The following is a 72,089-nucleotide window of genomic DNA, read 5'->3' on the forward strand; positions in this document are numbered from 1 at the left end:
TTATCTTGATGATATTGCTGTCTTTAGCTCCACCTGGAAAGATCACCTGAAAAATGTTTTGGAGGCCCTGCAGAAGGCAGGACTAACTATCAAGGTTACAAAGTGCCAGATAGGGCAGAGTCAGGTTGTGTACCTGGTCCACCTTTTAGGTGGAGGCCAGGTTCAACCATTGCAGAACAAAATCCAGACCATAATGAACTGGGTTGCTCCAACCACCCAGACTCAGGTCAGAGATTTATTGGGTCTGACTGGGTACTATAGGAGATGTGTCAAGGGGTATGGTTCCATAGTGACAGCCCTGAAGGACTTAACTTCTAAAAGAATGCCTAAGAAAGTTCAGTAGACAGTCAGCTGTCAAAAGGCATTTGATGACCTGAAGCAGGCCATGTGCACTGCACCAATTCTGCAAAGTCCTAACTACTCCAAAGAATTAATTGTTCAAACAGATGCATCTGAGTTGGGGGGTAGGGGCTGTGCTGTCACAATTGAATGAATAAGGTCAGAACCAGCCAGTAGCTTTTATTAGCAGAAGGCAGACCCCTAGAGAGAAACGTTGGTCAGCTATTGAGAGGGAGGCCTTCTCTGTGGTTTGGACTCTGAAGAAGCTGAGGCCATACTTGTTTGGCACTCACTTCACAGTTCAGACAGACCATAAGCCTCTCTTATGGCTAAAACAGATGAAGGGTGAAAACCCCAAACCTTTGAGGTGGTCCATTTCCCTACAGGGGATGGACTATACAGTGGAACATAGACCTGGGAGTAACCATGCCAATGGACTCTCCAGATATTTCCACTTCGAACATGAAGACTCAACTGGTCAATGTTAGTTTAATGTCCCATACCATATACTCTTAAGTGCATTATAATCCTTGCGGTTAATGCTAACTTTGGTTTGGCTTTCTCAAAACATGTCGTGTTTGGTGTAACACACTTTGGAATACTACCCCCCGCCAGTTCTGGCAGCGGGGGTAGCATTCCACCCTTCTAGAGGGAGAAGACATGTACACACTTACTTGCTCTGTAAATGTTTAAAAGAGACTCCGCATCACAAAATGGATGCTGCTTCCACACACACGAGTCTGACCTCCTGCTGCTGGACGACTAAACTCTGGCAGGTGAAGCCAGGACAATAGGTTTCCTGTCCAGGGATGTGCGAGCACCTCCCCGGACAGGTTTTAGTGTATTGGGGCAGGGTGGGTTGCAGTCAGTGAATGCTTTTCAGACACTGCCTGGGGCACACAAGGTGCTGGATGTGTTTCCCAGTTCAAACCGGTTGTTGGGGCACTCAACCGCAGCTGGTGCGAAACTGGACAAAGGGGAAGGGGTGTAACCACCCCATCCCCAGGTCCTCCCATAGGTGGGACTCTAGATTTAGTCCAACCCCTAATCTTGGTATAAGTATAGGAACCCAGTCACTAGGACTTTAGATGACCCTGGACGAAACTCTCAAGACAAAATCTTGGGCCTTCGACATTCCATATCAACTGGAAGGTGGAAGAAATCTCCCTTGGGGTCAAGGAGTGACCTACCTGTTCAAACAGGCACCAAGTCTCCCGACGGATCCCGAAGAATCTGCGACACAGGACATGGACTTTCAGATATCTCAGAGGCTGACACGAGTCCCCAGTGAAGCGGAGACCCGTAGCTATCACGAGAGACGTGGGACCGGAACTCCTGGACATTTTGCAATTTTGCAACTGCAAATACTTCCCAAAGTTGTGCATTGGGCTATTTGTTGCCCTTTCCCGAGCACCTTTTGCACTGAAGCTTAGAGGCCTACACTCCATCGAGTGTTCTGTGGGCCCGCTTTTTGCATCGCAGCTCGAGGCACCTTCGCGATCTCTGGTCCGTTGGCTAGTGGGTCCCCACGAAGGACAATCCTTTGTTTATTGTGCTTTCCTGATTGCGCCAGAAGTGCTCCGACACCCCTTCAAAGGGTGAGTCCCTCAGGCCTTGCTGATCTGCACCAATGCCAATCTTGTCATCTTGTGTGGGCTACTGTTGCCATGGCTTGTTGGGTCCAATCCGGATACCGACGCTGCAGAACTTGACATCTGACGTGGGACAGCTCGAACCCAGCTCCTGGCTGTCGTCGACGCCTCCTGGACCTCATAGCTGAAGAGTCAAGCTTCACATTAAAGCACCCGACAGCAGCTGGCATCTTCCTGTCGCCATCCTGGTCACTGGCTAGTGACCCAGACTCTGTCCCCTCTGCTTTCAGGTTCTTCAGATCTCCGATCCACTCTTGGATCCATTGGACACTCTTCTCCTGGACGCCTGCAGCACTTCTCTGCAGCTCTCCATTGGAATCAACGACGAAACCGGACACAAAAAGACACCTATGCACCCGGCTTCCCTGGGTGAGGTAAAACGAGTACTTTGGTTCTCCCGTGGGTCTTGACTCTCGAAGTGTCCCGTTCTGAAAGGGGTGTACCGTAGTCCACTCCTAAGTGTCCTTAAACTTTTAAAACTGTAACTTTCCTCATGGAATTCTATGGTGATTCGCAGCTGTGTTTAGACACTGCATGCGTCCCCAGTGGGTCTCCTGCGTCCCTACCTTGGATGGTTCCTGGTTGCCCCAGCGGTTCTACAGGCCCTAGGCCTCACTTTTAACTCTCACATGGTTCTTATACCACTATTTTAGTATATGGTTTGGGAGGCCCCTAGGGCAAAACCTATACTGTGCTAATTTACTGTGTGCTATTTAAATTCTGGTATTGTACTTTTGCCTCTAGCCTTATAAAGAGACTAGAGGGGTTGTGTTTAGAATATATATATATATATATATATATATATATATATATATATATATATATATATATTTACCTACTGGCGGTCGCCAGTAGGTATATATAGTTAGGATTTTTTTGAATAGGGATTTCTGAAAATTCTATGTTGAATAACTTTGGCGTTGATGGACGGAATTGGCTGAAATTTTCAGGAAAATGGCACATTTTGTTTCTGAGAGTCCCCTGAAAGTTTTGGGGGGTTTTGTCAAGCGGGGACCGAGAACAAAGGGGGGTCCCAAAACGTGTTTTTAACATTGAGTTTTCCATAGGGCGGTTGGACTCACTTTTAGCTCGAACGGCTGAATGGATTTCCATAAAACTTGGCAAAATTGTAGGGACTGGTAGCCCGATGTGCCTTTGCTATGTCTCAAGATATATGCTCCAGTGGTTTTTACGAAAATTTACTTTGAAAAATATATATTGGGCTACATTGGGCTATATATATGTTAGAGCCCAAATGTAGCCCAATGTAGCCCAAAGATGGCCACCAGAGACAAAAAAAAACAAATGTAGCCCAAATATCAGCCAGATGTAGCCCAACTATAGCCCAGTGACAGAATGTCCCAGAGTGTTCTAAAGAACAACTAGAGCGCTAACAGTCTTACTTATGACAAAAGTATGGCACACCTGAAGTCATCTTGATTGGAATAAAGTGTTAACACTTAAAACATTTAATTTGCAAAGGAACAAAATGAGGGGGTTCATTTTGCCATAGAAATTATGATTAGTGCTGAAGAAAGAAAAATTAGGGCACATTTTGAGTGACTTCTCAAATCCTCTTATATTTCATTAAAAAAATTCTGATATGCAGTCTCCCAAGATGGCCACCAGAGACAAAAGAGCCCAAATGTAGCCCAAATATCAGCCAGATGTAGCCCAACTATAGCCCAATGACAGAATGTCCCAGAGTGTTCTAAAGAACAACTAGAACGCTAACAGTCTTACTTATGACAAAAGTATGGCACAACTGAAGTCATCTTGATTGAAATAAAGTGGTAACACTTAATACATTTAACTTGAAAAGGAACAAAATGAGGGGTTTCATTTTGCCATAGAAATGTTATATATATATATATATATATATATATATATATATATATATTCACTGAAAAAACCATAGGTTATAGACTATATATAGTTAGGAATTAGCATTTACAAAACCTCAATTTACTCGCACAAAACCATAGAAATTCGCATATATAGTTAGTTGCAATAACTATATATCGCGCACCTGCAATCCACTGCTGATGATGTCACATACTACATCATTCATGACATGGTCAGTGACATCACTGATGACATCACTGATGACAACATCCAGTGACTGTATGTTTCTGTAAAGTTAAAATATGTCTTACATATTGAAGAATGAGTGGATGTATAAGTGTCTGGATGAAGGATTTAGTAGGTGCATGACTGACTGTATGAGAGAGTGATTAAATGTGTCTCACTGAGTGCATGGGTTAGTGACTAAACGGTCATAATTTGTGCATCATTATGTCTGTTGTTCTGTAAACTGCTGCATGTGTTGATCAGTAGCTATATGAGTAACTATATGGGTTATTGATTGGTTGCCCAAGTATTTGTATGGGAGACTGAGTATGTGTGTGGGTGGCTGGGAGGTGTATGTCTCTGTACATAGATGTGTGAGCAGTTGATTCACTAGATGTATGGGTTCAAAAGTGCATGTGGAAACAGCTGTATGGGCGGTTGACTGTGTGCATGAGTGTATTGGTGAGTGAATGGATATCTCAGTGCTACATGTGAAAGTAAGTACATATGTAAAACACAGTACATGTGAGAGTTGACATATATAAATAACTGTGCATAAGAACCAGTGAATGTGTGAGTGGCTGTATGGATCATTGTAAACTTGTATCAGGGATTGTATAAGAGAGTAAATATGTGTTAGTATATGTTTGAATAAGTAAGGTGTGTATAACTGTATAGTTGAGGAAATGGAGGTGTGATTGATTCTTTGCATGACTGACTAGGTGTGTGAGTAACTCCATGGATGAGTAACAGTCTGTAAGTGTCTGTTTATACTGATTGTATCTAAGGTTATATTAGAGTCTGAAGATGTTCATTGTATTATCACATAAATGATATCATCAGTGATGTGATCAGTAATGTCAAATGAGATGTCATCAGTGATATCATTTGAGATGTCATCAGTGATGTCATTTGAGATGTCATCAGTGATGTCACTGACCATGTCATGAATGATGTAATATGTGACATGATCAGCAGTGGATTGCGGGTGCGCGATATATAGTTATTGCAACTAACTATATATGCGAATTTCTATGGTTTTGTGCGAGTAAATTAAGGTTTTGTAAATGCTAATTCCTAACTATATATAGTCTATAACCTATGGTTTTTTTCAGTGAATTTCAATGGTTTTTTAATAGCAAATATGAAAAGCTGTAAAATGTCAAGTACGTGGTAGGTAAAAACATTTTCGTATTTATGCACGCTGATGTGCTTTGAACGCTGCCCCCCCTTCCCCCCTCCTCTTTTCTTTTAAAAATTTGAAGAAACAAAAAGTATTCCCTTCCATAAATAACCCAAGACTTTTATTTTGTTATGGCAAGGGAACAAAATAGAGAATAAACTATAGTTGGTCACCATGGGGTTTAAAGAAGGGATGGTTCTTCACCAGATTAGATATTTTCCCAGACCCTCATTCTCCAATGTGATGAACTAGGCTAAAATTCTTCTGGTGCCTGCACCCTGTCACAGAATATCACCCCAAAACATGGAAGCGCCCAAACACCAGATTGAGTTCAACCCCACAGTAAGCCTTATTTCTTCAGGGCCTCAGAATTTCTTTTGCTTTGCTCATGGAAATTGTGGGATATAGGCGAGATAAGGTGTCACCATTAAGAAAGGGTAGTATTTAAATTTGCAGATCAATTATGTTAAACCTTTTAGACATATGATATGCTAGCTTGAACTTATGCATTACATTTGAAGCCGAATTCAACAGCTTAAGTAAGTAGGTTTTCGTAGTTGTAACTTTAAAGGGTGATCTAGCAAGCTGTAAAGATTTTCTAAAACAGTGGAGCGTATTTAGTTTTTTAATGTACATGTTTATGAAACTATTACACAAATGAAACATTTGTGAGTTTTAAATTTCGGGAGAAGTATAATTCACCAATAGCTTTCTCTGTAGATGTTTTTCCATTAACAATCCCAGTTCCATCACCCGCCCAGGATATCACTACTGTTAGTTGTCATTGTTGCTTCCGTTTTAATAAAAAATGTTTTAAGGTGTTTACTGTTTTTGTTGCGATGTATATATTTATAAGTTATTAAAGTGTTATAATCCTACTAATTTTTTATCGATTATTGCTCTTTGAGATATTCCCTGTCTACAAACAGAGAAGAATAGGAATATTCTGTCTCCCTTTGCAGATAGTGAGGGATAGGTAATGCAGACTTTTGTCCCCCGTTGTAATCCGTCATGCCTGTTTTTCTCCCCACTGATTGATTGATTGGCTGGACATTTATTGTTCAAGGAATAGTTCTTTCGAGGTATTCTCTGTTTGCAAATAACGTGGAATAGAAATATTCTGTCTAGTCTTTGCAAGTAGTGAAGGGTGGGTAATGCGGACCTTTGTCCCCCGTTGTAATCTGTCATGCCCATCTACTCCCCACTGATTGATAAACTAGTTCCACCCAGACCATTTATTAGAGGTACATCATCTGGCTCAACCGGAGGGTACCCCTAATAAAGAAGACATATGTAAAATATGAAGTATTCACTGTATCCTGTTAAACAGAAACTTTAGCATGAAACACACTTGAAAAGGAAGGGAAAGAAATCGAACAAAATCAGAAGGCCACTGATGAGTTTTTGACTTCGCTAGAAATAAGAAACATGAAAGTGGTGAGAGAAGCCAAGCTTGACGTTACGGCAGCCACGAGGTAGCTAACCTCCGCCACCCCCCCATTGCTCCAAGCATGTCTGTCCCACCGCCCGCCACGCCCAATGACGGTAACATGAAATAGATACAAATCAGCAGATACCTACCCCCATTCTGGAAACTCCCGAAGTGCAACAGGTCCACGGTTACGCCCATCCGGAAGACGAGGCCTCGACACGTGCAGGGCGGGGCCCGACTAGCCGCCATCAGTCGGAGAAGTCGTGGGATGGTCGGCCCGGAATGTACTGGTCCTCCCATTCTCTTCTGGCGCCCTGCAGGCCACGGGGTGGGATGTCTTGCCTCTGCCTCCGACCCCCCCCCCTCTTATCGCCTGGTCCGGACATCACGGATATCAACGCCAGGTGTCGGCGTGGGGTGCGCTGGGAGGGAGAGGCGGCGCGAACGAGCCTCTCCCACCCCCCCCAGCTGCACCCCTAACGCTCCACTCACCCAACAAAAGGTCTCGTCCACTATTGCGAGGCAATGATGCTCCGCTCACCCATCGGGGGTCTCGTTTACTTTTGTTTTGCGGTACAACGACGCTTTTGAGTTCAGCTAGAAAATTAGTCCTGCGTCCAGAAACGTTCTCCTCAACTTTGAAGATTCTATAAGAGCCACGGGGGCCCCCGACCCCCGATGGGGAATGACTGCCATGATCACCCACGGAACGACCACGACGTAGCCGCGGGACGTCGGCGCGCTCATGCAGGCGCCGGTCTTGAAATGACCAAAATCCTGCAAGACTACCAACTTGATCAGTTCCGGTGGGACACCAGTATGACCCGGTAGGAGAGATTGTTGCCTCCCACCCCACTTTGACTGATGGTTCATGTCGCCAGTCCCCTCTGCTACCCTTCAACTAAAATTTTTGGACTGCCGAAAGAGGTCCCGGTCCAACCACGAGTTGGTGGAGACATTTTGACTATACTTGGACCTTCCTGACCTCACCCAAAATGGCGCCGGAACAAATAAAACTCTCAACTCCTTGTTGTGCCACGATTGCTCAGCCTTGATATCAGGAGATATGTATGCAGTTTTTAGCACATGAATTGATATGGGATAAGACTGATTATATGTTCGGACAATGAATTGATCCAGGATGGGTATTGACTATACGTTCGAACAATGAATTGACATGGGACGGGTACTGATTACACGTTCGAACAATGAATTGACATGGGACGGGTACTGATTACACGTTCGGACAATGAATTGATATTAAGTTCTAATGCATCATGGATTACTGTATTTATTGAAGGTTCGAATTGTCGACACTTTTGGTACTTGCTCACAATGAATTAGCGATATGATTTTGTTGCACTTGTCGCACTTTTTACTATGAAATCAACGACCACTGACTCTGTTATGTTTTCCACAAATAAATACACCCCCCCCCCCCCCCATTTACAGTTCCAGCCTGCTCCGTGGCCAGCCCACAGGGTTGTAGGCCCGTATTTGTGCACCAACATTTTAATTAAAGGTTTTTGAAAAAGCAAACGTAGTTGTAACGCGTAGATAGTTTCAAATAAATGGCCACTGTTTCCGATTAAAAAAAAAAAAAAAAAAACCAGGTGAAATGAAGCAGCTCGATTAGTTAAGGGTTAAAAAGTATAGTACGCAGAAACATTGCAAATATGAACGGTCCAGGTTTGTTGTATGTGTTTTTCATTTTTGTACAGCATAAAGCAATCGATAAAGATCCTGGTATTTAGCCTCTACTTTATATGCTACCTGTATCAGGGAAGTTGTTTTAAATGCCCCTAAGCCACCCCGAAGGAATGTCACCTGGCCCCCCTAGTACGAACGAAAACGACCCCGTACCACTGTAGGTTATCTCTCTTCCTCAAAGGAGAGCACGAGCTCGCCCCCACTTTACACCGACTGCCCTTTGTTTTGACCCTCCCCTGCACACGATCCGTAATGCCACACTTGGGCGACCTATGCTATCCACAGGCCTCCGATAATTATCTCTCCCACATTACCGGTCCCCCCTGGACTTAAACGCCGAGATGGTAGGGACTGCATCCCGTGGAGATAGGCAGAGTATGTAGTAAGTAAAAGCCTTTTCGGGTTTATGCGCGCTGATGTGTTTTAAACGCTACCCCCGCCCCTTCTTTTACCCTCTTTTCTGCAGGTCACTTCGGAACGTCGATTATAGTACGGAAAAATGGTGACTTAACGGCCGATGGGATGAGAAAAAGGGTTTGAATATGGTGCCTATACACGACGAGCAAACAATGACTATGTCTCTCTCTGAACCCAGCGCTTGGGAGGGCAGCCTGAAGCAGTAACTTGACGGGTTATTACAGGATGACAAAATATGACTTCGCTTGGCACCCCGAATAATACAACCAAGAATGACGTGCAACAATGAATAAATTCCTACGTTTAACTAAATAGGGAAAGTTTAAGGAATATTCCGAGGTGAGGTTTACCCAAGTACCCTCCGTCTGGAGGACTAGGAATGTTGCCAATGTTTAAGATTTACCACCTCCTTCTCGCACCCTCATAGACATGAAACTCAAAGCTGCCCCATTGTTCTCCCGACTGACACCTACAATTGCCTCAGCCTGGAAACCCATTCGCTAAAAATGATTCGAAGATCCCCACTGAGTATTAGCCCGACCAGGTTAGTGCCCGACCAGGTTAGTTCCCGACCAATTGGCAAAGGTGTAAGTATTTGCAACCAAAGCCACCAGCGAAGGCAGCCGACGATAAGAGAGAAGAAAAAGGTCAAAAGAGCTCAGCCCCCAGATGAATTAAGTAGGATGCTAAGGATGCGCAGCATGCAGGAAGAGATCTTTTTGGCCAGCAACTGTTCTATATTTTGTCTTGGATTTTTGTATATAATACATGTACTGTCTCCCCCCGCCCGAGTTTGTATGTATGTATGTTTTGAAATGACAGGCTCTCCTCATGAGAAATAAAACTCTGTTCTTGTGTTCCTGCTTCCAGCGCCCGTCTCTTTATTTGGTAACCGTTCAAGATGGGAACTAAGTGGCGTCTTGTGCCAGCAGCCTGGGCATCGGTTGTAATCTGGGCTGAATTTTCCTCAGCACTGAGTGTGATTCTCAGGGAAGAGCAGCGCATATGGGAGGAGGTTTATGGCCCATGCATGAGAGAGAGCGTATGTGACCAATGCATGGGGGAGATGCTTGCGAAGGTGGGGAGCCATGCTGAGGATCGGCGGTGTGCAGAGAGTGGGTCTGGTCAAGGCATCTAAAATGGCTGACGTACACGACAAAAGTGTGGCATTGTTAAAAAAGCTAGATGGCGCAGACAATGTTTATCAATACGGATTAATTTATAACAATTATTTTTACCAATATATTTACTCGCAGTGTCAAAATGGCGGTCAACACTTCCTGATTTCCTTCGAATCGAACGTTAACAGACGTCACGCAGCAAAAAAAAAAGAAACACTCACGCGCAGCCTTTGGAAGACAAGTATCAACATATATGAGCCTCCTCAACCACCCTCAGAAAACATAGGGGGTCAGGATACGTCTCCCGTACCCCCTTATACCCATTTCTCACATTATTTTTCCTCCATCTTGTAATTTAATTAAACACAAAATGGCGAATTCCCGTTTCGCTACCAGTTTGCGACCCGGTCCGGGAAGCGCTTCTACCGCGAAAAATCAAATTTTTTTTATTTGCCCCACGGGACCCTTTAATAACCCCAACATCATTCCTAGGGGGTCAAGAGGGGTCTACCTTGCCCCCTTTCATTAAATTCCCCCTTCGTTTTTCTCCTCCTCTTGTCTCTCGATACTACCGAGAGACAAGATGGCGGCCGCACCAGACTGTTTAGAATGTTGACAGACACCGGAGAGCCAATCAGCTTCGCTTCGCAAAGCTCCGTTACGCGAAAAGTACGCGATCTGGAACGCTATCCGGGACGCTGTCACAGATATATCTGTTTTTTTAAACGTTAATTTCTCAAAATCCACTGGAGCACATATATTGAGACCCAGCAAAGGCACATCGGGCTAACAGTCCCTACAATTTTGCCAAGTTTCATGTAAATCCATTCAACCGTTCGAGCTAAAAGTGAGGCCAAACGCCCTATGGAAAAATGAATGGGAAAAACGTGTTTTGGGACCCCCCTCTTTTCTCGGCCCCCCCTTGACGAAACTCCCCCAATTTTCAGGGGGTGCTCAGAAACAAAATGTGCCATTTTCCTGAAAATTTCAGCCGATTCCGTCCACAAACGCCAAAGTTATTAGACATAGAATTTTCAAAAGTTCCATAGAGAAAAAATCCTAACTACATATACCTACTGGCGACCGCCAGTAGGTAATATATATATATATATATATATATATATATATATATATATATATATTTTATTACCTACTGGCCAGTAGGTATATACAGTTGGGATTTTTTTGAATCAGGATTTCTGAAAATTCTATGTTGAATAACTTTGGCGTTGATGGACGGAATTTGGCTGAAATTTTCAGGAAAATGGCAAATTCTGTTTGAGCGTCCCCTGAAAGTTTGAGGGGATTTCGTCAAGCGGGGCCGAGAAATAAGGGGGGGTCCCAAAAAACCATAGGATTTAGGAGGGGAGCGCCAGCTGGGGCCCAGTGGGCTTTGCACAGACATTGTGAGTACAGCCATTTGGGGATTGAAATGCGGACTCTAACTCCCAGCATGCCATGCACTGTCTCTAAACGAGCGTCCCAATCCATGGGCGTGCCATTTGCATAAATTACGGAAGCGGAGCCCGCCCCTGCACTCACCTGAAATCGCCAGCCTCTGAGGAAGAAAGAGATTTTGAAACGCGTCAGGCTACTAGAATTCAGCTGTTGATTAACCGACTGGTGTTCCTGTCCATACCAATAAAGATGCTTTCAGCACAAGTGATGTCTTGAGTGCTGCTTGAACTGAGGGACACCTTTGGAGCTACATATACCGAGGCGGTTGTCCTACCGCCTAAGCTTGCACCACCCCTTCGGCGGGGGCCACGGAACTTGACAACACGAGTTCCGTTTGTGGAGCATCACGAAGGATTTAGGAGGGGAGCGCCAGCTGGGGCCCAGTGGGCTTTGCACAGACATTGTGAGTACAGCCATTTGGGGATTGAAATGCGGACTCTAACTCCCAGCATGCCATGCACTGTCTCTAAACGAGCGTCCCAATCCATGGGCGTGCCATTTGCATAAATTACGGAAGCGGAGCCCGCCCCTGCACTCACCTGAAATCGCCAGCCTCTGAGGAAGAAAGAGATTTTGAAACGCGTCAGGCTACTAGAATTCAGCTGTTGATTAACCGACTGGTGTTCCTGTCCATACCAATAAAGATGCTTTCAGCACAAGTGATGTCTTGAGTGCTGCTTGAACTGAGGGACACCTTTGGAGCTACATATACCGAGGCGGTTGTCCTACCGCCTAAGCTTGCACCACCCCTTCGGCGGGGGCCACGGAACTTGACAACACGAGTTCCGTTTGTGGAGCATCACGAAGGATTTAGGAGGGGAGCGCCAGCTGGGGCCCAGTGGGCTTTGCACAGACATTGTGAGTACAGCCATTTGGGGATTGAAATGCGGACTCTAACTCCCAGCATGCCATGCACTGTCTCTAAACGAGCGTCCCAATCCATGGGCGTGCCATTTGCATAAATTACGGAAGCGGAGCCCGCCCCTGCACTCACCTGAAATCGCCAGCCTCTGAGGAAGAAAGAGATTTTGAAACGCGTCAGGCTACTAGAATTCAGCTGTTGATTAACCGACTGGTGTTCCTGTCCATACCAATAAAGATGCTTTCAGCACAAGTGAGGTCTTGAGTGCTGCTTGAACTGAGGGACACCTTTGGAGCTACATATACCGAGGCGGTTGTCCTACCGCCTAAGCTTGCACCACCCCTTCGGCGGGGGCCACGGAACTTGACAACACGAGTTCCGTTTGTGGAGCATCATGAAGGATTTAGGAGGGGAGCGCCAGCTGGGGCCCAGTGGGCTTTGCACAGACATTGTGAGTACAGCCATTTGGGGATTGAAATGCGGACTCTAACTCCCAGCATGCCATGCACTGTCTCTAAACGAGCGTCCCAATCCATGGGCGTGCCATTTGCATAAATTACGGAAGCGGAGCCCGCCCCTGCACTCACCTGAAATCGCCAGCCTCTGAGGAAGATAGAGATTTTGAAACGCGTCAGGCTACTAGAATTCAGCTGTTGATTAACCGACTGGTGTTCCTGTCCATACCAATAAAGATGCTTTCAGCACAAGTGATGTCTTGAGTGCTGCTTGAACTGAGGGACACCTTTGGAGCTACATATATATATATATATATATATATATATTTTTATTACCTACTGGCCAGTAGGTATATATAGTTGGGATTTTTTTGAATCAGGATTTCTGAAAATTCTATGTTGAATAACTTTGGTGTTGATGGACGGAATTTGGCTGAAATTTTCAGGAAAATGGCAAATTCTGTTTGAGCGTCCCCTGAAAGTTTGAGGGGATTTCGTCAAGCGGGGCCGAGAAATAAGGGGGGGTCCCAAAACGTGTTTTTAACATTGAGTTTTCCATAGGGCGGTTGGACTCACGTTTAGCTCGAACGGCTGAATGGATTTCTATGAAATTGTAGAGACTGTTTGCCCGATGTGCCTTTGCTAGGTCTCAAGATATGTGCTCCAGTGGATTTAGAGAAATTAACGTTCAAAAATATATATATATATCTGTGACAGCGTCCCGGTTAGCGTACCAGATGCGTAACGGAACTTCACGAGGAGAAGCGGATTGGCTCTCCGGTGACTGTCAACATTCTAAACAGTCCGGAGCGGCCGCCATCTTGTCTCTCGGTAGGATCGAGAGACAAGAGGTGGAAATAAACTAAGGGGGAAATGAATGAAGGGGGGCAAGGTAGAACCCTCCTGACCCCCTAGGATTGATGTGGGGGCTATGAAAGGGCCCCGCGGGGCAACAAAAAAAAATACATTTTTTTTCGATTTTTCGCGGTGGAAGCGCTTCCCCTGTACGCGAACCGGGTAGCTCACCGGTAGCGTAACGGGAGTCCGCCATCTTGTGTTTCGGATGAATTTAGTCACAAGATGGAGGATAAACAATGTTGGGAATGGGTATTAGGGGGCACGGGAGACATATCCTGACCCCCTAGGTTTTCTGAGGGTGGCTGAGGAGGCCCATATATGTAAAAAAAAAAAACCTTTTTTTTTCCAAATTTTCGCATGGTTAGTGCCCGGTCCGCGCACCGGGTAGCGTTCCGGAAAGCGTAACAAGGGGAAAACCAAGGGAAATAGTAAAATAATATTTTAGAGTGCTTTGAGGTAAGGTAGCTCTGAATAGAGCTGTTGTGTTGTGTGGGTGATATAGGTACCAACATGTAGGTACCAATGAAGAGTCTAAAATTCAATGTACACCGTCTCCTCTGTAGATATTTTGTATGTTCTAATATGGGTTATTTAAATGTAAATGTGTGGAAAAGCACTTCATGCTTTAAAGCAATTGTATTTATGAACTGATTGTTCTTTCCTCTTAGTCCTCCTCTTTGTTTTTTCCCCCCACACTCTTCTTCAGCATGATAGTTGATAAATTCGTTCCCTCAAAAAAATGTATATACATAAAAAAAATTATATTAAATACATATAAAATATATTTCTCCTTTGAAAGAAGAATACATTTTACAGCTTTTGATATTTGCTATTAAAAAACCATTGAAATTCACTGAAAAAAAACATAGGTTATAGACCATATATAGTTGGGAATTAGCATTTACAAAACCTTGAAAATTCACTGAAAAAACCATAGGTTATAGACCATATATAGTTAGGAATTAACATTTACAAAACCTTATTTTACTCACACAAAACCATTGAAATTCGCATATATAGTTAGTTGCACTAACTATATATCGCGCACCCGCAATCCACTGCTGATCATGTCACATATTACATCATTCATGACATGGTCAGTGACATCACTGATGACATCTCAAATGACATCACTGATGACAACATCCAGTGACTGTATGTTTCTGTAAAGTTAAAATATGTCTTACATATTGAAGAATGAGTGGATGTATAAGTGTCTGGATGAAGGATTTAGTAGGTGCATGACTGACTGTATGAGTGAGTGATTAAATGTGTCTCACTGAGTGCATGGGTTAGTGACTAAACTGTCTTAATTTGTGCATCATTATGTCTGTTGTTCTGTAAACTGCTGCATGTGTTGCTCAGTAGCTATATGAGTAACTATATGAGTTATTGATTGGTTGCCCAAGTATTTGTATGGGAGACAGTGTGTGTGGGTGGCTGGGAGGTGTATGACTGTGCATAGATGTGTGAGCAGTTGATTCACTAGATGTATGGGTTCAAAAGTGCATGTGGAAACAGCTGTATGGGCGGTTGACTGTGTGCATGAGTGTGTTGGTGAGTGAATGGATATCTCAGTGCTACATGTCAAAAGTACATATGTAAAACACAGTACATGTGAGAGTTGACATATATAAATAACTGTGCATAAGAGCCAGTGAATGTGTGAGTGGCTGTATGGATCATTGTGAACTTGTATCAGGGATTGTATAAGAGAGTAAATATGTGTTAGTATATGTTTGAATAAGTAAGGTGTGTATAACTGTATAGTTGAGGAAATGGAGGTGTGATTGATTCTTTGCATGACTGACTAGGTGTGTGAGTAACTCCATGGATGAATGACAGTCTGTGAGTGTCTGTTTACACTGAGTGTATCTAAGATTATATTAGAGTCTGAAGAGGTTCATCGTATTATCACATGAATGATGTCATCAGTGATGTGATCAGTAGTGTCAAATGAGATGTCATCAGTGATGTCATTTGAGATGTCATCAGTGATGTCATTTGAGATGTCATCAGTGATGTCATTTGAGATGTCATCAGTGATGTCATTTGAGATGTCAGTGATGTCATCAGTGATGTCATTTGAGATGTCATCAGTGATGTCATTTGAGATGTCATCAGTGACGTCACTGACCATGTCATGAATGATTTAATATGTGACATGATCAGCAGTGGATTGCGGGTGCGCGATATATAGTTAGTGCAACTAACTATATATGCGAATTTACAATGGTTTTGTGTGAGTAAAATAAGGTTTTGTAAATGCTAATTCCTAACTATATATGGTCTATAACCTGTTTTTTCAGTGAATATATATATATATATATATATATATATATATATATATATATATATATATATATATATATATATATATATATATATATACCTGGTGTGGTGTACTTTCATTTGATCATTCACGAGATTATAGACTGTTAAAACAAGCTGCTTTACATTTCTTCAAGACTTACCACAGCTACCACTAGGATAGCTTTCTATAAAGGTTGTCTTAAACCTACCATCAATAAGAGTCGTTTGGACTGGTGCAAGGTGCCCACTAGAATAGTGGACATCATATGCCAGGCCAACTTCTCACACAGTGCATTGACAAGTCAGCCCCCTCATGCGGGTAAGTCCATCTTGACAGTTTTTCAGGAGTCACAGCTTATGCGAGAAAGGAAGAGGAAAGGAGACAGTGAAACTCTAATGAGAATTACACTCTGGAGTATTAAAAAATATCTACTAACAAGAGTTTACATTCTATGCAATTCTGGTCATAAAGGACACTACTGCATTAAAATAACCAAGGTGTGAACGTGCTAAACATCATACTACCTGCAGCCTTCACAAAATCATAGTGTAAATGTACACAAGTACTAACAACAATTAAACTCCGATTTAGTGAAAAGCCAAAAAAAAGTAAACTTACTCAAATGTGTAAATTACTCAAAAGTGTAAGTTATCTTTGTGAATCTCGTCCCACGTATTATTTTTCTCATATGTGCAAATAAATGGTATTTACCTGAGGGTGATGGACTGCGTGCAAGGTGAACAAAACCCTTTTTAGGTCTCGCCTAGACGAAAGCAAAAGCGAAGCTTTTGCTGTCTATGAGAGACAACTTATGTTGCCACTTTTCTGGGAATGGTGTGGACACCAGACTGTTACGAGCTTTTTCTGCTGTAGTCAGGCTGTCACGAGCTTCTCCTAAGGGAGATTTGACCTCGTGAGCGCGCTGCATCTAATGTGTGTGGCTTTTTTTAACGTGGGCCGTGCGCTTGCTTTAGTCAGTTTCACTTTGTTTCATTTCACTTTGAAAGTGCAGGCGTCAATGTGTCTGGTAGTTGTTCATGTGGAGTGCCTTCTGACCTCGTGAGCGCGCCTTGACTGCATCCAATGTGTGTGGCTTTTTTTTCAACGTGGCCCGGGCGCTTGCTTCAGTCAGTTTCACTTTTTTCCTTCAGTATGTTTCTTTGTCAGTAGGAGCGTGCCATCAGTTTCGTTTCTCAGAGCGTGATCGCTTTTGCTCAGTTTCGTTTATCAGAGCGTGATCGCTTTTGCTTATTGCTTTCCCTTTAATGAAGTACAACGTGTCCAAAAATGTCACTAAATAAACAGAAATAATACAAGGTAAAAGCATTACACAATACCAAATAGCGATCAGCGCGGAGTTTACATAGTGTGGACTTTACTTAAACGTGTCCAAAGAGTTCACGAAATAAACAGAACTCATACAAGCCGAAAGCATTACACAATAACAAATGGTGCCAGCATTTTATATTGCGGACTTAACCCGACTGCATGAAAGCACTTTAATGTACTGCTATACCATTCTACAGTGCGCGATTGAAGGTGTTATTCATTAAAACTTTTTTTATTTAATAAAGCGCGGACTTGCCAAACAAAAGGATTATTTTAGCGTGATGGCAACAGCATTTTTATATAGCGCGGAATTTACCCGACTGCGTCAAAGTACTTCATAGCATCGACTTTACTTGAAGGTGTCAGCATATTTATATAGCGCGGACTTTACTCGACTGTTAAAGCATTTCACTGCGCCAACTTTACTTAAAGGTGTCCAAAGACTTCACAGTACAACGTGTCCAAAAAGTTCACCAAATACACAGAAGTAATACAAGGCAAAAGCATTACATAATAACAAATGGCGACCAGCGCAGACTTTACATAGTGCAGAATTTACTTAAACGCAGCACTCATACTAACTGCACTTGTTAATCCAGCTATGGTGGAGGGAGAAAGGGAATCTTCTATTGCGCGGCATACAGCAGCGTATTGAAGACTTTACTCCATGTAGTCTCCCGTTGTTTAGTTTCTGACTTATTTCATTTCACGATGTGTTGCCTGCAGGTCTCGTTCACAGGGAGGGGATAGTGGTGGATTATAAAAGACGGGTGCAAGGAATGTACCTGGCCTGTTTACTCATGTATGTGCACTGGCTGAGTACAAAACAGGCTGTTGTTTCATGTTCTGATGTTATTTTAGGCAAGCGGCTATTATTTTTGAATCATGTTTTTAAGCGCCTATAACTAATAATAACAATCCGCATTTGTAAAGCGCAAAGTCATTTGTAACAGTCTGTAGGCGCTACGGATTGTTACGTAAATTAAGCAAGCTATTTCCAAGTCACATTGTGCTGTGCTGATATCTGTCTGTGATCTAACCGTGATTCCATGATTTAAAGTTAGTCGCTTTGAGCGCTGCACTACACTTCTTCCATATAGCTAATAAATAATTGTGCAGCGCACATGCTGTCCTGCTTAGCATACATAAAATATCGTGCATTGCGTACATAGCTGTAATGCGCGGCAGCCATTACTGTCTCTTCTTTCAAAAATTACTTCCACAACACCGCTTCTATTGGTCGACCTTACTGGTCCAGCAATGGGGGGGTGGGGAGGTTGGTGTTCAATTAAGCAACAACAGCAGCGCACTGAAGACTTTACATTATCAAGTCCCCCGACGTTTGGTTGTCACCTTATTCACTTACCTATGCTTTCCTTTGAGACGTGAAAATGCCCTTTGAGGATCACGTACACATTTTACCCCGGTCCCATTTGTGTGCCAGAACAATTAGCAACAAAAAATCTCTAGGCGCTACGAAACGTTAAGAAAAATAAGCAAGCTATTGCCCCAAGTTACATGATGGTGGGTCAAGCTGCCACCATTCATCAAACTAAGATTCATGATTCCCCGATTTAAACTTCAAGAAGGTTACATACACTCTCGCCATAAAACATAAGTGGACACACGTGATGTTCTGCTTAACATATAAATAGAATCCTGTGCATTGCGTACATAGCTGTAATGTGCGGCAGCCATTAGTGTCTTTTTTCAAAAATTACTTCGACAACAACACTTATACTGGTCGCCCTCGCTGGGCCAGCAATGGGGGGTGGGGAGGTTGGTGTTAACTTATGCAACAACAGCAGCGCATTGAAGACTTTACATTATCAAGTCCCCCAACTTTTTTTCGTTCGTTCTGGGGGTCGTAGTAATTTTACTGGAGCACAGTCAGTGGCTCATGACTGTCTCAGTATGGCGTTTGTCTAAAAGCTCCGTGGCGCCATGGGACTGGCGCCCAGGCGATTCGTTACAATGTAACACCTCAGCCACTCTACAACTCAGCCCTCCTGCTACTGCTGCCTGGCCTTGCCTCGCTTCCACCCCCTACCCCTTCCATTCCCCTTTTCCCAATGTAGAAATGTTCACTATTAAAGTACACAGTAAACATGCAAATACTACTAAAAAAAACAGAGTCGAACGCTGTACAACATGAAAATAAAGCAAATTAAAGCTAGAGAGAAAGGAAGCTCTGGAAGCCGCCCATGCCTCTCATGCACAACAGCCATTTTTGTATTTGTATTTAGCAAATTACTACGTCACTAATACTTCTATTTGTTTCTCTCGCTGGTGTAGCAATAAGAGGGGAAAGGGAGCACGAAGGAGTTCTATTGCACGGCAGACAACTTCATTCCCCTATCTTTGCTTTTCGGCTTCATTTACGATAGAGGGTGTATAGGTGCATATTGAAGGACGTGTGCAAAAAGTGTGCCTATTTCTGTCTACTTTTGCGTGTGCGCTCGCTGAGTAGTAAATGCAATATAATAACATCCCAAATAAAATTGCATTAGATATATTTACCTGGCAAAAGGTGTGCATTAAACAAAGCCCAAAAAACATATACTCTGTGTCTGCAAACTGTCCTCTTGTGGGCATAAAATATGCACGTAACTATGCATGCTTCCTCTATTCGGCATGTGAACAAAATGAACTGTGCACTGAAAAAAAACTTCCAGTGATGCCACTTCCTGCCCCCCTCCACACCTCACTAACATGAAACTTAAAAAATGTGTGCATACACTTTTGGTACAACCCATACTGAACGCGCATGCTCGGCTACGCTAATGGTGATATAACGTGCATTGCGTCAATACCTGTATTGCGGTGGCCATTAGTGTCTTTTTCTTAAACATTACTCCGTCAACAACACTCACACTAGTCGCAGTAGCTAGTTTAGCAATGTGGGGTAACAAGAGAGTATTGTATTATGCAAAGGGTAGCAGCGCACTAAGGACTTTACTATATGAAGTTCCTCGCCGTTTCTGTTCTCACCTTGCTTTCCGATTCCTTCTTTACAGACGTTACAATGCCCTTTAACGATCATCTCCACACTTTATCCCGGGCTTACTCGTTTGCCAGAGTTACTAAAAAAAATGAGCGCTGGTAAAGCTAATCGCTGAAAACTGACTATCAAGTTACTGGGTCTCGTTGCTACTGCCGACTGGCCTTGCCTCGCCCCCTTCCTCCTTGCTTCCTGCCACCAGCTTCCCTCGCCCGTCCCCACCTTTTCTTCCCCTCTGCAAATGTTCGCCATGAAAGTGCACACCAAATATGGAAACACTGACCAAAAAATGGAAAGACGAAGGCTGCCAAACATAAAAAAAAGCAAATTAGATAGAGAGAAGAGCCTTAAAATCCGCCCATGCCTCTGATGCGCAGCGATCTATTAGTACAATTCTATCTGAAAAAATTAATTGTTACTACACTGGTTGCTTTTGCTGGGCCAGCAATTAGGGTGGGGGGACGGGGTAGTGACCAGGGAAATCTTGTATTGCATAGCAAACAACTTTTTTCATTTATTCCTTGCCTGCAAGTCTCATTCACGAAGGAGGGAATGGCAATGGATAGTAAAAAACGGCTGCAAGCAGTGTGCCTAATTTTGTTTACTTGTGTGTGTATGCTCGCTAGGTATATAAGTCAATGTTATCTGTATACTGATGTTATATATACAGGCCTGTATTTTTATTGTATATCAAAATAAGACAAGCAGCTCTTATTTTGAGATCACATTTCTATGTGCTTCTGACTAATAATAATAATACACATTTATTAGCGCAAAGTCACCTTTAAGGGTCTTAAACAATGGATCATTGAAAACATTAAGCAAGCTATTGCCCAGATCACATTGTACTGATCTAATCTAACACCAATTGAAAGTGTAATTCCCCAATTTAAAGCCAGTTGCATGTACTACACTACACGTCTTCCATATGGCTAATAGATCATTGTGCAGGAAATAATAACCGCCAAACAAAGCATGTAACTGATCATTCCCATTAAAATTGCATTAGCTAAGCACCCATCTATAACTTGCATCAGGTGTATGTACTATAATAAAAAGAACATGTACCAGATATTTGCAGAATGTGTGCATAAAGCATAAAGCCAAGCACCCCCTCCACTATTCTTTTTACTCTACTTGCATGTAGTTTACCTTGCATTATAAAGTAATAACATTACTCCACTCTTACATAAGCAATGAATACATCTGTTAAAAATAACATGTGTCCTATCACTGCAAGTGTGCACTGCATGATACATTTGCAACAAGCCCCCTTTTCCTGCAGGATGCATGCACTATTCCATAAAGCAAATGCCACATGGACTACTTGCAAGACGTGTTGCATTGTTCCATAAAGCAAGAACTTGCACCTTTTATCTGTACAATGTATGTATGGTCAAACAAGTAGAACATTGCATACACTTCCTGCATAAGGTGGCCAGACAGGAGTGGTGAATAACAAGGCCAATAATGCACTCTCTTTATGGAGACAAAAGATGTGCATGTTATAATAACCTGCACCATCCTCAATAGCAGATTTTTATGATGTTTACAATTACCTTGTTTGCTAATCGTATGTACATATCAAATTCCTTGATATACCTTATTAAGATTTAACACTTGTACAAGGAATATTTTATATGTTCCTTTTTATACAACAAAACTTAACTACAGCATAAATAAAAACATTGCCATTTACAATACTAATAACTCAAACTTTTCTAATGCGAGACCTATTGCATTGCAAATGCTTGTTTACTCTGTAATCGCAAGCACTAAGATCACACCTTAAATCACTGATACCACAAGGTAGAGTCATTCTGGTACAATATTACGGTCCTCTTAGATGTATTTTACCCGGGAATGAAAATATCCTTGGTGATCAGGACTTTTCCACCAGACATATTTTGTCAGGGTTTACCCAGAAAAATGTGTGGAGAAACAAAAATCAGGAGTGTAGTGTTTCAGCAGAAGTTAATCCTAATTCGGCCAGTTACCAGCCAAATTTGGGTTACTAGGACCCTCATAACGCAGGACAACATGTAGCTATTTTTTTTAACAGTTGGACAGCGAAGGTAAGGAGAATGCTAAGGGTGTGAGGGAAGGGGCTCTGGACACCAGGTATTTTTTTCTAGAGCAAAGTCAAGACATGATGTGCTGGGCTTGTCTACGTTTACACAGCTAAGCGAAGGAGGAAAGAAAATTGGAGGGCATACCCAATACAAAAATGTAGATGTGGTACTTGTCAATACACAGAGCTTTTCTCCTGACACTCCTGGTCAGTTAACACCCCATGGCGGAAAGCAACTCCATTTTTGAGAGCTACGCATATATAATTCTGCATGTTCTTGGGTCAGAACAATGCAACCCCAGGTTTTGAAGTAGAAGCACTTGATAGTGATGTGACAGGAGTGTGAATATAACCATCTCTGATTTCTCCCCAATCAAGAGAGGCAACACGAAGTTGGTGAAGAACCTATATATTTAATTAAAACAAATTAGTGTAAGCATAATTGCATTACAGTCTCATTTCATCCTTCTACCCCCCAGATTGCTAGCTTATGTCCTTGAGACATTCCTGTTACCACAACACAGCCTTACTTGCTACCTACAGCTTGAAATGTCAGCCCCACAGAGGGTCGGTGTGAAGGACAGACCATTTCAGCATGGAACACTGCTCACTGAGTCTGCAATGACGCCACGGGTGAGTCGGCACCTCTTCTCCAACCTTGAATAGGATCAGGTCCATAATTTGCCTAGAAGTTCATGCGTGCCAGTTATAGTCCACCTGGTCAGCGATGCCCAATGTACATAGGTGAACCTATTTAATAGGGAGAGGCTGAGGTACTCTTTGTGTCCCTAGACTTTGCATGATTTGCTTAGTGAGGCATTTCCTGGACTGACCTCCCTTTAACCACCAACACTTCTGACCTCACATCTGCACCACCTAAACTAAATGGAAATCCCCTCTGATCAGATAGTTTTAATCTAACGTTGCTGAATGATACGTCATACTCCTTTGAGCGATCAGATACTTGCACTACTATATTAGCACTCTCAAACTCTCAAGCTAATGTGGATTTGCTCAGATGTGGCGGGATTGCAGTCCAACTACATTGAATACTCAACACCACACCCATGAGAGCACAGCAACAGATTTCTTATATGACCAGTGACCAGAGTGACCCACAGCGAATCCTGCTTGAAATGTTGCTACAGCCATCCCTCCACTAGAGCCTCGCCTTTGCCAAGAAGTACCAATGACTACCTCTTTCCTGTTGGAGACAATATCCCATTCTACTCCTGAGGATAGCTCTCTATCTTCTAATCTCTCTGCCAAAGGGCTCGCCTCTTAGAATCATCCAGAAAACATACAGGACCCTGCAACAGTGTCTACTAAGTAAACATTAAACACAGAAATACGTGTAAAACAGATAATCCTGTATTTTGTGGCTGCACGAAAGGCGATCTAATTTACATAACTAGCAAATTGGACAGCAATTTTTGGTGGCAGTTAAGAGGTCAGCAAATTTAGATGTAAATTTAATGCTATTTTTCAGATTGACAGAAAATACGTTTTTTTAACCCCAGCAACACATTTAATTTAAAATAGTGCAGTGTTCTTATTAACATGGGAGGGGAGGGAGGGGGGTTCAAAAATGTAACAAATAAAGAGTTCACCAAAATAAGAAAAAGCAGCTAATGCAACAATGAGCTCAAAGATGTATCTGCGGACGCATTTTTCCAAGATTCAAAAACACAGAAATTAAATATTTCCAAATTATTTTCAAATCAGGTGGTTTTCTTGAACCATTAGATACTTAAATGCTAGAGTTTATCATTGGTTATGCTCCTGATATTCTCCGATGGGTAGTGTATTATACAGTGTGATTTAGAGTGTTTATAATGAAAAGAATAAGTTACATTAAGTTTTTCATTACATTCTCATCAGCTAGACTAAGGGCCTAATGTAGAGATTGGCGGATGTGTACTCATGTCATGTGACAGAGGTCACGTTTGCCTTATTACAAGTGCCTACAGGTTGTAATGCACATATCCTAAAGCAGACTGGATATCTGTCATGTGTGCGACGGAGTAACCCATCCGCCAAACTAATTAAGGCTCTAAATTCTGTGCTTTGACTTTCAAATATGTGCATTGTAAGCTTTTGGAACAGTTTGAAAAATCATCATAGAATATTTACAGGACTGTGGTAGACAGATGAAATATTGGTGGGTATTAAGTGAACACAATTGAACTCAGACAAACCTACATTTATTTCAAACAGTTTTGATAACTAAAATGGATTGTCAGAAAAAAGAAAGTTAGAAGTAAATACTTTATACGCCCACTTTAATGAGTTATGGGATTACATCCGACACTTTTTTATATCTAATTAGATGTTTGCTCATGGGTTAGCTTCTAAATGAAGCCACATTCCTTTATATGCTGTAATGAATCTGGATAAAATTTCGAAAGTGAAAGAACAAGCATAGATAAACATGGTCATTACATTGCACCAAAAATACAATATGAATGTGAGTGGGTGTGCAAAGTAGCTAGACTTTTCAGTGTATGAAAGATTAAATGTCCATATCGCTTAGAAGTAACACTTGTGTATAACTCTTTACACTCTCGGCATGGAAATACCATGTGACAAAAGTGAGGCCCAGATCATGCTATGCACACTATGTGAGATCACTCATAAAACCAAGATTCCTAGGGAGAAATGCTACAAATACATTTACAGCACTCTGTATATTGAACCTTGCACATATGATGTCACATATGCAGTGCCAATTATGACAGAATGTTATTGCTCTTGCACACTGCTCACTCTCTATGCTAAAAAGGTGTTTTGGAGGATGCATTTTCCTCCACATTTATGACGTGTCCCATTGTATTAAAACATAGCAGAGTGCTATATCCTGACCACGATGGATCTTTTAACAAGATGCACATTCTTTGGATGTGTCCAACTGCTTAGATAGTGTGAACATTTGTGCACAGGTATTTTTCCGATTGCATTTCAGTAATGGCTAGAAACTGGGGATTCTTTGGTTTATAATCTAATGGTGGTTATTAAAGTGTGGAAACCCCCTCATTGGTGTTAGGCAAATAGAGGTGATCGGCTTTTACAGCTAGATAACTGATGGCAATGTGTTTCAACTGTTCATGGACCACGATCTCATCCTTCTCATTAATGAGCATACTACAGGTTGTAGTTTTAGATTTTTTATTTATTTTTTTACTTGCATTAGTGTTTCATCCCACATTCCTGTTCTCTATGTGTCGGCAAGATATTTTGTATTCTATTGCATTTCGTAGAATTACAGCTTTGCCAAAAGCAGGGTACGTTGTTGAGAAGTGCAGTGGCTTCTCCTAAATGCTACATAATCATTGTACTGTCAATCAGGAGAGATGCGGAATGAAGTACTCATTAGGGACAGAGACTTGTAAGAGCCTAGCCATAATTTTGTGTGTTTTCACAGTACTCCGGTCTGGGTGTCTTGTCTCTTGGAAAATATGATGACTATGTTTAGCAAAGCTCTTCTCACACTCGGTGCATTCATCTGGTTGCTCCCGGTTAGCTGTTCTGTGATCTTTGAGATGATTAGTGATCTGCACTAAAGTGTCTTCGCAGGCATTGCACTGGCCCTCTCTTTTTGTCCAATGTGATTTCTGGCGCTCAGTTAAATAACCTTGTACACCATTGGTCTCTTTCTTAGGATGCCGATATTGTCCAGGAGTCATGGCTGCTGCCTCTGTGTGCATTCTCGGATGGTCAATAAGACGCCTCTTCTGGGTAAAGCCTTTCTTACATTTAATGAAGTGATAGGACTTTGTTTTGAAACAAACATTTTCTGTGTGCACTGCCTGATGACTAATAAGATATTGCTTCCGAGTGTAGCTTTTTCCACATTTAGTACAAACAAATGGTTTTTCTCCTGAATGCATCCTCTGGTGTCTTTTAAAATTTCCCTTGTGAGTGAAGCTTTTGTCACATTCTGTACAATGAAATTCTATTTCTTGACATTTGCTTTTCAAGTGTATATTAAGTCGTCCCTTTGTATGAAATCTTTTCTCGCAATTGTTACATTTCCACAGTCCATTGACTGAATGTGTTTTCTGGTGATCAATAAGTTGGCTCCGTGTACGGAATCTTTTCTCACATTCAGTACATTGATGTAGTTTTTGAGTCTTATGTCTATGTACATGTCTCAAGAAACTTGCCTTGATACTGTAAGATTTATTGCATTCAGAACATGCATATTGCACTGTAGTTGGAGGTGTTCTCTGATCTATTGGAGCTTTTGGATTACCTAGGCTGTGTTCACATTCTATTGGTAAAGCCTGATGTAAAGTCAAACACACTGAATTACTAAATTCACTCTGGCCTGGAGAGGTCTTGTCTCCTTTAAGCTTTGTATTACTCTCTGACCACATTGTCCTTAGGCCACCAGTGTCCATGTGTTGGAGACCATTACATTTTACTGTTACTGACGAAGCTCTAAATTGAGTGCCTTCTTGGTATATTTTTCAAAAGTTGCACCATTTTTCCAGGTTCGTTGTTTCAGTACCTGCAAGATGAAAAGAAGAATTAAATCAAAAACGTTTAGACCATACAGTGTATAAACTAATCAATTACTACATTGAAACGCTACTATCAACAAACATGGTATTAGCAGAAAAAAATAACTAGAACACTGTGTGGGCTTCAAAGAAGTAGCTTTTGGAAGATTCAAAGGGAACTTTGCTTGTTTTAAGATGAATCAATTATTATGTAAAGTGTGTCAGAGAAGGAGCACTACTGAGAAAACCGGAGCACCACTGGGAATACCATGTGGACAAGGTAGCTTAGGTGGCATGATTAGTAATTTCTCAAAGGCAAACCTCTGCATAACTATGCTGTAAGGTGCGAAAAAACAGAATTATGTAAAGCCTTGTATATCGAGCAAAATACATTTATAATAACCAAAAACTATTGCTTTTAAGGCAAAAAAAAAACAACACTAAACACACTGATCCTCTCCTCCAGCAGAGCACATTTGGCCCACATTCGTATACCTATAGGGTGGAAGCTCACGTTTTAATATGAAACTGGTGCATTTTGAAAGCACCACCCTTGCTCCATGGTGGTCCAGATTGCTGGCTTTTGGAGTGCACTGATTACATCACTGTGTGTAGGGGACACTTTAGACTAATTTGTAGTCTGTGTCCTCATAAAACAGTTTTCAAATCACTCGTGGCACAGAAACGTATTGAGGAACATTGGTGTGAGAAGTTGGCCTGGCATATGATGTCCACTGTTCTAGTGGGCACCTTGCACCAGTCCAAACAACCCTTATTGATGGTAGGTTTAAAGTCAACATCATAGAAAGCTATCCTAGTGGTAGCTGTGGTGAGTAGCCTTCAGGCTTTGACTTAGAGGGGAGTTAAGCAAGTTGTTTTACCAGCCTATAAACTCTTGAATGATCAAATGAAAGCACACCACACAAGGTATATATCAAATATCTATATGTATTTACTCTAAACACAACCCCCCTGATCTCTTTAGGAGGTCAGAGGTAAAAGTACAATACAAGGAACTTAACTAGCATACGATAAGTTGCACAGTATACGTTATGCTCTAGTGGCCTCACAAATCATATACTAAAATAGTGGTATAAAAACCATGTGTGGGTTAGAAAGCAGGCCTAGGGCCTGTAGAACCGCTGGGGCAACCAGGAACCAACTAAGGTAGTGAAACAGGAGGCCCGCGGGGGACGCGTACAGTGTCTAAACACAGCCTTGGATCACCATGGACTTTCAATGGAGAGCGAACAAGTTACAATTTTAAAGATTAATGATACTTGGGGGTGTACTACAATGGAACCCTGTTAGACTTACACACTTCGAGAGTCAAGACCCACGGGAGCACCCGAGTACTCAAGTTACCTCACCCATTGAAGTCGGGTGCATAGGTGTCTTTTGGTGTCGGGTTTCGTCGTCGATTCCAATGGAGAGCTGCGAAGAAATGCTGCAGGCGACCAGAGGAAAAGTGTCCGGGTGGATCGGAGATCTGAAAGCAGAGGGGACAGAGTCTAGGTCACTAGCCGTTGACGAGGATGGTGATAGGAAGATGCCAACCAATGTCGGTGTTTTCAGCTGAAGGAGGTGAAGCTTGACTCTTCAGCCACGAGGTCCAGAAGGCGTCGACGACAACTAGGAGCCGAATTTGAGCTGTCCCACGAAGGATCTCGAGTGCTCCTGCGTCAGAATCCGGATTAGACCCAACAAGCCATGGCAAAAGCAATCCACGCAAGATGACAAGATTGGCTTCGGTTCAGACCAGCAAGGTCTGAGGGAGACCTCCTTTGAAGAGGAGTGAGAGCACGTCTACGGCAACCAGGAAAGCTTAAGAAACTAAGGATTGTCCTTCGTGGGGGCTCACTAGCCAACAGACTAGGAACCACGAAGGGGCCTTGAGTGGAAATGCACAAAGCGGGCCCACGGAACACTCGTTGAGTGTAGGCCTCTGTACTTCGGTGCAAAAGGTGCTCGGGCAGGGGCTTCAATGCACAACTTTGGGAGACTTCTGGAAGTAGGCGCAGTTGCAAAAATGCAGAATGTCCAGGAGTTCCGGACCCACGTCTCTCGTGTCAGCTACGGGTGTCAGCTACGGGTCTCAGCTTTGCTGGGATCTCGGGTCAGCTTCGGAGATGTCTGGAAGTCAGTGTCATGTGCTGCAAATTCTTCAGGATCCGGCGGAAGCCTCGAAAATGCAGACCGGCAAAGAAGCTGTTGGTGCCTGTTTGAACAGGGTGGTCATTCCTTGACCACAAGGGATATTTCTTCCGTCTTCCAGTCGATATGCAATGTTGAAGGTCCAAGATATATGTTGCAGAGTTTCATCCGGGGTAATCTAAAGTCCTGGGGGCTGGGCTCCTATACTTATACCAAGTTTAGGGGTTGGACTAAATCTAGGGTCCCGCCTATGGGAGGACCAGGAGTGGGGGTAGTTACACCCCTTCCCCTTTGTCCAGTTCCTCTCCAGAGCTGGGGCCGAGTGCCCCAGCAACCAGTTAGAACTGGGAAATGCATGGACCACCTTGTGTGCCCCAGGCAGTGTCTGAAAAGCATTCACTGAATGTAACCCACTCTGCCCCAATATACTAAAGCCTATCTGGGCACCTCCCTGGACAGGAAACCTATTGTCCAGGCCTCCCCTGCCAGAGTTTCGTCCAGCAGCAGGAGGGCAGACTTGAGTCTGTGGTAGTTGCATCCATTTTGTGATGCCGAGGCTCTGTTTAACTTTAACCGGGTATACCAGTTTGTACAGGTCTTCTCCCTCTAGAAGGGTGGAATGCTACCCCAAAACTGGCGGGGTAGTATTCCAAAGCATTTGACACCTTACACGACATGTTTTGATAAAGCCAAACCAAAGTTAGCATTAACCGCAAGGATTATAATGCACTTAACAGTATATGGTATGGCTATATCATAGAACAGCTATAAGGACATGGTTCCGAAAGCTGCAATGGGGCTCAGCTCATGCTAGGGCACCCTCTCACACAAAACCAAGCACTCTGCCTTCAGGAATGTCAAGGCCTGCCATAGGAGTGACTTGTATGTTAATATGTGTGTATATTACCTACTGGCGGTCGAACATTATATATCTATATACGCTCACCGTGCGCGTAACCTTACGTGCGCGAGCAAGTTCAGATTGGCTGGCAGTCGACTGTCAACATTCCAAACTGTCAAAACCAGGAAGTGTTGGCCACCATCTTGTTTTTCAAGAGAACTGAGGCACAAGAGAGCCCAAAACAAAAGTAGAAAACACGAAAAGGGGGCAGGGTAGAGACCCCCCAATGCTCTAGCCCTTCTCAGGGGGTCCCAGAAGGACCCCCAAGGGAAAAACGAAAAAAAATCGAGGGGCACGCACACCATACGTGTACCGTGCGCGTACCCCACGATTTAAAAAAAATAAAAATTTTTGCACTTGGTGGTCCTTCTGGGACCCCCTGAGAAGGGCTAGGGGGTCAGGGGGTCTCTACCCTGCCCCATTTTCGTGTTTTTCACTCTTGTTTTGTGCTCTCTTGTGCCTCAAGATGGCTGCTCAGGTGGTCCCAGATGGATAATAACATATATAAACGTTATCCGCTAATAGAATTAGCATTTACAAAACCTTTCAAATTTATTGAAAACAAATATAGGTTTCACGCCTGATATAGTTAGGAATTAGCATTTAAAAAACAGATTTTAAGATTTTAAAAGCGAGGCATAAGGTTTTGAAGTGAATCCTCTTTCCTACCGGGAGCCAGTGTAGTTTCATAAGGGTATTAGTTACAGACTTGTGGCGGGAGAGGCCCGACAGAGCTCTCCCCCTCGGCATTTTGGACACGCTGCATTCTAGATTTCTCTGCTACGTTAGTTCCTACCAGCAGGGAGCTAGCATAGTCCAGCCATGAGAGAATAGCTGACTGTACCACAAGTTGGCGAGTTTGGTGATCAAAGTATTTTAAGGTAGGCGTCAAATTTCGTAGAATCCCGTAGCAAGTGGCTGCCACTTTTTTCATGTGATGGGTAAAATTCAAAGCAGAGTCTACCCAAACTCCTAGGTTTTTTTACAACATTTTTGGGCACAGGTGGTTGTCCCAGTGTCTCAGGCCACCAGTTGTTTCCCCAGGCCGTTGTATCTTTACCTACCAATAAGACCTCCGTCTTGCCGGCGTTGAGTTGGAGGTAGTTTGATGTCATCCAGTTAGTGATGTCGGCGAGAGTCTGTTTAAAATTCTGCAAACTCAGGCCGATCGTCTTTCATTGCCACCACCAACTGGGTATCGTCGGCTTAGGACACTTCTCTGCACAGAGTCACACACCTCCCAGCCACCCACACACACACTCAGTCTCCCATTCAAATACTTGGGCAACCAATCAATAACCCATATAGCAACTCATATAGCTACTGATCAACACATGCAGCAGCTTACACAACAGACATACTGATGCACACATTCAGACAGTTTAGCCACTAACCCATGCATTTAGTAAGACATTTAATCACTCACTCATACAGTCACACACCTACTAAATCCTTCATCCAGACACTTATACATCCACTCATTCTTCAATATGTAAAACATATTTAAAACTTTACAGAAACAGTCATCAGTGATGTCATTTGAGATGTCATCAGTGATGTCATTTGAGATGTCATCAGTGATGTCACTGACCATGTCATGAATGATGTAATATGTGACATGATCAGCAGTGGATTGCGTGTGCGCGAAATATAGTTACTACGACTAACTATATAGGAGCAATTTCAATGGTTTTTTAAATGCTAATTTTTAACTATATAAGGCCTGAAACCTATGGTTTTAAAAAGTGAATATACACACACACACACACACACACACACACTATATCTAGGTAAGGGGTGATTACACCACCTTACCCAGGCTGCAGGTGCAGACCTGTGGTGTCAGTTTGGAAGGCTAACCAGGGGTGGCACAATACATGCTTCAGCCCCTGGTAGGCCTCTGGGGAACCTATGCACTGGGTACCTAGGGTACCAGCTACAGGGACTCACAAGGGTAACCAATCTGATATGTACCTAAAGTACATGGTATCAATTTAGAGAGGGAACAGCAGGGCTGTGGGTCTGATTAGCAGGGCCACAGCCAGATTAAAGTCGAAAAACCAGTGACACAGCAAAAAGTGGGGGTAACCATAGGTAGCAGATCCTACTCCTACAATTGGCATTAGCATATATACACACACAACTGTTTATAGGGGGCATCCCCTCTAAAGCAGGAGGTATAAAATCCCTTGCATAATTACTACACTATCTGACTCTTTTGTAATTTACTCCAGGAGTACTCTGAAATAATCTACAAAGTAGAAAATCCTCCAAAAGTGGATTCACTAATATACTGCAGAACCAATGATCTAATAAGAATGTTCACAACAAAGGCATTCAGCAGGAAAGTGGCTGACCTTCAAATCAATCCAAACATAACACCCCTTTTCGATAATCCAAAATTACGCAATACATATTACCACAACCACACATTACACCTGCTCAGTTCAATTAAAATTACTGTAGTGGCTGTCAGAACTTTCAAAACTTATTCGCTGCCAAGGAATTTTCATTATGAATCATATGCACTGAATTGTCAAGCCCATGTGTGCAATTTTTAACAAATCAGAATATATATTTATTTACCAATTCCGTTCCTTCTCAATTAAAAAAGCAGCACATGAGTTCAAGGTTTCATTTTTGTTACTTCATGCTCGCGTCTGGAATGCGTTTTGGACAATTTCCACGTCCTTGATCACAGTGTTGCAACGCCATTACTGGGCTTACGATATCACATAATTTATAAACTGCGAGAACATAATACACCGCGCAGGTATGTAGGCTCAAACAGTGAAAAAGTATATAGATAGATACACAATCATACAGATTTCTCTTCATTTTTATTTATCCCAAATTGTCACTATAGTTCATCTATTAAAACTGGGTTTTTTATTTATTGTATTCATACCTTATTTTACTAAACTACAACAGTCCAGCCTAAGCGGCCATAGTAGATTATCAATCACAAACAGTATTCAAGCACAGTTCTTCTATTACCAATGGACACTATACCGTGAAAATGATCTCATTTGAGCAACCATCTTGCCTTCGTGGCTATCTTTATCATTTAAGACTTAGAAGCAAAACAATACTTTGCTTGTTCACACAGAGAATGTAATGGTCACAACCAAACACAAATCGTGAAACCAAAATTAACCCCTTCGCTGCGGGGGCGCACAGCGCCCCCAAGCTCATGACGAGTTGAGCTCGCCATGAGGCACGGTGCTCATGACGAGCTGAGCTAGTCACAGCTGCACCCGTTCCCGTGGAACGCTCAGCACAGCAGGGGAATTATCCCAGCATGTGAGCGTTCCATGGCTCATGACGAGCTGAGCTCGTCATGAGCATGGAAGGTGTTAAATAACAAAGGAACAGATGGTTGTACCTCCATAATAATGTTCACAGTATAAAGACCATTGGTAATGATGGAGCGAGTTTCAGAAATCATTTTATTCTGGCTCGTGATGTTAATTTCCCATAACTTGATTAATTATATTAATGGGTTTGTGCATGATTTGTGTTACTAAACCAACCTAGAGTAAATTTGCATTCACAAACACGAGGGATTAATATTATGTGCTTTCTGTTGCATCTGCATGTACGTTTTAAATAATTAATTATTGTTGTTTTGTCTGTCCTATTGTCTTTGTCAACACTAATGCGGCTGATTATCTGATGGCATGTGCTTATTGTGTGTGCTTATGTGTTTGTCTATGTTGTGCCTGTTTATCTATATTGTGTTTGTCTATCTTTTTGCTCTTTCAGATATATGAAGAATCCAGTTGGACTTTATGAAGAATGGTAGATATTAAATGTGCTGCTTTATTTGTGCGCTTCTGCTAGGTGACATATATTAATGGGTTAAATATTAGCAAAGGAGGGTGGGTAACAGGAGGGTCTATTTTACTTGAATTAATCTTTCTTTTGTGTTTGTTTAAATACTAGCCCGAGAGAAAGGCTTGAGGCCTAGTTCTGGAAAATGATGGTTAGCCTGTGTGCGAGCAGAGAAAAGCACAGTCGTGTTGGAGTTTTTCCACAAAAACTATTTGTTGGATTAAACTGAAGTCTAAACAAAGGGACTTGTGCGTTACGTGCTCTGGATGATATTTCCACAAGGCCAAGGAAGTGACAAGGGATGGTTTGCCGGAGCTTTGGAGGAAATTGTAAAATGACTTTGGCTACTGTATCAAACCTTCGGAAGCCAGTGTCGCTTCATGTCAATGAACAATGATGAAATGACGTTTACACGTTGGAAGCGGTGGCCTTTGGTGGTCTGACAGACAGCAACCAATCAGGGTGCTGTAAGAGAACTGAAAGTATATCATTTAGTTAGATTAATGAGTCGAAAAGGGTATAAGAACTAAGCCTTTTGAGGGGAGCGGGGCTGACTATTCCAGAGGGCGAAGTGCTGTCCGTTTTCCCTTGAACACGTAAGGCAAATGCTATGGAAAATATAAATGTTTTCCTTTTCAGGTTTAGAAAGCTTAATTTAGGGAATTAGGTACTTACTTTTCATTAAATCTGTGCAATTTTGATGTGCCAAACTTTTGTGCCAATAAACTAATGGATAAAACTGATTTATTAAAAATGATTGAAATAAATGAGTTAATAAAAACTTTGGAATTTTGAAACGTAAAAATAAAAGACTTAAAACGTCAAGCTGGTCTTGATTATTTTGGTCGTTACCATTAGCTGATTCATTGGCCAAAGTGGTCTAATTAAATGTTATTTCCTTACTTATGAATAAAATGTTATACTGCAGTTGTATATATTGTACATACGAGTTTGATAAATGAATAATTAGGCCACATGATTCAGCTTCTCGAATTTCTGTCTCAGATTTATGGGCCTTGTTAAATATATAGTTAGGTGAGTATTAGGTAGTGAATGGTGATGCTATAGAGACAGAATTTCTATAGTGACGCTGGATCAATTCATTTGGTAGCAGAGTTCGGTTGCTATGGTAACTGACATGTTACATGTTAATTACATAGGATACATGTCCAAAAAATGTTAGGTTTGTTCACTTGTATGTAGTCGAAAGGATTTTTCCTGCAGTGTGAAAAATTCCTGGTTGTTTGCCAGCAAAAGAGTAGTGTGGCTAGAAAAGTTACACAGTGCATTTTTGTTTGGTTTCAAAAATTGTGGTATAGAATATATCGCAAGGTGTTGTGGACGTACGACACAAGTTTAGGGACCTTAGATGTGACTGGTTAAATGTAATAGTGAGGATTGTCTATGAAATCATAGCATTAAGAATAGGGACCTGGTGAGCCTGTTTTAAAACTTTTTGTGAAAAGAGTAATAGGATTTATCCGAGCTTGAGTGAAGGGTAAGATAGCGTCGTCTATTCTTATTAACGTTTGTCAATTTCTGTGGTTGGTTCAAGTCCTACCGATGTTTCGTGTGTGTATGATTAGGGTTTTCGTTTGAATGCATGAATGATCGTATAGAAATAGCGGCGTCTATTTTATGCGAAGTAGAATTCTGAATGTTTGTAAAACTATCACTTTATAAGTGAAACAGACAAGTGGTTTGTTTAATTGTGGTTACTAATTGAAATACATTGGAAAAGAATTGTTTAAAATGGCGCTGTGAAAAATTTTTGTGAAGGAGGGGTGAGTTTACGGAGTAACACGCAGAGAAGCGGCAGTGTACGTCATTTTGGTCCGCGTTGTGATTGGCTAACATACGTCACAGCAAGCGCACTGATTGGTTCACGTGACAGTGACTAGCCGATACCAGATTGGTCAGTTCTGAATACTGTATTTCTATTGGTTGAACAAGGGGGTGAGGTAGCTTAACCAGATTGGTTTGTTGGTGTCTTTCGCGCACGGATTGGCTGGAGTAGCGGAATACCGAGAAAACATTTTGAACGTTTTGGATAAGGAAATTTTGATTTAAAACATGAGTTATTGGTATAGTGGAGAGAAAAAGAAGCCTTCATGGTTTCAGAAAATGAAAAATGTATTTAAACCTGACAAGAAAATTGAAACGCGTGGTGGTAAATTACTTCATAAGTACAAAACACCCGCAGCCTATATGGAAGGCGAATATGGTTATCATACTGTAATTTGGTTTGAAAATTGGATGCATTACACACAAAAGGATGGTGTATTAGCGTGACCGGAAGATGGGTCATTTAATATGAAAGTTTTGAGGAACTGGAGAGAAAAAACTGATGGATCTTGTGCCGAAGCCTAGACCTACACAATTTGAGGCTTTAGTTGAAGGGGAAGTTGAGATGATGGAACTTGAAAGCAAATGCTTAATACCTAGAAATTCAAAGCAGATTCTAAATAGAGACACACATGAGGACAAAGTGAGACGCTGGAGAAAAGCAGATGTGTATGATGGTCTGTATCCAGTGAGAATAATGGTCACTGATGATCCAGAACAAAAAGAGGGCTCAGAAAAGGCTTGATGAGGAATTAGAGGATGCGGTTTTAGAAGACATTTATGCTACTAAACGCAAACCGCCACCTTATCAAATAGATTCCCAATCTACCCCGAGAGTTTCTACAGGAACTTCTCCAAGTCAGACCCCCCAGGATATAGCGGCATGGATTAGCAAATTTAGCGGCACAAAAATGGAAGTTTAGCGGCACAAATATGGAAATTTAGCGGCATTTTATTTGGCGGTTTTTCCTACAACAAACACATATCTTCGTTTTTTTAGTTGTTTAACAACATGAAACTATGTATTTTTGGTTTATTTACAATGTAGACACTTTGTTTGGCTTCAAGGCTGCATATAGGACATAAACTAATGAATAAATGCCCCAAAGCAATCCCCCCAGGGCCCGCCGCTGAAAAGGGCCCTCTCTCAGTATAATTTTAGGTTTGTGAATAGGGGAAAAACAAACCATCAAACAAATATATACATTCATGCTTAACCTATCTATTTAATGAAGGTAGTCAATCCACAACGAGCACTGACCCAACTAAAGCATTTTAATTGCTTGTTAATAAATACTTTTCAATTTCATACATTTTATAGTTTTGTTCTTTTTTATACATTGTGCTTTAAAAACAATCCAACTTTACTTATTTATACACCCCAAAACTGGGTGATTTAGACAAAACAACTGCGATCATAAATACAGAATGATCGAACAACCACCCCATTTTCACTGACCCTCATTCATACAGGTCACCTCCTCTTATGCTCGCTAAAAACAAACATAACCCAAGTTGATGGAATTTAATTGGCAATCCAGTATGGGGATCACTGCTTCAACATCTCCAATGTTGTGTCCAAGTCGGGGGACTCCCTACAACCTCCGCCAATGCACATTTCAGTGGAAATAGAGATTTCTTAACCACCTTCTTCAAGAGCTGTAACTATATAGCAATTCCGCCAAACACAGGAAGGGGGTACATTCTAATGGAAATAAAAAACCTTACAACGAGGGTCAGGATTCTACAATACATTTTTACACCTCATTTTATAAAACCTGTCTTATACTAAGAAAACCCAGACTCCACCAAGTCACCACTATCATACCACAAATATCTGAGTAACACCAAAATTGTACCATAAAAGTAACAATGGATAACCACTGTCGCTAGCAATCCCATGACCAGTAGATCTTCACAGGAACATTAACAAAAAGATTTGCCATCACCAGAGTAACATCCAGTGGTGAACACTGTTATATTTGTTTGATGATTCAGTTAATTTTGTTAAAATCTTAAGATTATTGAGCGGATGTTGAATATTATATGGCAAGGTTGGCAAATTGATAACAATTCGGAAATTGTAGTTATTGCAGAATCTCATAATTCCAGTGGCTCTACCTCCGACTGAGGAAGTTGCATCTTTATGTGAATAATACTCTATCTAGTATTAATACTGGTTTGGTTGTCAAGCTAACTTGTATGTTATGGCAGAGGTCTTCAAACTTTTTGATCCCGAGACCCCCTTGTAAAACCTTTTTAGGCGTAAGGACCCCCTTCGGACAAAAGTTTCTAGAAACTGGTACTCCTAATCATCAACTTTTGACAACCATAAATGTGCCTGTTAGACCTCATCACATCCCTCCATCATTCATCCACCCACACTTTCAAACATCCATCCATCCACCCTTTCATCCTTCCATCCATACATCCATCCACCCTTTCATCCTCCCATCCATCCATACATACATCCATCCTTCATCCATCCACCCTTTCATCCTCCCATCCATACATCCATCCATCCATCCACCCATCCATCCACCCATCCATACATCCATCCATCCACCCATCATTCATCCCCCCACCTTTTCACACATCCATCCATGCATCATTCATCCATGCAGCCTTTTATCCATCCATGCATCCATCCACCCTTTCATCCTCCCATCCATCCATACATCCATCCTTCATCCATCCACCCTTTCATCCTCCCATCCATACATACATCCATCCTTCATACATTCGCCCTTTCATCCTCCCAACCATACATCCATCCTTCATCCATCCACCCTTTCATCCTTCCATCCATACATCCATCATTCATCCATCCACCCTTTCATTCTTCCATCCATACATCTATACTTCAGCATGTGGTCAAGGAGGAGTAAACTCATACTGATGGGAATCATTTCACAGAGGGTGGTTTGTGCCCTCCGAGTAAAAGCACATAAGTTAAAGTTGGAGTGCTGTAGGTGATAATGAGCATAAGTAACTAGGCAACAGAGAACATCTTCAGAGAACATCAAAAGATGCATTTCTAATTATACAAAAAGCAGACAAACAATACATATGAATGAAGAATATAACATAACTCTATTGTCATAGCCATCTTTCTGATGCCCATGCTGTGAGGCAGCATTCTTGGAAAATGTAGCGTATCGTTTTCCGTTAGTCTTCTAAGGCATGCATTTTGTCTCTAATCTTGTCTCAATAATGGAAATGCATATAATACAATTTTTTTTTGTTAAAGGCATTTTTTATACTGCGGAGAAGTCACTAATACCTTGCTCGCGCATTTGTTGTCTTGGTGAGGCTCGGTTGTAAAAAGAGACCTGGTGTCAACCCTCATTAACTGAGATCTGATATTATTTGCATGGTTTGTTCAATAGAAGATTTCGTAAATTTAATCTGTATAGTTTGTGCTCTGTAGTGCAGTTGTATTGTTGGTTAACAGTCCATTTCCCTCTTTTCAGAGTCGGGGGAGATAAGGCTCCAAGAGTTGTGGCTTACATCGCCCGTGATTAATTATTCCAGCCCTAGGCAGAGAGGTCAAAGAAAGGGTGAAACACAAAGACTCATTAACAAGTGAAAGGTCTTTTAAAGACCTATTAAGTACTCGGCTGCGGGTGGCAGCTAAAAAACTGACTGTTTGTGTGTCCCCGGGAAGCTGCTGGCACACACGAGTGGGGAGGGGCGCAGGGCCAATTAAAGGCATTGTTTGTTTTGCTGTCTCCCGCCGGTAGAGACACTTTTTTCTAAATATCGCGGCCAAAATGGTTATTATCGCGGCCATCGCGGTAGTCTGCCGATTTCGCGATTTTTTCGTGAATTGCGATAAACTGGAGGGTCTGCCAAGTGCACCTCCTAGAGAAGTTGAGGAAGGTTCACCCTGATTTTTAAAATTACCTGAAAGAGTAGGGTCAATGAATAATTGTAGCACACCCAGAGAAAATAGAATTCCTGATCAGGGAAATAATTTTCAGAGAAGCCAGGAAAGAATACTTGCTGATATGTCAGAAATTTCCAGTTATGATAAAGCGAAAGAAGACTTAATCCAACAATTAACAAAAAGCATGAAAGCAGTGACAGTACCAGTAACAATTGGTCCTGTTGTACCAGTTTTTGATCAAGGAGAGAATAGACATTCTGCTTTGACAGTTCCATTGAATGCAGAAATCCAAAAAGTGGCTGAAAGATTTTATTCGGAACTTTCAGAAATTCATAGAGAAAAATCTAGGATGCCAAATCTAACTTTAAATGGGAGTTTGACAGGTTCCCAGACACCATCAGTTGCAGAATCAGATCCAGGTCCATCAGAGAGAAGCCTAAACAGAATAGATTTAACACAAATTGCATTGTCTCCAGAAGCTCCTGAATATAAAAAGCTTGATGTTGCAAATTTAAAGGCTGATTTAGAAGAATTAGTTATTGGCACAATTGGTACTGACAGTCTGAAATTGTATCAGGATGATTAATTACTTTTCATTTGCAAGAGCATTTAATGGAAAACTAAAAACAGGTATGAGCAACTGGAAGAAATGGCTGCTGAATTAGAAATTGATTTGAGCAAACAAACATTTACAAAAACATTACAGAGTGGATTTTTCTGAGAAGGATATTGACAATCTTAATGTTGCTGGAAGGATGACCCATATTAAAGAATTAATAAATTTTCTCAGGAAATTAGGTGAAATAGGTAAGTGGAGAATAAAATGGTCAAAGAATAAAGATCAGGACAAACTGGGTCAGAGGTGAAGTAGTTTCTGAATTTCCAATGAGGGAAATAGCAGGAGGAGGGTATGTGCATGTTCCTTGGTCAAGACAGGATATTCTGTTGTTTACCAATGACTTTCCTCGTCTGAGAGAGAAGCCAGTTGAATGGTATCAACAGGTAGACAGATTTATTAAGGTGTCAAAAGTTCTGTGGATTGATCTGGATGGATTCTTTGACATTGTTGTCCCATCAGATCTTTGGACAGAATGCAAAATTTCTGTGGATTGGCCAAAAGAAGAACCTGCCCGAGACACAATTACAGGTGCCCCATCAAAAGATGTCATGGACATTTATAATAAAGTAATTTATTGGCTGAAAGGAAAAATTCCCCCAAAAGAAGTGGACTGGGTTAAGATAGACAGAACAAATCAGGAACCAAAAGAATCAGTACATTCATTTTATGAAAGATTACTGTTAGTCTTCAAACAATACAGTGGCTATGAAAAATTAAGTGAAAAGGACATGAGCCACTTCATTTACAGATTTGTTTACGGGCTGAGACCTGAAATTGGTGACATGATTAAAAATGGAATTGTGTGCTGGCAATCATTTTCAGTCGATGACATCCTGAGGAAAGCAAAATATTGCAGTGATGAGATAGATGCTAAGCAGAAAAATCTTAAGGAAAAAGCCATGTGGGCACAAGTGAAGGTAGCAGAACAGCAGATGGCTTTTGAGAATAAAAATGTGCAGCAGAATCAAGGCAAATTTAAGAATAATTTTAATAATAAACCTAAATGTAATGTAAATGTTGAAGAGTTAAAACAAAAGCTCCCATGTTTTAATTGCGGTGAAATTGGACACTGGAAACGCGAGTGTAAAAACCCGCCCAGAAATTTTAAAAATAATTCATTGAATCCACAGGTGCAGTGTGAGTTAAATCCGCAACAACAGCTACAGCAACAGTTAAACGAGTTAAGTCAGCAGCGACAGGTAGCGAATCAGCAGAGCCAGATACAGCAGAGCAAGATACAGCAGAGCCAGGTACCACAAGCACCATTACCTAACTGTGCAAATGCTCAGAGGTTTACACCTGAAACAGGTGTCTGTGGAGGAAATCAGGTAAACAATGTGCCAAGAGTGAATATGTCAAATGCTTCCCAACGGTTCTGGCTGAAAAATAAGGAAGAGAGTGATTCATCTGAAGATTACTCATGACGGTGCCTGAGAGAGGAAGAAGAGTGTGTGCTTGGACCCACTCTTGAGGTAGATCAGTCTGGTCCATTTGTTAATGGTAAAGTGAATGACTTAGATATCACTTTTCTTGTGGACACAGGTGCTACCCGTTCTACTGTTAGATCAACAGATATAGAAAATCTTCCTCTCTGGTGAGTCCATCCAAGTTGTAGGTGTAGCTAATAAGCAAATTAAAACAAATCTGACAGAACCAGTTAAGGTTGAAATTGGAAATTACAAAGATAAACATAGATTTTTGGTTTTTGACAGCAGTCCTGTAAATCTGTTGGGTCGTGATATATTATGCAAAATGAATTGCAAGATCTATTGCTCACCAGATGGCATTGAGATGCAAACTTCAGAAGAAGATGGGCTTTATAAATTAACGATGATGATTGAAGAAGAAAGAAAATTATTATTTCCTGTCTTTGATAAAAATGATTTACCAGAAGAGCTCAAAAAGCCAGTCAAACCAGAGATTTGGGACCTAACAGGAAATTATATGGGTCTTATGAAAAATGTAGATCCAGTAAAAATTACTGTACAGCAAGGAATAGATTTCCCAAATGTTCCTCAATATAAAATGAAAGCTGAGACAATTGAAGGTGTCATTCCAGTGATTGAAAAGTTCATAAGTCAAGGTGTGCTATAAGAGATTGAGAGCAGCCCATCTAATTCACCGGTAATGGGTATTAAAAAGCCAAATGGAACTTACAGAATTGTTCAAGATTTAAGAAAAATTAACCAAATTGTTGTTCCATGTTGCCCCATTGTTCCAAACCCTGCGGTAATTCTTTATCAGATTCCGCAGAATGGTATACGGTCATAGACCTATTTAATGCCTTCTTTACAGTTCCACTGCATCCAGAGAGCCAACAAATTTTTGCATTCAGGTTCCAGAACCGTATTTTAGCATGGTGTTGTATCCCACAGGGGTATACTGAGAGTCCATCTATCTTTAATCAGTTATTAAAGAAATCCCTGGAAGATTTGATTTTGCCTGGAAATTCGACATTGGTGCAGTATATTGATGACTTGCTTGTGGCAGCAAAGACAAGAGAAAATTGTGTAACTGACACCATTACACTTTTAAATCGTTTGGAAGATGAGGGACAAAGTGTCACCTGCAAAATTGCAGTTTTGTAAACAAGAGGTAGCCGAGTAAAGAAGTTCCTAGGTACAGATTTGAAGTCTCAGATACGGATGGAAGTGATGAAGAATCTGAAATAAGAAAATTCAGAAAAAGATCTTGGAAAAGTGAGTCTAATGAAACTGTGCCAAAGAAAAAGGTCTTGAGAAAAGGAGACATTTGGCCAGAAGATAACCTGAAATTCAAATTAGTTAAGAAATCAAAAGAACAGATCAACAAAGTGTCTAGTCAGGGAGGAGACTCTGTAAAGAAAAACGAAAATAATAAGAAAATTGAAGTGATCACTCGTAAAACAAAAAGAGTGATAAGGCCGAATCAAAAATAGAAGTCCCCAGAGTGGACTTATATTATTATCCCACCAATTGTTGAGGTAGGGAGCAGCAGTCAAGAGGATTTAGAAGAAGCTAGTGACAATGATTAAGCATGTTTAATTTTAGGTTTTAAGTTCCTGGCATAAGGCTGAAGAAAACTTGTTAGCTGGAAAACACATATACATGTGACATGGTCGAAGAAAAACTGTTTAGGGTTCATAAATTTAAAAAAAAAAAAAAATTAAAAGGGGGGAATATTCAGTATTTAGTTTAGTTTTAGTTTTGTTGGTTTATTATAATTCACATTACTTACATTATTTTAAAATTTTTGTTTTTTCATTCTTTTAAGATGCCTAGTTCAGATACTTCAAGGTGTTCAATCATTAGAAGATGTTGCAAAATGTCTTCAATTTGTGTGGTACTATTAATTTTGGTTTGGTTAATATTAGCTGTAGTGTACCCATTTGGTATTGACAAACTTAAGATTAATATAACGAGTAAGGTAGAGACTAAACATGAGAAACATGCTGGCAAGCCCAGCAGAGTTATTGAGCATAATCCAGAGATCCATCAAGATAGATCTGTTGGAGATTTTTCTAGCAATTCATTTTATAGGATTTATCTGAATATGTTAAGGTAATGAATGTAAAAGATTGGTATGTCTGTGTGAAGCTGCCTGCTTCAGTTTCAGAGGGGGTTACTTATAATATGTTACCTCTCACTTATGGCATCACTTGCAGTGTAATTGCTAGCTTGTTTTATCAAACTGGACGGCTGGAGTATTATTATTCAGACTTTGATGAGGTTTTTGCAAACCTCAAAGTTGTAAATAGCTTGAACAAAGTTAAGCCTGTGAAGCAGATGGGGGAATTCTTTTTAGTAACTAATGAACTTAACTATGAATATGCTTACAGAAACAATTTAACATGCAAAATGAGAGCTGAGGAAAAGACTTTCCTGAATATGGTTGAAGAGAGAAGGGCTGTTTATAAAAGAAATGATGTCTTTAAGCATGCCAAGTCAAAGTTTTGGCAAATGGAGGACGTAAAGCTTAATGACGTTAACACAAATGCAGCTATACATATAGATGAACCAGTTAGTGGTAAATTTTGTATTAGAAGAGATAATACTCTTTATGATAACTTTTTAGTTGGTGCAAGTCAATGTGAGGATACATATCGTATCATAAGGGGGTTGGGGATTTAAAGGTGGAAAAGATCCAATTTTCCCTGGGATTTATTTTATCTGTGGTAACAAGGCATACTTTAGCCTCCCAGACCATTGGTATGGGACGTGCTATCTTGGACTAGTTTTTCCAAAAAATTCTCATGTTGACAGAATTGAGAAGGGTTCCTTCGAATTTGGGGAACACCTGAACAGGTTCAAAAGGGAAAGTTTTACAGAAGTTTTGGGAGACATCTTTGGTGCAGTCATTCCTATGGTTGGAATAACAATGAACTCAATCAAGATTAGAAAAGTTTCTACAATTGTAGACAGATTGTCAACAGATACTGCAAGTGGTTTTCAATTAGTAAACACAGAACTTGTTGCTACCAGAAGCATGGTTATGCAGAATCGTCTTGCATTAGACATTCTGCTTGCAAAAGAGGGAGGGGTCTGTGGGGTTTTACATGTCCAGCATTGTTGTACTTATATTCCTGACAAGAGTCGGAATATAGAGTCGCTTATTAAGAATATTACAGAGTATCATGAAGAGATAGAACCCCTGGAGGAAGAAAACTTCACTGAACGTTTAGGAAAAAGAATTGAGGCGATTAAAGAATGGTTTTCAGAAATTGGTGGCTCCATCATTGGCAAAGTGCTCTGTCCAGTAATCGTCATTATTATAGTGATATTGCTGCTAATAATAAGTTGCATGGTTCACAAGAGAAAGAAGCATTAGAAGGAAAAAAGGTGGATTTTTAAACTCTGAAAGGAACAGGAGAAGGAATATGAGTTAGAAGACATGCGAAGGGCTCAGTTTGAAAGAATTGAGCAAACAGCAGAAACAGGGGTTTAGGGAGACTAATACTGAAAGAACTCAAAATGTGACGTCTCTAAATTGGGTTCAAAATTTTCTAAATTTTGGGTGTTTGGTGATTTTGAAATCACCAGATGAGGGAGTTGGAGCGAGTTTCAGAAATCATTTTATTCTGGCTCGTGATGTTAATTCCCCATAACTTGATTAATTATATTAATGGGTTTGTGCATGATTTGTGTTACTAAACCAACCTAGAGTAAAATTGCATTCACAAACATGAGGAATTAATAGTATGTGCTTTCTGTTGCATCTGCATGTACGTTTTAAATAATTAATTATTGTTGTTTTGTCTGTCCTATTGTCTTTGTCAACACTAATGCGGCTGATTATCTGATGGCATGTGCTTATTGTGTGTGCTTATGTGTTTGTCTATGTTGTGCCTGTTTATCTATATTGTGTTTGTCTATCTTTTTGCTCTTTCAGATATATGAAGAATCCAGTTGGACTTTATGAAGAATGGTAGATATTAAATGTGCTGCTTTATTTGTGCGCTTCTGCTAGGTGACATATATTAATGGGTTAAATATTAGCAAAGGAGGGTGGGTAACAGGAGGGTCTATTTTACTTGAATTAATCTTTCTTTTGTGTTTGTTTAAATACTAGCCCGAGAGAAAGGCTTGAGGCCTAGTTCTGGAAAATGATGGTTAGCCTGTGTGCGAGCAGAGAAAAGCACAGTTGTGTTGGAGTTTTTCCACAAAAACTATTTGTTGGATTAAACTGAAGTCTAAACAAAGGGACTTGTGCGTTACGTGCTCTGGATGATATTTCCACAAGGCCAAGGAAGTGACAAGGGATGGTTTGGCGGAGCTTTGGAGGAAATTGTAAAATGACTTTGGCTACTGTATCAAACCTTCGGAAGCCAGTGTCGCTTCATGTCAATGAACAATGATGAAATGACGTTTACACGTTGGAAGCGGTGGCCTTTGGTGGTCTGACAGACAGCAACCAATCAGGGTGCTGTAAGAGAACTAAAAGTATATCATTTAGTTAGATTAATGAGTCGAAAAGGGTATAAGAACTAAACCTTTTGAGGGGAGCGGGGCTGACTATTCCAGAGGGCGGAGTGCTGTCCGTTTTCCCTTGAACACGTAAGGCAAATGCTATGCAAAATAAAAATGTTTTCCTTTTCAGGTTTAGAAAGCTTAATTTAGGGAATTAGGTTTTGTTTACTTACTTTTCATTAAATCTGTACAATTTTGATGTGCCAAACTTTTGTGCCAATAAACTAATGGATAAAACTGATTTAATAAAAATGATTGAAATTAATAAATGAGTTACTAAAGATTTTGAAACTTTGAAACTTAAAAATAAAAGACTTAAAAATGTCAAGCTGGTCTTGATTATTTTGGTCGTTACCATTAGCTGATTCATTGGCCAAAGTGGTCTAATTAAATGTTATTTCCTTACTTATGAATAAAATGTTATACTGCAGTTGTATATATTGTACATACGAGTTTGATAAGTGTGAATAATTAGGCCACATGATTCAGCTTCTCGAATTTCAGTCTCAGATTTATGGGCCTTGTTAAATATATAGTTAGGTGAGTATTAGGTAGTGAATGGTGATGCTATAGACACAGAATTTCTATAGTGACGCTGGATCAGTAACATAAGATGTTGAACTGGTGCTTGAACTCAGTCTGTGATTAATAATCTACTATGCCCATTTGGGCTGGAGTGTTGTAGTGGTAAAATAGTATCATGGAACATTAGCTATTATTATAATAGATAAAAACACAGTTTTAATAGATGAAAGATGGTGACAATTTGGAATAAATTAAAAGGCAGAGAAAAATCAAGCGTGTGTAAACACACATATTTTCCCTATTTATGAATTGAGAAACGCCTGCATGAAGTAGTATGTTCACTGTTTATGAATTACATTATATTTTAAGCCCAGTAATGGCGTTGCAAGTCTATGCGTTAAGGGTGTGGAAACCAGCCGAAAAACATAATAGAAACACAATCATACAACAGCCAGACATGCAAACCACAGAAGGCCTCAAGCTCATTAAGAAAGATTTATGGATGTGCATCCTGAATTAACCATCACCACTGAACACTCTGGAATGTCATTTGCCACTTTCAGGCCAGTACAAAAGTCACCTTCCTTCTGATCTGTAGATCTCCTTCCACAACACCATCTAGCACCAAATGTCTTGAACCAGTCAGTGCCTCCACACAATAAGTTAACTATCACTCCATCAGGGCCATAGAATGAATATGCTAAACAAAGACAAGAGAGGAGTGAACAAAGTAGGCTCGTTCGTCTACAAAATTCTTTAAATAAACACTATGAACGAGCTAATTGTAGTCTCAAACAACTAGCCTCTCATCAGTCAGAGAAGAAGTTACCCTTACAAAACAAATTTGTATTAAAAAAAAAACCACCCACCAACCTAGTTGGTGCCATGCTTCATCATTGGGTTCCACCTAGGTGGCCAAGTGCCTCCTACGTGTGCTCTGGCACCTGACTACAGCGGAGTTGGATTTTTGGGGAGTGAATAGGTGAGTATAGTGAGCAGTCAGTGCGGACCTTAAAACTACCTCCTGGATACTAAATAAAATTGTGAGAGACATTTTTATTAGAGAAATCCTGGGGCAGGGTTAAAAACAATGATAGGTGTAAAGGAGGAGAAATTATCTCACACATCTCAAAGAAGTGCAATGGTCTACATGTTTCAGCCAAATCATGCAATGTAATTTGGCTTTCTTCAGGACCAGTGGTGCCAGAGCAGATATTGTCTACGCACACACCCTAAAGTGTGCAGAAATATCAAATGGTTCTGTAACTTACGTTATCCACATATAATAGAATTATATGAAAATGAAATATAAGACAAAACAAGACAAACATATGATTGTGACTTGTATCAGGCAGTTTAAGGTGGTTGCAGAGTTGGGCTTTCACTGATGGGATCTTTAGTTTGGTTAATGACATTTCTTCAATTTTAACAACTTTTTTATTCTTTGAGATTTCTCTAGAGAATCTTCTCCTTTTCTGTGATTTTGCTATTAGATCTCAGTTATAAACGCATTCAGTCACATGTCAATTTTCACTTCTATTTTTGAAATGCATTTTATCTAGATTGTAGCATATTCAAGCTGTTGCAGCCTACAATCTTTTGGGGATAGAATATTATGACTTTTACTACAAAAAGAGCCAGATTCCTTATTCTATCTTTAACTCTGTTTTTTCATCAAGCAAAATGTTTCTGTACAGGCAAGGCGTGATTATATTTATTCATGCCCTAAATAAGACAGGTTGCAGTTATGGAAGGCTTTCAGTGTGGAGTTTGAACAGTCAGGGAGCAGGGCGTAACCACCATCCAGATGCAAGTATACAAGTGCTTGAACAGTAGTTATGAAGTTCTTTTCTGGGAAAAACCTCTCTTTAGAAAAGAGAATTGGTAAATGTAAATGTGTGTGTCTTGTAAAGCGCACTGCTACCCGGAGGCGTCCTGGCGCTATAGACTGCTGGGGAACCCCTGTGAGATGTTCCCTCCTGAGTATCTCCAAGGTGAAACCAAGCATTCCCGGCGTTTGTGGGGGGCCGTTGTGGAGATGAGGCAAGCTAATGCCCAGAGTTGCCGAGTATGATCCCTGGTTAGAGTAGGCACCGAGGCGAGAATTATCGAGTCCGCTGACCCTGGTTCACGACCCTGCCGCGTTGGGAATTGAACCCTGGTCCCGGGCCGTCCTCTGCTTCCGGGCCTGTGCCTCTAACCAGTGAGCCACACCACTCCACTACCAAACTGATTGTTATTTGTGCTGTTATCAGTGAGGAGTGCCCCAAGCTGCTCCTTGCAGAGTTTGAAGATTGTAGGGGATAATAATAATAATAATAATAATCCACATTTGTAAAGCGTGTGAACACACCCGTAAGGGTGTCTAGGCGCTGGGGGCCGTCGGGAAGATTAAGCAAGCTATTGCCCAGAGTCACATGGTGCTGGGCTAACCTGCCGCCGGGGATCGAACCATGATCCCCAGATTCCAGCGCCAGTCACCCTGGCTGCGGCGCCATACCACTCTCATGGATGGTGTGGAACCCTAGGGAATTTGGATAGGATATGGATTTTTGAGGTAGTGGAGGCACCCATGTGAACAAAGAGGTATTGGTTAAAAAGCCAGTAGAAGAACCAGTAAAGGGCATTCGCTGTAAATCAGACTCAAGATGTCATGGCTTGGGTGGTCGACTGTGTTGAAGTCAGCTGGCTTAACAAGTGTTTAAATAAATAAATCATCTGTGCTCGAGGGCCTTCTCTATGGTGTTTAAAGTAGTGGACTCTGTGTTGTAGCGTGACCTGAAGCCAGACTAGTGCTCATGCAGGAGATGGTAAGCAGTGATGTGATAGGAGAGTATCACATAGGTTGCTGTTTGAATGATAATGCCGATGAATAGCCGGTGAGTGATGGCTGAAGAGACGAAGAGCAGGTTTCTCAGGAGTGGCAAGATCTGGCCTGGACATGGTGGGGCCAGAGAAGCGCAAGGTGCGGCCGCTTTGCGTGTTTTCGGAGTGGGTAAGGTGGGGGGTTGGCTGTACTGTGTGTCATCAGTGGTTTGGAGGCTGCAGAAACACTCTTGGTGATAAACTCTATGAATCTCTCATAAGGTCAAAGCGCCCCCTTCGACCCCAGGGTGCTTCATTCAGGCAGGCCGAGAGGGAGAGGCTTCCCCCTGCCCCCCCCCCCCCGCGTCCTCGTTTGTTTTAGTTCCCCGCTCTTTCTGCGCCTTTCAGTTCTCATTGGGGATTGACAGATGTCGCGGACTCTTGTCACCCTGACAGAGAGCGCAGAGGGGGCTCCGGCCTGTCCTGGGCCCCGCCCGAGGCTATGAGTGGACGGAGACCCTGCGGGGCTTCACCCCCGCGCCATCGATGGGCCTCGACGGAGCCCCTCGGAGCGGCGCTCACCACACGAGGAGGCCTCCCCCGGAGCAGAGAGGGAGCCCGGCCCAGGGAGCGGAGAGGGAGCCCGGCCCAGGGAGCGGCGGGCAGCACGAGGGCCGCAGCCGGGCCGCAGCTGGGCCCTGCTCCCCCCTCACAGCCGCCCCCGAGGACGCACCGCAGCTCCTCACCTACACGGGACGAGCACCACCGTCCGGGAGGAAGGAAGGGCGGTCACTTACCGTGCTGAGGCAGCCACCGGGACAGAGGGCGGCCCGGGCAGCGAGTGCGCGGACACGCGGGCCTACAGGAGCCGGCCTCCCTGCTCACATCAAGCGCACTGCGCATGCTCCAGCGGCAGACGCCGACAACGCGCATGCTCCAGAGACAGTTGCAGCTCACTGCGCATGCTCCGGAGGCAGGTGCACGCCAATACGCATGCTCAGGAGATACATATTTAACACTGCACTGCATACTCCAGAGACACCTTCAGCCCACTGCGCATGTCCGAACTCAGCCGCACACTGCGCATGCTCCGAACCCTGTGCTCATCCCCATGCTGCGGCTGCAGAACCTCCACAATGCACCAGGGGCGTTTTCTTTCATTCAACGCGCGCTTTTATAAAGCGCGGACTTTACACACAGATTTCAGAGCGCTTCACAATAGTACCAAGTACCTCACGTGCAGAGCATTTTCCATATTTACTGGTTAAAGATACAAACGGTAGTATCCTGCTGGACACGTTCTAATGTTCCGCCGAGGGTGTGACCCACACTATTCCCCGCCCACCACCTGCGTCACCGGTCAGGTGACCCCGGCGCACGTGCCCTGTGCGCCCGGGGTCACCTGACCGGGCACACGTGCCCTGGGCCTCTTACTGCACCAGACTACCGTGTGTCCGTGTCAGTCACTCCTCACCGTGTGGGCCTGAGGCCGACTCCACGAGGGCGACAAGGCGGGTCTGACCCCGCATGCCCCCGTGTGGCATCCCATTATCCCTCATGGGGAGGAAATGAGCCAGACGGTGCGGCAATCCACACTTTGCTGCCTCCGGAAACCCCCAACTATCAAGACGATCGGGCTCGGCAAGTGATGCGGGCCCATGGCGTTAAAAATAAGGGATGAATGGAGACGGGCCATCTCGTACCTCCATATAAGCAGCACCCCACCGGCCTATGGTAAAAGCAAGGAAGGCAACATTGCTCACTAAGCAAAGCATGACCCAAGACCACTGTTCCCAATAATCAGCCCGGCCGCGCACTTCCCTACCCCTAGGCGTGCCGTGCCATGTGTGGAGCGCGCACAGAGGGACATCCCGCGAAAGTATTCGCGCCGCCGCCGCTTTTAAAAGGCAGACGGCACGAAAAACGGGCATTTCCATATTGCGGAGGTTAAGTGTTTTGATGTGGCCACCTGCGTGTGCTTGATCTATTGCCCTGAAACGCATGCACTGTTTGCTGCAATGTTTGCTTAGTAACGCAAGGCTGCAGAGGAGATTGTCTGCTTTTATTTAGGTATCCATGTTAATTGCAGCCCCTTCACGAACTGCATTAACATGGATATTTAAACAAAAGCACTCAATCTCCCCCACAGCCTCGCTTTACTATCAGAACAATACAGCAAGTTTCAAAACACAGCGTGTGTTTTTTAGGCTAATCTGCCTTGTTTGCAGACTTGCTGTATTGGTTTCGTGGTAACGCGAGGCTGCGGGGGAGATTGTGTGCTTGTAATTAAGTATCCAGGTTAATCACAAACCCTTCATGAGCTGCGGTTAACATGGATACCTAAATACAAGCACACAATATAGTAATTCCCAGCTGTTTTTCTAGTCTGTCGTAATGTTTTCCTTGGGCGATTTCTAGTTTGAAGATGAGTTTCTGACTGTTCACCATGTCTTTGAAGGTCTATACAGTTTCTTCTGCCCACTCTGTTCAGTTCCTCATGCATAATACCCCACTGGCTGTAAAACTCGTTTTTATATAAGTATTATGTAAGGATATCTAAATCATGTAATCTAAATGACTAAATTCCTAATTAATTCAAGAGTTTTGTTTTTTAAAAGTAATTAAACTCAAAGCTTTGTGCAACAAAACAATATACACGTGGTGGTGCCGCAGAAAATATACAGTATCTCGGTTATGTAAAAGGGTATTTTTGTGCTTCACTGTACATCACTGTCTTGCTGCTGTTACGTTCGAGGGGTTTTACTGCCTTCAAAACATTGGCAGTCCACTCGGCAAAGTGCTTGCATTCACAATTTCAGTTGATTTTTCTAACACTGCTACCATTTGAAAACTTTAGTTGCTGCAGAAGGAAATGATGTTCGAAAGGGGACAGGCGTGGTAGTCCACTGTGCCAAATGGATGTGTCCTGCTACCTTCAGCCGGTCCTGGCTATTTAGCCACCAGTACGTTGACCGTAACATTCCCACGGCTGTGGTGGTGACATTCCCCACAGAACATAAATGATAAGATTGTCAACTTATTTAATTTTATTTAAAGCGCCTTTATTAAGGGATAATCTAATATTAACTCAAAGCCATACGGTATCCAACAGTGTTGGTATCCGATGCCCCTCCGAAAGACTCGCCTGCCCAAACTATTTGCTTCCACTCAGCAACCTCTGCTTCAGTTATGCAAGAAAAAACCAGACTGCCCCTGAAGGCATTGGGACTCATCAAGCGCTTCAGACGTCCTTCCAAGGTGGATTTTAGGGCTTCAAGATATTTTTCCTATGGCAAAGTCAATTAAACATTTATAACCCCGTCACTGCGTAGTTCTAATTGAAAATCTTTAAACACTGACTGCTCAGTGACCATTTAAATGCAATATTCTTCGAAAGGTGTTCTAAAAGAGCTCCATCATCTAACTATGCCTGATGTAATCTCCCTGCTCTCGCTATGTCAATTCAATGCAAAATAAAAATTAGATCAGATTGTGGATTGCAATTGAACTTTGCAATCCTTCACCAGGGATAAAGAAATCCCCTTGACTGCTGAGGGGGCAGCTGAATAAAACAGCGTGTCTGCAAAGCAAATGCCTTGTGAGACTGGGTTGACTGCAGCTTTACTCTGCATAAACCGAAGCCCAAATGAGGCACTGAGCCCTTATTGGTAACTACATGCATGCGTTAAATCATATCTCTTATTGGCCTAGTAAGAAGTGAGATTAAACACCTACTCTGTATGTGGACTTATGCAGATCGAACCTTAATACAGTGCAACAGATCACTGTGCAGAACTGGGGCTGCGGTGCTGTAAGAGATGATAGGGAGCTGAATGGCTGGAGGGGAGGGCACAAGAAAATAACTTGGCAGGGACCCTGATTGTTAGCTACCACATGAAGCCTGCCCAGCAGTAAGCAAAAGGGGGGTGGGCGAAGGATGGGAGCTGACACTGACAGAAATATTGTAAACTAGTGTACAGAAAGAACCACTTTAGACTCCTAACCATATTTCAAAATGGTTCCATCATTAAAGGAGATAGGCCAGCATAACACATGTATTGTGGGGTTTAGTATGGTCAAAGAACAAAGGGCCTGATCACAAATTTGGCAGTGTGGGAGCAGGGCTGCCAGCCACCCCCAAACTTGACCGCCTGACAGATTACAAGCTTTCGCATTGTCTGGCCGGTGGTGCCTCTGGGGGAGGCACCGCAATGGGAATGTCATAGCAAGTTCCTGCACGGCATGGACTGATTTTAGGTCGCCTTCCCAGGTGTAATTGGTGGTTGACGTGTTCAATATGATCATATGAGGTTCAAAGAAACTGCCTATTAGTCTGCTCCAAATTTTTATATACCCCAAACTAAAGTTTGAAGAACTGGAAAAGCTTGATGTGTTCAATCTGCAATGCTGTTTCCCTTCAGTCCTGTTTAGATGCAGGTGATTCGAATTTAAAGATGTCTCTTTCTAATTGATTACCTCAAAGAGTGTATCAATGGCTATAAGATCCCTATGGCCACCCAACACTACAGTAATTGGATCAGGCAGACGTAATCAGGTTTTGAACACTTGAGTTCAAGGGTCGATCCTGTATGTGACTGTGCAAAAGCTCGCTTAATCTTCACAGACCTGCTTGCTCTGTGCACAGCGTGTTGTCTCAAAGGCAATTCTGAAGCACTTCAGACCTACATCTACCCGGCATTTCTGTTTCCTGCATCTTTTCAGCCCTTGCTACTGTTCGCCGGACCCGCTCCGCGGGTCCCGCTTCAAGGAGGAATCGAACGTGGGCTGTTGGCTCAACGGGGCTGTGAGCACGAAGGGCAGGGACTCCATTGACCAGGAGTGCCTGCAAGGCCAATTGGACACACCTGGCCCGCTCTCCCCGGTAGCCACGCCCCCAACGAACCGGACCGGATTTCAGCAGTGTTCCTGAGTGTAACTGGTGGGACCTGCTTGCTCTGTGCACAGTGTGTTGTCTCAAAGGCAATTCTGAGGCACTTCGGACCTACATCTACCTGGCATTTCTGTTTCCTGCATCTTTTCAGCCCTTGCTACTGTTCGCCGGACCCGCTCCGCGGGTCCCGCTTCAAGGAGGAATCGAACGTGGGCTGTTGGCTCAACGGGGCTGTGAGCACGAAGGGCAGGGACTCCATTGACCAGGAGTGCCTGCAAGGCCAATTGGACACACCTGGCCCGCTCTCCCCGGTAGCCATGCCCCCAACGAACCGGATCTGATTTCAGCAGTGTTCCTGAGTGTAACTGGTGGGACCTGCTTGCTCTGTGCACAGCGTGTTGTCTCAAAGGCAATTCTGAGGTACTTCGGACCTACATTAACCCGGCATTTCTGTTTCCTGCATCTTTTCAGCCCTTGCTACTGTTCGCCGGACCCGCTCCGCGGGTCCCGCTTCAAGGAGGAATCGAACGTGGGCTGTTGGCTCAACGGGGCTGTGAGCACGAAGGGCAGGGACTCCATTGACCAGGAGTGCCTGCAAGGCCAATTGGACACACCTGGCCCGCTCTCCCCGGTAGCCACGCCCCCAACGAACCGGACCGGATTTCAGCAGTGTTCCTGAGTGTAACTGGTGGGACCTGCTTGCTCTGTGCACAGTGTGTTGTCTCAAAGGCAATTCTGAGGCACTTCGGACCTACATCTACCTGGCATTTCTGTTTCCTGCATCTTTTCAGCCCTTGCTACTGTTCGCCGGACCCGCTCCGCGGGTCCCGCTTCAAGGAGGAATCGAACGTGGGCTGTTGGCTCAACGGGGCTGTGAGCACGAAGGGCAGGGACTCCATTGACCAGGAGTGCCTGCAAGGCCAATTGGACACACCTGGCCCGCTCTCCCCGGTAGCCATGCCCCCAACGAACCGGATCTGATTTCAGCAGTGTTCCTGAGTGTAACTGGTGGGACCTGCTTGCTCTGTGCACAGCGTGTTGTCTCAAAGGCAATTCTGAGGTACTTCGGACCTACATTAACCCGGCATTTCTGTTTCCTGCATCTTTTCAGCCCTTGCTACTGTTCGCCGGACCCGCTCCGCGGGTCCCGCTTCAAGGAGGAATCGAACGTGGGCTGTTGGCTCAACGGGGCTGCAAGCACGAAGGGCAGGGACTCCATTGACCAGGAGTCCCTGCAAGGCCAATTGGACACACCTGGCCCGCTCTCCCCGGTAGCCACGCCCCCAACGAACCGGACCTGATTTCAGCAGTGTTCCTGAGTGTAACTGGTGGGACCTGCTTGCTCTGTGCACAGCGTGTTGTCTCAAAGGCAATTCTGAGGTACTTCGGACCTACATCTACCCGGCATTTCTGTTTCCTGCATCTTTTCAGCCCTTGCTACTGTTCGCCGGACCCGCTCCGCGGGTCCCGCTTCAAGGGGGAATCGAACGTGGGCTGTTAGCTCAACGGGGCTGCGAGCACGAAGGGCAGGGATTCCATTGACCAGGAGTCCCTGCAAGGCCAATTGGACACACCTGGCCCGCTCTCCCCGGTAGCCACGCCCCCAACGAACCGGACCGGATTTCAGCAGTGTTCCTGAGTGTAACTGGTGGGACCTGCTTGCTCTGTGCACAGTGTGTTGTCTCAAAGGCAATTCTGAGGCACTTCGGACCTACATCTACCTGGCATTTCTGTTTCCTGCATCTTTTCAGCCCTTGCTACTGTTCGCCAGACCCGCTCCGCGGGTCCCGCTTCAAGGAGGAATCGAACGTGGGCTGTTGGCTCAACGGGGCTGGGAGCACGAAGGGCAGGGACTCCATTGACCAGGAGTCCCTGCAAGGCCAATTGGACACACCTGGCCCGCTCTCCCCGGTAGCCACGCCCCTAACGTACACGTTCTTAAACTGACACAGGCCCGTGCTTGCGGGACGCGCGGTACAAAGCGCGAAGCGAAGCCCGGGCAAAGGGCGGGCCGTTTGAGGCCGTTCGAGAGCGTGAGAGACCGGACCGGGCCCTTACTCTAAGCTCTGCTCCAACGAACTATTACTGCAGGTACACACCTAAATAATTGCTACCAAACCGGATTATTCATCTGCCATCACCAAAGTCGCAGTGCATCCTACACACTGAAAATGAACACGAGGGGTCGTAAATTAAAAAAGCTAAAAAAAGCTGGGGTCGGGGAGCAGCTATTAGGCCCAATGGAAGACTTTATTACTAAGGCTAACACATTCATTGATCAAAGCATTAGTTTGATTGAGGGTAGAGTCTCTACTGATCTTGCCATTGCAAGGCGATCATCAATGGGGCTACTGGCCGTAGCAAGAACCCCAGAGCCAGAGAGTACACTACCGCAATCACTACAAGGCAACAATAGGCTCAGTCTCCCAAGTGTAGTAGACCTCTCAGCCTCCCAACTCTCTGTAACAATTTCAGACTTTGACCTAGAAAAAACGCCTGAAATCCTACCAGATCATACCCCAGAGGAAGTAAGACAAGCAAGAGGGAGAAGGGAGGGAGCCATTAAGAAAAGGAAGGGAAAGGAAAAGGCAGACAAAACTGTAGCCAAGGACCTGGTTGATCCAATAGACTCAATTGTAACTTCAAACCTGGTAGGCTCAACACCCCAAACAGTTGATGCCGTCAATCATCACGTGACGATACATCATCCCCCACAGAATATTCCAGACAGCATTACCCCAGATTCCCCTGCCATTTCGATTTCCAGCAAAGAACAGGACACATCGGAGCTGGTAAAAAAACTAGCTTCATTATTAAATTCCTTCTTCCTTCCGTTAGAAACCAGATTACTAAACATCGAGACCCAATTGACTAAACTTGCTAACTATCCAAAGTCAAAAACAATTCAAGGACCGCAGAAAATAGGGATAAACAACCCAGCTGTACCATTCCCACAAAAGAAAGCTACAACTTTAGTCTGCCCATCCCCTAAACAACAAATAGCAGCAAAGGCTCCTACAACAGTGAACCCCCCCCTAAAGCCTCAACGCTGACACCTCAGATTAATATGGCCCCAAAACACCTACATTAAAAACGCCAGCTGCAAAAACACCAGCCTCAAAAACCCCTGCTCCTAAAAAACCAAATCCCCCAGTAAACAAGGAGGTTTGAGAGGAACAACTGAGAGCAGGCTCACTGTAAACATGCCACCCGAAGCATGCCCATACGTGGTCGTGATGACTGGGGTGCCAGAACTTACGGGGGAGGGGGCAGAACCGAACTGGTCCTTAAAAAATAAGGTTCAACATTGGTTGAATACAAATCGACCCATTCCCCCAACTGGTCAAGTAGGATAACAGCGGTATGCAGGACCCCTTGGGTGGGACACAGGAAAAAAACAATACAGGGAGATTGTATTGTGATCACCTTTGAGGACCCAAGTGTAGTCGAGTACATCTGCTCTTGGGAGCATCATAGTATAAGCGGTGGGATTGACACAAAGCCTCTTTCTTTTTTCTATCCAAAAAGACACCAGAATAACTATTTTCAAGAATTTGATAATACCTGGCGCAAAGCAGTCACACAACCTTGGGAACTTGACTTCCCTGGACTAAAAATACCCCAACGATACAGTGACTATGACAACCCTTGGTGGTCAATAGACCCAAATCACCAGCACTATGAGGGCCCGTGGCAGATTGTGGGACCACGGAATAGAGGCAGAGAATGGGAACACTGGGGTGGGTCCCGATATCGACCACATAGACCCACCTACAGAGATACATCACTCTGGGAAAACTGGCCGGGCATACCGACTATGAATCGGTTCAGTGGCCTAGAAATGGTCGACTGACCATTAGTCGAAATTCCAACTCCCGCACAAATTGTTCCAGTCCCAGTCCCAGATCCTGCTGGGAACAAGACGGTAGGGCCAAAAATAAAACACTATTGATGTCCGTCATCTTCTGGAACATTGCAGGCCTTCGTCCAAAAATAGAGGATGGCTCTGCCGGTCATTTCCTTGAGGAAGGCAAGATAATATGTCTACAAGAGACATGGGCCATGAAGGTCTTACATCTTGTGGGCTATAAAACGCATTTCTCTCCAGCCCTCCCAAGCAACGCAGGTAGTCCCAGAGGGGGCCTGGTAACCTACTTAGCTAATACAATAACAAATTTAAAGATATTAAATACAGAATCTCTCCCAAACTTTCAACTGCTTTGCCTCCTGGTAGGGAAAAAAGATTTCATCATCTTAATAAACTTTTACAATAACTTAGAGGACGATCACTTTCTCAATACTCTTTTAATAATTCAGGAAAAAATTGTCCACCTCAGACAAATATATGAAAAAAAGGGTAATGTTCATATATTATGGGGAGTGGATTTTAACCTACACCCTTGTCCGTCCTCGGGCAACCAAAGTTGCGGAATACTGGACGAAAATGAGAACCCTCTCATACACTTCCCCCATCTAAGAACGGGGTTAGCCATGAATAATCTCCTTTCAGACCTCGAACTATCAATAGCAAATCAAATAGATCCAATCAATAACGTCTTAGAACCCACATATCGAGGGAGGGGGCACGAGACCACTGTCGATTATATCCTTCTGACAGATGGATTGAGACACCTAAGTAGAGATTTCAAACTCATGGAAAACACCCTAAGTGATCACTCCGCTCTTAGGTTAGACCTCCATCTGAATCACTCAATATCCCACACAACAACAATAGCAAATACCCTATCCCAAAATAGGCTTGAACTGGGAAAAAAAATGGATACACTATAAAATGGGAAAAAGTTGATCCCACTAAACTGACCAATACATTAATAAAGACAACATACACCAACATAACAAAATGTCTAGACTTATCAGTAGATGACGGTACAGTCCTTGAAAATTTTAAGGTAATACTAGAGCAAGTAAAAGCATTGCTGACCAGAAACCCGAAACAAAATAACTCAATTCCAATAGGATGGTTCAACCATGATTGTACCAAGGCACAAACGAATCTAAAAAAGGCCCTTGGGCAACCAATTAGAGATCAGCAAAAGATACAGCACCTTAGACTACAGTATAACAAGGCCAGAAAGATGAGGAAACAAGAGCTGAAACTAGCCCTATGGGGCGATCTTCATAAAAGCGCACTCATGAAAAATAGCGAGACTTTCTGGCGGATAGTGAAGTCCCCGCTGTTATCTGATTCCAACAGACCCCAGATCGATGTCCCCATAGATGGGGAAACCTGGGTAAATCATTTTTCTAATATCTTCAAATTTACATCCCCAATAGAAGAATCACATCATCTTCTTCCCCCAGTTGAATTCCCAATATCACTGGAATTTGATCTACTCGATATAGAACAGGCACTGCGAATGAATAAGGGTGGTAAAGCTCCTGGACCCGATGGGGTCCCAGTAGATCTGTTTAAACATCTTCCGGATCTCTGGGCCCCCATACTCACACGATTATGTACTGTAGCTGCAAAACTGGGACTGATGGAGTCGTGGTCAAACTCCATCATGGTGCCAATATTTAAAAAAGGGGATCGCCAGGACGTAAAATGTTACCGTCCCATCTCGCTCTTAGACTCTCTGGGTAAAGTAGTTGGCAGAGTAGTCTTAGAGCAACTTCAGCAATGGGCAGACGATAAAAACATACTATCGGACCTGCAATTTGGATTCAGGGAAGGCTTTGGAACTGTAGAACAGGCCCTTAATCTAAGCATGATTGTGTCCAAGTATATCCACGCAAAACCAGGGACAATGTATATGGTAAACGTGGACTCGTCCTCCGCGTTTGACTGCGTATCTCACGCGAAACTCTGGACCCTCCTAGGAACCATAGGGGTGGATCCCCCCCTTCTGAATTTCCTAAGAGAGCTATATGCTGAAGCCTCTGCAAGAGTGCGTTATGGGACAAAAGGAGAGCTCACCGCGTCATTCAGAGTAGAACGAGGAGTAAGGCAGGGATGTGTCCTAACCCCCTTCCTCTTCTCCCTGTATACCAACGGACTGGAGGAGATGATGCTGAGGGGGGGCAGGACCTCCCTAGACTAAAACATCGCCTGATCCCCGCACTGCTGCTCTACGCGGATGACGCAGTTATCTTAGCACGCACACCAATCGAGCTCCAGAAATCCCTAACCAAGTATGCCGACTTCATGAGTGCCTTAGATCTACACATAAATGTAAAAAAAACTTTGTTATGGTGGCAGGCGGAGGGCGAAAACCCACAAAGAACATTTACCTAAATGACCAAAAACTTGAGAGGACATCCCAGTACCCTTATCTGGGTATTATGATCGATGAAAGACTAAATTGGAGGGCAGCCGTCGAGTCTAGGAGGCACCTGTTCAAAAGAGGAATTGTAGCACTGATGAACTTTTCACAGCGGCTTGGAAGGAGACCACCAGCTGAACTGCTAAAAATCTATGCAGCAAAATGCCAAGCCATTGCTCTCTATGGGGCTGGTGTATGGGGACATGCAGACATTGGTTCACTCCAAATAGTAGAGAACTCATTCATGAGATTCCTTTTATCTACCCCAAAGTGTTCTTCCATCTACGCTTGCCATATGGAACTGGGAATCCCATATATAGAAGACTTGATAAAGGTACAGCCATTGCTACTCTGGAGACGTATCTGGCTGTCGGACAAAAATGCGCTGACCAAGCACATCTTAGAGGATGCCATGGCACTGGATTGCATGCACAAAATAGCTTGGCTTACCTATGTCAGACACCTTTTCTCCGACTTGGGTCTAGAAAAGTACTATACCACCCCAGAAAAACGAACTGAAATAACAAAGAAAGACCTAAAACAAATAGCGCTGAGCCATCTAGAGTCTCTTAGACTCACCCTGCTATCGACCAAACAATCTGTGCTCCATGCGAACATGATACAGCATACCCCGCAAATCCAGCTCTACCTCACATTAGAACTTAGCACATACAATAAGATGCTCCTGACGAGGTTTAGACTGAATCTTTTTCATAGACTTGTGGCCTTTCCAGAAAAAAACACTTGGAACGCAAATTTGGCCCTCTGCCCATGTGACGACATGTCCCCACAGTCGTGTATTCACACAATACTGTTTTGTAAATATTTTTACACTCACAGAAAGATCTGGCTATTTCCGTTGTTAAAACGCTGGGGTTTTAGACAGTGTCGGCCCGCCATGTTATCCCTACAGATGTTAGATTCCGAACGCACCTGTTACCACGTACTGAACTTTTTAAAATGTATTATTAGGCATAGGAATAACCTTTAAAAAAAAAACTGAATTACATGTATTAACTTATTCCTTTTTAAACTCAGGAATTTGGTTATATTCATGTTGTATATTTGATAACTTGTTTTCTTTTTAAATATGAAAATGTATAAACTTTGTGATTGCTTTTATGGTTTTGCATTGCCAAAAACCGAATAAAGAAATTTATATATTAATCTTCCTAACGGCACCATCGCTGGGACACCTCGCCTGATGTAGCTGTGCACTTTGCAAGTGCTGATACCTTAACATTTGTTTTGATAAACCCAATATGACCCATTCAGTGCCTCTTCCGTACGGGAAGAGGCACTGAATCTGCCCTCTTTGCCATCTGGGATGACCTAAAAAATACAGTTGACCGCAACGGGGTTGCTGCGCTACTCCTCTTGGACCTCTCAGCTGCCTTTGACAAGGTTGGCTGACACAAATACCCAACCTCCTCCACGAAATTTGGAACAATGGCATTTGCTATAGTGCTAGGAGATTTGACGTTTTTTTCTGGTTTTACCACTTTTCCAAAATATGCTGAGTGTGAACTCTATTAAAAGTCTGGGAAGGTTCCACAGCACAGTGGCATTTGCTTGGTAAGAGTAGTCCAGGATCTCACCATGGAACCACTCACACCCCGTTGTCTAATGAGCAAGATGGGAACTATGAAAACAAATGGCATGTTATTGTTAAATTGTTAATTAATCGCAGCCTACCCTTGTGACAAAATTTGCACTCTTAGGTAATCACTTTCTCAACATATTTTTACCCATTTCTTTTACAGAGATATGAATACTTAAATCACACTAAACATTGGTAGTCATTTTTTGATAAGAAAACAAGACCATAACCCAACAATAATTTGATTTTACCCATGGGTAGAGAACACTCAGTCACATAGACCACTCACTAAAACATGGGGTTCTGAGAACATTATGAATCTAGAAACAAGAAGTCAAGCACTGTGGTGGTATTACGCCTTGTTCACCGAATAGTTTAATGCTAGTCATAATCATATCTTTCCTGTTACATCTGGCACCCTTGGTGTGGTTTCCCCCAAATGTTTTACCTTCATTCCTCCTGTTTCGCTGAATTAGTTTTTGTTGGCTCTAGAACTCTGTAAACTTTCGACTACTAGAGTTCTTGTAAGCATGGTAAAACTGTCTTACACCCACATGGCACTTTTTAGTTTATCTGCAAATCCCTAATAAAGTTACTGTATACCCATGGCTGGTCAGTTATATGCAAAGAGTGGGCCTGCAGCACTTATTGAGCCACCCAGTTATGTTGTCCTTTAAAATATGGCTCAGCTCTGCCATAGCAGCCTGTATGTGCAGTTTCAAACTGCTAATATAAACAATGTGCCAGGCCAAAACCACCCTCCCTTTTAATGCATATGTCACTCTTAGGTAGACCCTAAACATCCCAGAAGGCAGGAAGTGTTGTATTTAAAAAGGTGGATATATATGTTTACGTTTTACGTGCCCAGGTAGTGAAAAACTTCCAAATCCCTTGTTCACTATTTCAAGGCCAACCGCTCCCATAGGATAACATTGGATTACCTAATTATATTTAATAAGTGATTTATTTTGTTTTGGAGCAGGTAGGAATGTTTTGTTTGGTGTCTGCATAATTGTAATTTGAAATCCTCTTCAATGGTAAATTCATATTTTAGGTCACAACTCTGAAAATGCCAGTTTTAGAAAGTTTTTATATCAAAGGGGGTATGGCCCTAAATAACAACTAGAAAGGGCCCACTATTAGAAAACCAAAGAGAATCTAGTCATCACATTCATGTTATGCAATTATCATATGGAAAACCAAGAAACAATCATATGGTTTGGAGTATTTATCTACTCAATTATTCATAATTTTTTAATTGAGCATAATTATTCACATATGTTCAGAACATAGAAAAATCTTACGCGTCCTTCCAGGACTGGATCACCAAGGGGCTGGACAATATCATACCAGCCAAGTGGACTAAAGGACGCAGTACTCCTTCCAACCCTTGGTTTGACGATAGCCTGAAAAAAATTAGGAAAGCCTGCAAGAAAATGGAACGGCAATGGAGGAAGGAATATAAGCAGGATGATAAAATCTTATACTTGGCTTCGCTAAAATCTTACCACAAGGCAATTCGGATAGCCCGTGCTGCCTTCTACGCTTCTGAAATAGAATCCAGCCCAAACCCCACGAAAACTATCTTTCAAATTGTGCAAAAAATACAAAACGGAGCCAAACCGGCCTCTCATATCACCTCCACGCAACAATGTGAAGACTTAGCCACCTTCTTCACAGACAAGGTGAAGAAAATCTACAACACCTTCACCCAGGACATCCCAGGAGACGTCGACTCTCCTAACGCCACCTTCGGAGACGCAAGACTCACTTGCCTACCCGCCATCTCCAGCGAAGAACTTACCAAACTCTGTAGGAAGGTGAAGTCGGGTGCACCCACAGACCCAATGAGACCTAGTCACTTTCTAGGAGCCTTGGGATTCTTCCTCCCATCCCTAACCGCGATTCTGAATTTATCATTCGCTACGGCCACGGTACCCATCTGCTGGAAACAGGCCTGGGTAACCCCGATTATAAAAAAACCCTCCCTAGACCCCGCTAAACCAGAGAATTACCGGCCTGTCTCACTGCTACCCTGGGTCGCTAAATTAGCAGAAGCCCACGCGAATAAAATACTCAGTGAGTATATGGCGAAAAATAATATCCTGGACCCCTCCCAACATGGCTTCAGGCCGGGCCATAGTACGGAATCCGCGCTCCTCACCTCCACCGAGAGTCTGCGGGAAATCATGGACACCGGTAAAAGTGCTGCGCTGATACTGCTCGATCTCAGCGCGGCCTTTGACACGGTGTCCCATGCCATTCTGCTAAAACGCCTGGAAGATATAGGAATCGTGGACTCAGCGCTCCAATGGTTTCGGTCATTCCTAACCAGCAGATCATTCAGGGTATCTGCCCCTCCGTTTATCTCCAAACCCCAAGACATAGGACAAGGTGTCCCACAGGGCTCGGCTCTCAGTCCCTCCCTGTTTAATCTATATATGCAACCTTTGGCGGAGGTTGCTAAGAGATGGGGCCTCACAATGGTGTCGTACGCTGACGACACTCAGTTAGTCATCAGCCTTAGTGAGGCCCCCTCCCCGGAGGCCACCAACTTCAGGGATGGACTGTCTGCTGTCGCCAAGTGGATGACAGCAAATTGCCTCCAACTGAACGGTGGCAAAACCGAGGTACTGATAATGGGAAAAAACAGCAACAACTGGAACGATTCATGGTGGCCTCAGTCCCTGGGCCCAGCACCCCCTCCAAAAAACTTAGTAAAAAATCTAGGGGTATGGCTGGACTCGTCCCTGAGCTTCCAATCGCACACTAAAAAAGTTGCCGCAACCTGCATTGGACTACTGAGAAGCCTATACCCCATCTTAGGCTATTTCGACTCCAAGACACAACAACTCATAGTGCAGTCTACCATCTTATCAAGACTGGACTATGCGAGCGTCCTGTTGCTGGGAGCTAATAAAGCTGAGATAAAAAGATTCCAACGAATCCAGAACTCGGCAGCTAGAACGATAGTAGGCCTACCAAGAAGGTGCTCAGCAAGAGCGACTATGTACAGACTTCACTGGCTGCCCATAGAAGCCCGTATACAGTTCAAGGCCCTCTTATTTGCCTTTAAAATCTTAAAGAATGAAGGCCCAGAGCTTCTCCGCCCTCTGATGACCCCCTACAAGCCCAAACGGAACCTCCGGTCTATGGGGCAACATCTAGCTCTGATACCCCAGACGAAATTTTGTCGCATCGGAGGTCGCTCGTTCAAGCTATTGGGGGCCAAGCTGTGGAACTCCCTCCCTCTCCACATCCGCTGCATGGATGATTTGCTAGCTTTCCGTAGAGCGATCAAAACCCATCTATTTCCCGCCCCGTAGGTCCCCCTTTCGCAGCCAGTAGATTGTGTTACGGTTCTAGCGCCGGGACGCCCCGTCGCTGGGGCAGCTGTTGCGCTCTACAAAACAGGTAACATAACATAACATAACATAACAGGGGAGACATCACAATTCAAACAGTGAATATACATTAACACAATTGACAAAAACAGTTGATGAGGAAACATTACAATGCACATATACCTTAAAACCAGTCATGGTTTCAAAAAAGAAAGAAACCTTAAGACCCTTAACGTGGCGCTGTATTTAAGAAAACGCACCATCTTTTCACTTTTTTAAGTAAACATTTGGAGTGACATTTGGCACTACACACATGCGTGGTCTGATTACTTGCGCACATAGCCATAGTTGCAGCGCACAGAGACCCTCCACTGCCGCACACAGAGGAAAAAAGTTAGAGTGAACATTGCCCGAGACTGCACCTGCCCCGATCAAATCCAGCATCCAAATGCCTGCAATGCACACATGAGTAAGGAAAAAGACATCAATGAAGTTGGTGTGTATCCCGGCAGCCAGCCGCCACCGCGTGTCTCTACCTGAGTGACTAGGCATTCATCTTAACACTGCCAGCCAACAAATACTCCAGACGAGGGCTGTGTGCCTCCATGTAGCCCCCTGATGATTTTCTATTCCTGCAGACCTACCGAGCAAGCCCTCTCTGTGCTGCACCAAAGTCCTCAATGCCCTGCTCAGCCTGCAGCATTAGGAAGCCTGCTGAGGCCCATGAATAGGGTCGCACAGCCACCCAGTGGCCACCAGAGGTACTCCACCTCAACAAAGTAAGCACATGAGGGCCTGTGCCGGTTGTTACCCCGGGGAAGAGGCAGCCAGCTTGCAAAAGAATATCTGGACCAACTCAAGCAGCCTGTTGCAGCCACAAGCCTGTCAGAGTGAAGCAGGCCCCCAGTAAAGCACAGAAATGCTTCCAAGTGCCATAGCAGCAAGGAAGTGCATGAAGCAGCCCAACCACAAGTAGAGGAAAGAGTGGTAGGCACTGAGCACGGCTCAAGACATCCTGGTAACAGACCGGTCAAGAGAGTGCTGCATGCCCCATGGACTGCCTGTCAGGTTTAGAGGGAGAGACTGTGGAAAAAAAAACCCAGCAAAGAGACTGGTGTGGCACAGACAGGCTGCGTTCCTGTGAACGTTTTTCCGCCCCAACTCTCAGCATTTCGACAGAGAGAGAGGGAACACAGCACCGACGAAAGTGCTGCCCACAAAACTGAGAGTGCCAAAAAGCCCAAAGCTGCCCCCAGCACAGAAAAGCGCCAAGACGAAAAGGACAGCAAAGCCCAGTACGGCAGCAAGCCCAAAAAGAAGCACACAAAGGTAAGGTGCCTTGCACGCCACCGCAAGTAGCCGTCCAACGCCACCGCCAGAGAGCAGATCGCACTACCCGCTCCTAATGGTGAACAGGCACAATCACAAACTACACCCCAGGCACACCAACTGCCAGAAGAAAGCGTCCCAGAAGAAGACAGGGCATACTACGTCAGATGCACGCAGAAAGCTTTGCCAGTGAACCTGATGCACGGGCGAGCGCCCTGGAGATAGAGACATCTCCACAAAGAAGCACTGCTGAACACAGGTAGGAGAGCATCCACGTCTCCACCACCCCATCAAAGCCCCGCAGTGGGCCCAAGGCAACACAGAGTGCCCTCCCTCGCACTGCCTCAAGACAGAGTCGGCAGTGGCCCACAACAGGCAAGAGGAGTCACACACTCCATGTGGCAGGCCGCCACAGCGACAGGCGCTCCGACATCATGGCGACACGTGACCGGACGTCACAGCGTACAGCCGACAAGGAGCCCCTCACGCAAAGTAACCAGTCCGGACAAGCACACCGGAAGAAAGGAAGAAGCAGCTGCCACAACGCAGCCCTGAGGCACAAGCACGAGGCCCTTGAGCAAGAAGACTCAGATCGCCACACAATCCCTGAGGAGGGGCTGGTGCCAATGGAAGTCCTCAAGAAACACATGCAAGTCCTACAGACAGGACATGCCTGCAACAGGCCTGCAAAAGTAAGGAGAGAGACCGTCACAAGAACAATGCAACCAGGGAGAGGTCCATGTTGCGCAAACATGAGACAGGTGGCAGGACAGCACATCCAAAGGGACAACCTGGTCAGAAGAAGGAGAAGAACAGTGACATGACGCCACAGGGCAGACAACCATCACGGGCACAAAAGACGGAACGGAGAAGAGCGACAGGACCATGGACTCGCACCAGCACTGAGGAAAGTATTCATCCACACAAGCCAGCCACCGGGGTGCAGAGACGTCACAGGAGACAGCTCCGCGGGAGGACATACTGTAAGCCGCTAGCAGCGCGATCTGCGTCCTGGCCCCATGCTTCGCAGTTCGACCATCCTCTCACCTGTCACCGGCTGCTTGGTATCAATAGCACCACAGCTCGCAGTGCACCTGCCTGAAGACAATGGAGCAGTGCCACGAAGTCCCTCAAGTCCTCCTCACTCCATAAGGTCACCCTGACAGAAGTTCACCGCCTGTCTGCCCACAGAAGAAAACTAACATCCTGTTACCACCTTCCAGGTGCATCATCACCAAGGAGCATCGACCACCTATGTGAATCCGCACACCCCGTACAACCAACTCAAGGAGGCGAATCACTCAGGAACAGTCTGTGCACCCCAGAAGACTTGGCCGTGGCCTTGTTGAGAGTTCTGCAGCGACCCCTAAGTTTGGCCTACGAGACGGCCCGCACCGCCCACGCGGTCACGTGGCAGTCCAGGGGACAATGGCCTCGACGGAGTTCCCGTGCAAAGGGAGTCCGAGTAGAGATGCACCTGGCTCCACTCCAGGTGCAGGAAACACGTAGGTCACGGTGGAAGACTAGTCACCCACAAGATTGCCAGAGGAAGGCGCAGAACCCGAGTTCAGACGGCGACGACACCCAGACAATGACACCACCCTCAGAGGCTACATGATCGACTTGGCTGTGAATCCGTTGGCAGTTCCTCAGCCACACCTTTGCGCGGCTCACGCGAAGCCCCGCACGGTCCACACAGTCCTGTGACACGCAGCAAGGAAAGCCATCCAAGAGGCTCCAGTGGCAGAGGAGTCCAGGCGAGAGATGCAAGTCGAATGTCGCTCAGCAGTCAGGAATAAGGAAGGTCACCAAGCACGTCACTCTACAGGAAGGTCTCAATCACAGAGATCGTCTCTGAATCAATAGTGGATCTCACCACAGCTCCAGATGCCTCGGCACTGAGCTTTTATACATCGACTTTCTACCCCGTGAGACCAGGCCAGTCTAAAGAACATCGCCATGGTGACTGAAGGCATCCCGACCATGCAGTCCAAGGCTCCAGCGTTGCCTGGCTGCAGGCCTGAATAGACTCATTTGGTGCTATGTGTTATTTATGTGTTTTATTACAGGTTGGACTCTCATTTATTGTTTTGTTATTAACGTTTGGGAGGAATGTAGTATCCTGCTGGATACATTCACTGAGGATGTAACCCACACTATTCACCCACCCACCACAAGCGTCAATAAAAGTGGCCGGGCGCACGCGCCCTGCGCCTGTTACTGCACCAGACTACCTTGTGTCTGTGTCAGTCACTCCTCGCCATGTGGGCCTGAGGCCCGACTCCACACAATGAGAAAGAAGAAAAAGTAAAATAAACAATAGATGGCAGTCACACAAAAAACACATTAGTATGAAGATCTTACAGGCATAGATGACAGATTTACAATATTGTAAGAACTTCCTTGAGGGACATGAAAAGGGATGTATTAGTTCTGGAAGTGTCTTTAGAAGAGAAGAGATTTGAGGTCAGATTTGAAGATCCGGATAGAGGTGATAGTGCGGAGCTGCGGCGGAAGCGAGTTCCAGATTCTCACTCATTAGCTGAGAGGGATTGAGCCATCGATCTTTCCCTTCGAAGGTGGGGGGCTCAAGCAGTCATTTTCCCACATTACCTGAAGGCCTGGAGCCTCCAGAGATTTTTAGTTTATCCACCAGGTATCAAGGGGAGTGTGCAGGGCTTTGTAGATGATACTTGCCTCGATGGGAAGACATCAAAGAGAAGACAAAATGGGTGTGATGTGGTCACTTCTTTTGGCCCCAAAGACAAAATGAGCCTTTGAATGGAGAACAGATTTAAGAGGGGAGAGGTGAGAGTTGGGGAGGCTGATACTGAAGGAATGCAGTGAAACGTGCCTGAGGCTGAGACACATCATTGTGATTAGTACCAGTAACGTGCATGTCACAGTCTCCCTGACATATTTTCCACATACTGTCACTTCTCTCTCCCTCCTCCACAAGCTATATATGTATATATATATATATCACACCAATAGTCCGAAGACAAAGCTGCGCACTCAGGCTGATTTCATAAATCCAATATTTATTCGTGTTACTTGAGACAAACCAACTGACAAACGCATTTCAGCCTCCTGGCCTTCGTCAATCAGTCAGTCAGTACTCGTGAAATCACACATTTTAACATTCCATGAATTCATTAGATAACAGCTCAATAATGAAAATAGTTGATGGACCACAAAAAACGGGTGGCATACTCCAAACACAAGTAAAGGATACTAACACCTTAGCTGCGGCGCAAATATCCCTCCCCAGTGCTGCGCTGTCCATTGGAACTAGTGCTGAATGGACGTCCAATGGTCGTGCGCAGCACTGGGGAGGTAGCGCTCGTGACGAATATCCCTCCCCAGTGCTGCGCTGTCCATTGGAACTAGTGCCGAATGGACGTCCAATGGTCGTGCGCAGCACTGGGGAGGTAGCGCTCGTGACGACCGTTGGACGTCAGCAGCGCTTAAGAGGCTAATACTAATTGAGACACCTTCATCAGACCATATATAACCTTCAATAATTTTTGAAACATTCATTAGGCAAGGGTTGATTAGGGATAGGACCGGCCACAGACTCAGAGTCCTAATCCCTAAACGCGTGCAGCGGGCCGGCGAGAGCGCTCGACGAAGCTGCCTTGTTCGGGCTATGCACGTCTGACAGAATCTCCACAGTGCATGTGCGCACACCGGGAGGTCCGCGACTACGTGGCAGGGGTAAGTGCTCGGGCGAAAGAAAGTTTGCTACGCAAACAATAAAGTTGTAGTATACTATCACAGAGCAAAAGAACCAATACACAAGATACAATAAAGAATGTCACATAAGAGAAGAATGCTAGGAATGTCACTTAACTGACGAGCAGTGAAGAAAGAGGAAGCGGAAGGGACATCACATGATTATATGTTATGGACTGTTATATGACTGGACTACGGTTACACTGGAGACTGCTCCCCTATGGCTCATGGGATGTGTAGTCTGTAATGTTTTTACAGTTTTTTTTAATTGAATGTTCTTTAAATACTGCTACACATAATAAAGTGAAGAAAGATATGCATAATCCTCGCCCCAGTCCTGACATAGAATTGAGGAATCATGTGAAAATGATATCGTAAGCAATTGAATGTTAATCTGGGAATATAACACATAACCGACTCATGTATAGTCTGTTTTATATGTCTCAATCAGTATTAGTATCCTTTACTTATGTGTTGGAGTATGAGTGATCAGTAATTCCTAATGTATTTGGGAAATTCATCACTTTTGAATTGCTACAGTGATGTACAAAGATGGCCGACGTTCTACATAATTTTTGCCACACGTTTTTTTGTGGTCCATCAACTATTTTCATTATCGAGCCGCTATCCAATGAATTCATGGAATGTTAAAATGTGTGATTCCACGAGTAATGACTGACATTGACGAAGGCCAAGAGGCTGAAACCTGTTTGTCAGTTTGTGTAAGGATGGGCAAGGAGGAATGGACACAGGAGAAGGATGTGCAGCGGGTTTTATTTTTCTATTCGCTCTTTTAGTATAGCACGCCAGTCTAAGTTGTCAGGGAAATGCCTTTTATCCTTCTTTCCCCTTTTTATATGCGTAAGTGCAGAAGCCCAGTCCGGATAATACTTCTTATTCCATCTTCTTGGGACCAGCACAATCGGTCTGATGGTGGCTTTCTCGCCCTCGTCTCTTCGGGGTCGTCTCTTCTTAATGGCTCCGTATGTGTGGAGAGAAGAGATAAGGAGACCGTTAGTCTATTTATAAGCGCTCTGAGTGAAAGGGAAGGGAGTGCTCAATCACACAGATAGTGAATGTCAGGTGAAGGGGACACGAGGCCCATGTGGGGCAACGGAAGCTGCTTATAAAACAGGCTTCCTTCCCACCCACCTTGTGACCTAGTCCCGTACCTTGTGTAGCCACGCTCCTCCGGGAACATGGCTGGGTATAGCACCGTCTCAGGGTCCTCCTGGATCCCTGGTCGGTACCACGTTTGAGGGATTATTCAACAGCAGGTTCCTCACGTCTTCTTTCGCCTCCGGCTTCCCTCTCGTTGGTGTTCCGCACTCACTCTAATGAACAGCTGCAGTATACGTTATCGTGACATTCCGTGTCTCCCAGCCCTCTGCTCTGTTTAGAGGGGCCGCTCCTCGTACCTGTCTCCTGCGGGATGTTGCCGTATTCGCTGTAGTCTCCATGCTGAGGAAAGAGAAGGGGACGGGTTGGGTGAGAGAAGCCTTCCACAGCTCACTGCTGTCTCTGAGGGTCCCTAGGGTGGGTGAAACCATGACACACCCTCACCCCAGAATTCTCCCATTCGGGGAGAGGCCGCACTCACGACAAAAAGTCTGCA

General features: G+C 43.6%; 1 protein-coding gene across 1 annotated transcript; it reads right to left on the reverse strand.

Moving 5' to 3' along the window:
- Positions 1-22,665: 22,665 nt before the first annotated feature.
- LOC147729467 (uncharacterized) lies at positions 22,666-50,202 on the reverse strand. The gene is made up of 2 exons (XM_086954338.1): positions 50,089-50,202; positions 22,666-26,782 (listed from the first exon to the last, which is right to left on the reverse strand). The coding sequence occupies exon 2, from the start codon at positions 26,670-26,672 to the stop codon at positions 25,614-25,616; it is 1,059 nt and encodes a 352-aa protein (XP_086810464.1). The 5' UTR covers positions 26,673-26,782; positions 50,089-50,202; the 3' UTR covers positions 22,666-25,613.
- Between the last annotated feature and the right edge of the window lie 21,887 nt (positions 50,203-72,089).

This window comes from Lissotriton vulgaris, chromosome 2_1 (genome assembly GCF_964263255.1).
Source record: "Lissotriton vulgaris chromosome 2_1, aLisVul1.2, whole genome shotgun sequence".
Taxonomy (NCBI): domain Eukaryota; kingdom Metazoa; phylum Chordata; class Amphibia; order Caudata; family Salamandridae; genus Lissotriton; species Lissotriton vulgaris.

Coding starts and splice junctions, on each gene's coding strand:
- LOC147729467 (XM_086954338.1), bottom strand. CDS start 26,672: ATGGACACTGGTGGCCTAAGGACAATGTGGTCAGAGAGTAATACAAAG.